Source organism: Bidens hawaiensis, unplaced genomic scaffold (assembly GCF_021521415.1).
Source record: "Bidens hawaiensis isolate Kalapana, Puna unplaced genomic scaffold, B.hawaiensis_p1.1 tig00049163_1, whole genome shotgun sequence".
Lineage (NCBI taxonomy): Eukaryota > Viridiplantae > Streptophyta > Magnoliopsida > Asterales > Asteraceae > Bidens > Bidens hawaiensis.
The window spans coordinates 19280-74404 of NW_027498804.1; the positions used below are offsets into that span (position 1 = coordinate 19280).

The 55125-nt window shown below is 35.8% G+C and overlaps 1 protein-coding gene across 1 annotated transcript; it reads left to right on the forward strand.

The window, feature by feature from the left end:
• Positions 1 to 20168: 20168 nt before the first annotated feature.
• Positions 20169 to 50714, forward strand: LOC143597877 (protein FAR1-RELATED SEQUENCE 5-like). The gene is made up of 5 exons (XM_077076256.1): positions 20169 to 20253; positions 49346 to 49485; positions 49574 to 49737; positions 49812 to 50070; positions 50256 to 50714. The coding sequence occupies exons 1-5, from the start codon at positions 20169 to 20171 to the stop codon at positions 50712 to 50714; spliced, it is 1107 nt and encodes a 368-aa protein (XP_076932371.1).
• The last annotated feature ends 4411 nt before the right edge of the window (positions 50715 to 55125 follow it).

Genomic DNA, 55125 nt, shown 5'->3' on the forward strand with positions numbered 1-55125 from the left:
CTCTCTTCATGTACAAGGCAAATGCTTCCTATGTAGAGGCTCTCATTTATGTTGATGATGTCATCCTTGATGGAAATGACTTGGATAAAATACAACAAACAAAAAACTACCTTGACCGAAAATTTAGCATAAAAGATCTTGGGTCCTTAAAGTATTTCCTCGGGATTGAAGTTGCTCGTACACGTGATGGTCTCGTTTTAAGTTAAAGAAAATATACCCTAGACATCTTGGAAGATTGTGGCATGTTAGGGTGTAGACCAAGTCCTAATGGAAGAAAATCTAAAGTTAGGTAGGGATGAGGAAGAAACTAGAGTAGATGCTCGCCAATACCGTCGACTAGTTGGCCGACTACTATACTTGCAGGCCACGAGACCCGGTATTGCTTATTCAGTTAATGTTAAGTCAGTTGGTTGGTGACCCAAGGCAAACTCATTTGGATGCTATTACTCGAGTGCTACGATATCTTAAAAGTACACCAGGTCAAGGAATTCTTATTCCAAAAGATGGTGGAACTAACATGGTTTCTTATTGTGACTCCGACTGGCTCGGGTGTCCATTCACTAGAAGGTTCCGGACATGTTACGCTCTTTTACTCAGAGGAGGATTAGTTTCATGGAAATAAAAAAAAACTGTCGTTTCCCGTTCATCAGCTGAAGCCGAATACCGAGCTATGGCATCCACGGTTAGTGAAGTATTATGGATGAGATGGCTCATAAAAGAGCTTGGGATTTCTTGAAATGGCCCGACCACACTATTCTGTGACAACCTCGCGGTTCAGCATATAGCCAACAATCCTCTGTTTCATGAAAGAACAAAACATGTTGAGATGGATTGCTACTTTGTGAAAGAAAGAGTGCAGTCTAAAGAAGTCAAACCTATACACATCCACACGAAAGTGCAACCTTCCGATCTTCTAACAAAAGCACTTGTAACGCAACAACTTCGTACTTTACTTGACAAGTTGGGCACTTGTGACCTCCATGCTCTAACTTGAGGGGGGTATAGAAATCATATATTTTCTTTTATTTACTCTCATAATTAATTATTTGTTTCCTTTTTTTACCTTTGACTACGTTTGGTTGTTACAACCTTTTGCTTTATATCTTTGTAAATAGTGGATGGCAAAATCATTCAGAAGAAAAAAAAAAATCATTGTTTTGTTAAAATGATATGTGCTTAAATACACTAGAAAAGATTTATCAACATAAGTTACCTTTCTAAAAATTGGCATGAAGAAAAGTGGATTTCAAAAATCATAATGTTAAGTAAACACAAGTGAATTATGCAAAAAGTTTAAAAAAAACAATATATAGAGATTTATAACTTGTTACATTATATTAATGGTCAAATCCAACTTTAAATCAATGTTCTAGAAATGGTTTTCTAGTTGCTTAAATCCAACAATAAATCAATGGTCTAGAAATGATTTTCTAGTTGTCAAAATCCAGTCATAACAATACTTTTTATTTTTTGACAACTTAAGATCACATATTTGATAATCGATTACAGTTTAAAATGACAAAGGGTTGAATAAAAAGGGATAAAAGAAAGTCATAGTTTGAGTTTCGGGCTGATTAAAGTAATCGATTACAGCTAAAAATGACATGGATGTTAATAATTAATAGGTAAGAAGAAACTCATTTACTGTTTTTAGTTTTAATTTAGATTAAGGTAATAACAAATGTGATGATTGGTTTTGATGTTAATTTTCTGGTTTGATAAAATAATAGATTTACAACTTATGCGTCCCTACTATATGCATGTATATTTATAGCACACAACTGGTTGTTAAAATGAAAAGTACGAATTTAGTCTGGGTCAAATATGTGTCCATGGAGATCCAAAGTCCCACTAAATTTGAGCCATATAGGAATTTTACTTGAATTATAACAGTTCATAAAAAGCAAAACCAAAACATAAAAAAAACGTTATGATATAAAAATTTAATTATTTCAGAATCATTCACTGCAAATAATTCTCTTTTATAAAACAACTTGAATTGTTTCGAATCACGTAAGCCAAGTTAATTTTGAGTCTTTGACCAAAACTAACATGGAAGAGCCCTAAACCGCTTTTTCTAAATAATGCATACAAAATTAACACAATATATATATAGGGTAGTGTAAATGCATTCGTTTTCGTCCCAAAATTGAGCCCAACCACCTCGGTTTATGAAAATTTGTCTTCGTACTGAGTCTAGCCACCCCGACGTTTTTTTCAAAGCTTCATCGTTGCATCTGATCCATGAAACTTACCAAAATACGCTCCAAAAAAGAGATCGGTGCAAGCAAAGACTCAAAAAGGTCAAAACTTCAATTCAGTTATATTTTATTCAATTATTAAGAATAACCATGTCTTTTTATAAAAGTGATGCAGCGTACGATGAGAATCCGAAGGCTAATCACGTTGATTCTTAGAATACCCGTGAAGATCCTTCCGCAAACCCCCAGACTCGACCCAATAGTCAAAAACTTGAAAAGCCAAAAGTTTATTTATTAATTCTGATCAATGATCAGTTAGGTTACATTCATAGCATATTAATAGGGAAGCCAAAACAGGTTTGAGCCGAAACAAACGACCAAAGGCCCAACAACAGCTTAAAACAAAACACAAAAAGTAGACGAAAAACACAAAAGTGGCCCAAAAGTGTATCTAGAGGCCTTATTTCGGAAAAATAAACGGGATAACCCGCCTACGGCAATTTCCACAACGTGGCCAACGTTCCAACGGTCGTTTTGACTGGTAGAAAGCCTGAAACGGAGGCCCGTAGCCCAAGTTAAGCCCATTTCGTGTAGTCTATTTTGAAGCGCGATCTTGAGCTTCCAGAAACATAATGACCCGGTCTTCTATACTTGGGCACACATTAAAAAGCCCGTTGGAATGAAAAATAATTGTTTTTGCCAAGAAACAAAACAACTTAAATAAATTGGCACCCGAAGATGTTGGGATGAAAAAAATTGCAATAACTGGACATGAAGAAAAGTGGTTTTCAAAATATTATAAAAATAGTTTTTTAACGGCTTTAAATATTTAAAAACAATTTATTCTTTATATCTATGAAACATATACACGTATGTCATACAGCGATAGAAGCCGTATATCTAATATTATTTGGACGTAATGTTTAATCGGACATAAAAACTTTAAATACAAAATATTTGCATTTTATAAATTACTTACCTCCAAACAGGCAAGCTTTGATATAATCAAGACAGTCGCCTATAACCCAAAGACGTGCAAAGAAAAATTATTAATAATGTACTATAATGAAACAATAAGTGTTTGGAGTTAACAAAAAAAAAATCATGACCAATTCAAATGGGTTCATGAGTGATGTACACCAAGGTAATTTCATACTTTAAGTTACTTTATTTCTAAAAAAGGAAATGACATCAAGAAAAGAACAAATGTGTAACCATGGGCGGATCTAGTATGCATATTGTGGGTTCACGGTAACCCACCGACTTTCGGATTTTTAATAGAATATCTATATAAAAAATTGAAGTGAACCCACATATTAAACATTGAATGAACCCATAAACAAAATGAACGTTGTTATGTTGGTTAAGAGTTTGCATTCAAACTGGGACAACCCCAGCTCGAGTCCCCTTGAAAGCAAGTTTTTATTTCTTTTTTTTTTTAATACACAGCCTCTCCACCTTTCTGATAGTGTTTTTTTTCTTTACAAAATTTACACTTAATGAAATTAGTTGAAACTTGATTCTCTGTTATGAGAAAGTAGTCGAATTCATGTGTTCTCCCAATGAAAGACGCAATGAGGTTCCACAACAATGGTTAATGGTGAGGGAAGAGGTTTTCGTTCTAATTGGTTTGATCCATATAGAATAGGTTCAGGTATATCATAATTGTTTAGTCATTGGTCATTGTTCATATTTGTTGAGACATTGGTCAATGATCATACAATGTTGATTCCGGAACAATATTACAATAACAGTATACTTGCATTCATGTAGTAGCAATTGCAATATTGTGCTAGTCCTCAAAAGAATTATTAATTTATAAATCTGCAAATTTAGTTGCCAGCCTTCAAACTCAATTATCAATTTTGAATATCTATTAACTTAATAATTTAATCATTTTAATACTTCTTTCTAAACTACCATGTGCTAAATTTGGTTAAAAACTCATTCTGACCCGAAACAAATGTACAATATTCTTAAACATTAAACAACAGTGTACCTGACTCGTTCAAACCATTTTGCCACGTAAAATCACTTGCCTATACTACAATGAGCCAAATCTTTGGATTACCCGACCCGAACAGTTTAACCGACATGAAAATTTTTATACCCGGTCCGTATGAAAATCAAGCATCTAAAAACAGTGAACTCACTGAAAAAGAAATCCTAGATCCGTCACTGTGTGTAACTGTTATTTTTTTTTTTCTCTAAAATACAACTATGTGTGACCATGAAAAAGATGCAGTTAAGAGATGGAAATTGAAACAACACATCACGATATATGTTATAGACAAACAAATTAAAGGGAAAAAAAAGCAACCCAGTAAAGTTATTAATAATGAAAAAATATGGTAAAAACAATTTAGGAAAGTCAATAGATTATATCTTCTTATTCACTTATACTAATAAAAGAAAATAATTCTTGACACATGACATTCTGAGATTAATTATCACTATCAAATTTCTGCCAAATTCACTTCTCATATATTGATGAAAAAGAAAAAAAAAAATCTTGGTTCTAAATATAGTATTGATTATAAATTCAACATACCGTATTAATTGATCAATCTCTATTGATTAAATTATTAATGCCATAATACTTAATATAAAAAAAAATTAATATAATAATTACGTGTCATAAATATATTTTCTTTAAAATTGAAATTTATATATAAAAGAGTTTATGTATAAAGAGTATATCAACATTCAATTTTTTAGACATCTTCATATTGAAGAAAACTATAATAATTTTTTTTACAAATATTCAGTCTTAATCATTGATAAGTTTTCTATTTTTAATATTTGTTATAAGACTATTATGATCGTTGAACAACAGTATGTTTATAAGGACAACATGAAAGTTGTTCTAAAAGGAAAATCTGGTGTCTTTTATGTCTATGGTCGGGTATGGAATGTAAAACATTTCTCTGAAAGACTTTAGCTACATATTTCACATCGAAAGGCCTCATTATTTTAAATGTTGCTTCCAATGACATTGCTTCATTATTGTATACCGATGGTAGAACATCACATTCTCGATTTAAAATTCAAATATATTTGATGATATAAAACGACTATATTTGTAATACATTTTTTTACATAATATAAAGAGACTTGATTATCTTTTTATATTTGTATTAAATTATTAATTGTAATTTATATATTAATTTATCCCGTGTAATACACGAGTTCCTAAAGCTAGTATTACTATATTAGTAATTATAAAATGCAAGGCAGCGCATGACACAAAGTTAAGAGTAATAAAGACTTCACTATATCATACATCTACCTATATTATTAAATCAATAGAATTTTTGGATGTATCTCATCATCTTATTGGTCAATCCATATTATTTTCATATATACCAAGTCTTCTCCTATTTTCTTCTTAATATAATAATTCAAAAATAAAAAACATATATCTAGGCCGGAATTAATGCTGATGACGAATCAAATTACTAAGCCATACTATGAAGCTATGGGAAAGAGTGATTGATGTTAGACTTAAACGGGAAACCCAGGTTATAGTGAACCAATTTGGCTTCATGCCGGGGCGTTCCACCACAGGGCAATACACCTTATAAAAAGATTGATGTAAAAGTATAGGGAGAAGAAACGTGACCTGCATATGGTGTTTATTGACCTTGAAAAGGCATACGACAGTGTGCCAAGACATATGCTTTGGGAGTTCTTGGAGGGTAGAGGAGTACCGAGGAAATATATAGAGATAATTATGAATATGTATACCAGGAGGGCAACAAGTGTGTGTGCGCCCATGGGGGATACTGAGTTCTTCCCCGTAGAGGTAGGACTTCACCAGGGGTCAGCGTTGAGTCCGTTTCATTTTGCAATAGTCTTGCTCCCGTGGTGCATGATGTTCGCAGACGATATTGTGTTACTTGCTGAGACAAAAACAAGATCTAAACATGAGGTTAGAGGAGTAGCGATCAAACTTAGAGACAAAAGGTTTAAGGATTAGTCGCTCTAAGACAGAGTACCTCCACTGTGATTTTGGGGGGGTAAATGACAATGAGGACGCACAAATCACCATTGAAGGGCAGGTGGTACCGCAGGTAACGAAGTTCAAGTATCTAAGTTCATTTGTTCAGAGCGATGGGGAATTAGACAGTGATGTGACCCATCGAGTCCAGGTAGGATGGTGTAGATGGAAAGCAGCCACAGGTATATTGTGCGACAAGAGTTTCCCAACTAAACTAAAGGGAAAATTTTATAGGGTCGCAGTTAGACCTGCAATGCTATATGGAATAGATTGCTGGGCCATCAAGAAGGCACAAGTGCGGAAGATGGAGGTAGCAGAAATAAGAATGCTACGATGGATGTGTGGGCACACAAGGTTAGACCAAATAAGAAACGTTGTGTTTCGGGCGAGATTAGGGGTAGCGAACATGTCAGACAAGATAAGAGAGTGGAGATTGAGATGCTTTGGACATGTGAAGATAAGACATTCGACGAATCCTGTTAGATTCGTAGAAAACATATAGAGGGGAGAAGGGGTAGAGGACGACCGAAATTGACTTGGGATGAGAGGATTAGGCGTGATTTGATAGACCTAAACCTCTCCGAGGACATGGTTGGAGAGAGGAATTCTTGGAGAAGTAGGATTAAAGTTAAAGATTTTTAGGGAGAAATGAGCACTTAAGGCTTCTATTTACCTTATTTTGGTCACACACCATATAGTATTATTATTATTTTATTATTACTATTATTGTTACTATTATTTTTTTATTATTATTAATATTACTATTATTATTATTTCATTTCATTTATATTGCGTCATACATATGTATTTCAGAGCTGAGAGTCTCTCTGGAAGCCACATCTTTATCCCGTTGGATAGAGGTACGGTGTGCCTACATCCCACAATTCCAGACCCTACTTATAGCTTTGTTGTTGGTGGGATTTAACTGGGTAAGATTGATTGATTGATTGACATAGATATTAAAATTAGTCAAAGCAATTTGCAGTCAACTCAGTCAATGGTGTATCTTATATCAAAAACAGCATGTTCGTCTTTTAACAAAAGTTTTTCCGAATATATTGAAGTCCTTACATTATTTTAATTCCATATAGGTGGGATTTAGAGAGAACTCATATTAAGAAGAGAACTAGAAAACTCCTTTAGCACCACTGATTTTATTAGACCAAAGGATTAAAAAAGGGGGAAAAATAAAAACTGCTGAATTTTTTTTTAAGAGGGAGGGTAATGTTGGAATTATTAAAATAGAAGCGTTTATTTCTTCCCTCTTATCACTCACTCACATTGATTCATTTATTCCCAGATCTAGGGTTTCTGTTTTTCGTCAATTGATCGTATGGTTCATCCAAATTGACTGCAAAATCAAGCATGAATCTGAAGAACACCAACAGGTAAGCGATTATAACTGTAGATTTCCCATATTTTGTGTGCCAATTGGGGTTATTATACACAAATAGAGCACATATTAGAGGCTATCTCATTTGATAGACTCTGTTTTTTTTTGTTTAATTGAATAATAATATAGAGTAGTTGAACATTAATCTGTAGATTGATGCACATATTGACTGGTTCATATATTTACATGATTTTTCAAGTATTGCATATATGTATTACTTGTGTACTGCATGTATTTTTGATGCATTACATACATGTAGTTATGATGTTTGCATATATGCATTACATATATAATCTCCATTTGTCGTTCAATTTAAACATTATTAGTGTTAATTAGGTGTCGGACGCTCGACAATCTAACACGTTCAGTCAATCGCAAAATTAAGCAGGAAAGAACAAATAACAGGTACATACTCGTAATATGTCAATTCATATGTTATAAGTGTCAATTATGCGCACTACATTCATATAGTGTAGATGCACTGTTTTGTTTTTTTGTGAATGTTTTCATTTTGCGTATATGAAGTATCAGAATTAGATATCAATTTAGGTGTCTTACATGATAAGACGAATATTATATACATGCAGTTCGTAAATGATGTATTTTACTGCATATTTCTAGCTATACTGAATATATAAATTGTTGAGCATAGTATTACAGTGTCGACGAATATTAATTTGATCATTGAGTAAACTATGACGATGCACGTATTGATATTAGTTTGTGTATTTTACATTACTTGTCAATTCATCCAGATCTACTGCAAAGTTGAGCACAAATCAGAAGAACAATAACAGGTAAACAGTTTTAATCTTCAATATCACATATTAACTTATCGATTAGGTGTATTATATACCCAATCAAGCAAAACAGAGGCAATCGTTCAGTAGGCTATGTGTTCGTTTTGTTTTGTCTTGTTTAATCAAATTACAATATAGTGTCGATGAACGTTAATTTGTTTACTAACAACAAGCGAAAGCTATGAACGATGAACATCACCAAGCGAAAACCATGGACGATAAACATATTTATTAGTTCATGTATTTACATAAATTATCAAGTATTACATATATGCATCTTTGTTGTACTATATATATATGCAGTACTGGTGTATTACATATATCTAGTGATGTTTTAAATACATGTATATGCAGAGTTGACAGATTACACGTATGCAATTTGCATATTTTTAGTTAAACTACGCATTTGTAGTGTTTAGCGCAGTAATGCTAATGTAATTGTATAGTTTTAGTTATATTGCATATGTGTAAATGAAGTCATTCTAGTTATATTGCGTATTTAGTTGTTCAATTTTAGTGATTAGTCGATTAACGTAGGCTTGATTTACTATTTGATTCGTATGCCCTCCAACTGTTTTATGAAATGTCTAAATGAACTGGTTTTGCTAATCACATATTTGATCGATTATTTTTTGTATAGAATTCTTGTTTGAGACTTAACTTATTCTTCAAGGTAAAACACCTTGAAAAAAATCTTATTACGGTTGTAGTTGTACATTTCAGCTTTTTGTATTGAATCATGATTTGTTGTAAAACTTATTCGTCATTTGTTATCTGAGAGTATGCAGCAGCATGGCAGAGCAGATGATAGCAATGCATCACCGAAATCTCAGGCCAACTATATCATCATAAGTTGCAGGTTTTCTTATTATACAATTCTTCCTTTTTTAACAATTTTAGATGCTTGATAGATCTGTTGTTCCCTCAGTTTTACCCATGTTATTAGTTTAATTCTACAAAATACTATCTAAATTGTGATACGTGCATTTAAATCAAACTTAGTGACAATAACTTTTAATATGCGCATCCTTGGGAAGTTAATAAAACACACAAACATCTCAACAAGCAGGTCTAATGAATAATTGTTGCTCTTAACCCTGTAATTTTGTCTAACCCAATAGCACTAAGGTATTAATGAATAATCCAGCAAACAGAGCACATCCTAAAATAATTTAAACTAAACTTGTTTAATTACACTAGCAATTTGACATGTGCATTGCGACTCCTACGCTAGCAAATTTACACAAGTTTTTAGCAAAATTCAAAATACAAGGTTGTTCAATTCCTAATATCACCACTAATCTGCCCTGACTTGGATGGGGAACACGCTTTAGAGTATCAACACAACATGGCATCGCTTATGTGTGTTTGTAACACGACATATATTTCCTCACTATGTGAAAAAGTAAAGTATAGTTACAAAAGGTAAATAACAAATTTTGAATTGATGTACAAAATGTAATTTCCAAACCTGCTTAACAATGTGGTATTGCAGCTACCATCTTAGTATATAAACAATTATGGGGAAAGTGTGTCTCTGGCCATCTTTACTCTGACCCGTGTAAAAAGTTGTGATGTTGACATGCAATTTGACGGACATATTTCCCTAAATAAATAAAGAAATCAGTGAGTGTTGCAGCTTAAAGACACAAAGTAAACCTTAGGGACATAGCAGTGATCAACATAATCATCAACCATACTTTCTTTTAAAAAACAAAACTAACATTGCATATTAAACATAACATTTCATTTAAACTAAAACTAGACTGTTGTTCAATTCCAATTGATTTTGACACTACAATCTTCAACAATAAACAGGCGAATCATGTACTTAGATTTAAAGTTGTAACATTTAATATATTTGAACAAATTTAACAATTACATAAACAATAATCCTTGATGAAATTGTATTTGGAACTCATTATAAGTAAACGTGCCAGTTTTGGCTTGTTGTGTATACAGTTCAACTGCACATGCCACTAATTGTAAGAGTGACCATAAAACTAAAAGTCCAACTGTACATGTTAATTCAATTGTATAGTCAGCAACCTTAATAAGAGATTTACTTACCTATTTTATTGAAGTGATTCTATCAAATCAACGAGTTTCGGAGAACTTGTCGATGTACGTAGCATATACGATTATATATTCAATTATATATCAAATATTCTAGAAGAGATATACTACTTATATATTAATCTCATGTGAATTTATTTACATGTAACACTTTTAAACATATATGTAGTGTACAAAAATAAAATGTTATCTTATTATTCGACACCATAAATTTGCAAAGATATTATGAGTAGAATTTCTAGAACTTGAAACAATATTAGTATAGGAGCTTGATTTGTCATTCTAAACAAACAAATCATATGTAGTTTATATTACATATATGCAATATGTTACATCATATTACATATATGTAGTATATAATTAAGATGCTACCTTGTTAGCAAATATCAACAGATTGCAATATAATACAATTAGATTTTTTAGAACTTGAATCAACATCAACAAATGAACTCGGGTGGGCACTCTAATAAAACAAATTAGGGATTTTACATCAAATAGCACCTGTTTTTGACCTAGACTTGCCTAAATCTGTAATCATGGGGTCAAATTTGTTTGTAAAACTTTCAGAGAAAGCAACACATGATCAATTTACCATGTAAACAAATGAAAAACCTTCAGTTACCATATTTAACAATAGAAATCAAAACTAAAGAGTTGATCTTCAACAATTCATGCATTTAACTATCCACATAGAGAATCGATCTTCAATATCTACCGTCAATTAGGGTTAGAATCGATGATTGCGTTTGATAATCGATCTTCAATGGTTGCTGCATGGGAGATGAGGAAGACGAGGCAGAGGGGTTCTCACGATGAATCTGATGTAAGATGTAATTGAGAAGCATATTTACAAAAATAACCCTCTAGTTAGGAGTTCTTTAGTTCCCTCTTTAAATCAAATAAGCGTATTTTTTTAATCAACCTCTTCCAATAAGAGAATTCAAATGGTTAGTCATTTCAATATTCTTTATTTACCATTTAAATGTTATATAACAATGCATTGTTTCTAAACATGCAGTGTCAACGCCAAGAGAACCACTGAGTAGCATTTCCAACGGTATATAACAATTTATTTATAATGCGTTAATACAGTTTCGTATATTTAAATTTATTTTGTTGTGTTAGAGCTTCAAATTATAGTTTACATCAACTTATAAGATATACTATAAACGTTAATGTAAAGTAAATAACATTTTTATAATGTACACACTTGTATAAAATGTAAAATACATAATTACTCAAAAATAAGTAGACTAACATAATAGAGCGTAGAGTTACAAAAGAATAATTACCATAAACGTTTCTGCTGATTTTTTTTAAATAGTAACCGATTTATATATCACATTTGTTGACAACCAAAACTTTTATAATTATATTAACATATTACATAAACATTTATTTAAGTACTAAATATAACCGGTTATTCATTTTAACAATTGTATACTTAGCTCGGAGCATAGTTTGGTGTTTAAATAAGTAAAAGTTATTATGGTTTATGATTACTTTATTTTATGTACAAATAATGCAGTTACTTGTCCAATACCCTTAATTAATGATAATCGAATAGATGGTGGAAAAGAAAATCAAGCGCCAAATGCAATACAAGGTTCTATATGTACAAGTTTAACTAACATAGGTTAGTTATTTCAATCATTTACTCTTTAGACATACTACATCTACTCACACTTGATTTCATTTGTTATACCAGAATATTTATTAAACCATTTTTATGTTTTAAATTTAATACTTGTCACGATGAATAATGAAGAAGCAATTACAGCTGATAATCGAAGACATAGAAGAATGGTTTTGGACCAAAGGAAAAACAAAAAATACTACAAAAATAGTACCAATACATCAAGCTGTAAAGTTTACAGTTTATTATATACATCCAAACTTTATTGTTTTGATTATCATGAGCTTATGATATATTAATATAAATTGTGGAATGATGTACATAAAGTTTGTACAATTTATTTTCAATTATAATGATTTTAGTCTTTTGTGACTACTTTTATTCTATACAAATGTAAAAACTGGATATTGATTCCACATTATTGAGTCAAAACATTTTCTATGAATAGTTATTTATATTCATGAGATAAGGAAGTATTTTGTAGTTAATGAATTATATATTTACAAGTTTTAATTAGCTTTCTAGTAACTATACATTAAATTTATTTTGGTTACGTTATATTTAAGAAACACTTGTTTTTGTACAAATATTATTAAGAAATATGCTATATTTAAGAAACACTTGTTTTTGTACAAATATTATTAAGAAATATGCATCATGTTGTCGTCTCATAAAATATATTACAAATTATCTCCTCCTTTAAAATTATATGTGTTTGTTAGAAAATTTCTATATTTCCACATGTGTCGTACACGGGTCAATAGCCTACTATATAAAACGAAATCAAGATCATGACTCTTCACATATAATGCACATTACTATTAATTCTAACTAGTAATTAGACCCGCGCGTTGCGGCGGGTTTGGGTCTACAAATTTCGACCATGCAAGTCACAGCAGGAGCGTTAAGTCATTCACATATGGCAGTTTGGGTCTACAAATTTGGACCCAACATGTCACGGCGGGAACGTTAAATCGTTTAGATATATGACATTTCGATTTGTTATGACCAAAACTTGCTATAATAACCCATATTAGAACCTAAAAGTTATTACCTGATATGTTTAAAAGAAAACATGAATAGGCAAAGATGAACAGTTGTGTCAAACAATGAAGTACTAAATTCAAAAATTTCACTCTATCGCATCATCCAATCATAATACAATTGAGTATTATAAAAAGAAAAGGTTGCAGGTACTTATGTATAAAATAAAAAATAATATTTAACAACCCGCGCTCCAGTTTCCTGTTTTCAAACCGGAATGCCTTATTTAAGTTTATGTAATCAAGTATAAATGACTAAAAGTATTTATAATTTAAAGACAGAATTACAAATTTTGTCCTTTAAAATAAGACGAATTACGGTTCGTGTCCTTTTCTAAGTTTTCTTGCAGGCGGTGTACTTTAAACTTTTTTTTCCTACAAGTTTTGTCCTTTATGCTAACTGGGTTAGAAAAAGTCAGTTAAATGCCCTCACGTGAGACGCATGTGAGGGCATTTTTGTCTTTTCGTCTACCCTGCAACTTCATCATCATCTTCTTCTTCTTCTTCATTTTGCATCTCTTTCTTCCATAACTCATCCTAACCTAAGAACCTGGTAAAATAGCCTAGCTTTATTCCGGAGAGATCTACATCTAGAAATGTAAGATTCATTCATCATGTTACACAAAATCAATATTGTCAATATTGTCATTTTGCATCTCTTTCTTCCAAAACTCCCTCTGGATATCGTGATTCTTAACCTAAGAACCGTTTTCCGGCGAGTCCGTTCGCCGTCATCCCAACACATTTTCAGGTAATTTGTATATGATTTTTGATCGTCATTAACCAATAATCAAAACCCCTAAGTCAATTTCAACGAACAAGGAACCGATTTGTGGAATTCATTTTCGTCGGGCTTTGCGTTTGTTGTTGACCATTGTGTTGGTGGGTTTGTGGGTGGATTGCATTAACTCGTCCAACTGATCACCTGCAACCTGCAAATCACAATAATAATCAGCATCGAGAACTAACACAGCATTAATGAAATACGATACCGGTTCAAACTGAAATTAGGCGACGGAATTGAACGAAATGATAATTAGAGCTACGGAAACATGTGAATTGAATATTATTGAAAACCTAATTGGAAGAAGACGTTAATTTGAATCAATTAGCGAAGTTGAATGACTTACAGTGTTGTTTGTTTGTGGCAGCAGAGAACGTGAGAGAGAAGAAATGAAGGTTTTATCGGGCTGCCTGCTGACCAAGATATGTGACTAAACAATAAGATTGAGTTATTATTATGCTCTGATTGTGAGAAAATGGAAGCTCCGGCGAGTTGTGATGGAAGCTCCGGCGAGTTGACGGAATTGGAAGCTCCGGATTGAGTTATTATTATGATCCGGTGATGGAATTGGGGTTTTTGGTTTGGTCTGGAAGATGTAATTGGGTTTGGGAGGAAGGTTGGTGGGTTTGGTGGTGGTTGCTGGAGGTTGAATGGTGGGGTGAAGGTGGGTGTTGGTGGTGGGTTTGGTGGTGGTGGATGAGTTATGGAAGAAAGAGATGCAAAATGAAGAAGAAGAAGATGATGATGATGAAGTTGCAGGGTAGACGAAAAGACAAAAATGCCCTCACATGCGTCTCACGTGAGGGCATTTAACTGACTTTTTCTAACCCAGTTAGCATAAAGAACAAAACTTGTAGGAAAAAAAAGTTTAAAGTACACCGCCTGCAAGGAAACTTAGAAAAGGACACGAACCGTAATTCGTCTTATTTTAAAGGACAAAATTTGTAATTGGATCTAATTTAAATCCTACCTTAACTAACGCATCAACAACACTATGAAGTTCAGCTTTTTGGCCAAAAAGTATAAGACCTTCCTCCACTTCCCACGTGTCCTCATTTCCGTAATTTACATCTTCAACTCCATCATTCCAGTTCATCCTTTTCATAGTAATGTGTGCTTACCATTGCCTTCAATCCTCTAGGCCTCTGAAATCTTGAGGATCACATATTAATATCTGCAATTCAACTTATAATGGCATGTATGATATGGACACATGACACCAACATCTTATTAAATTATACTTGGTGTAACATACGTGCTACACATTGGTTGCTGACATTAATTGTTTTGTTTTTTCTCTTTTCTCTAATCACTTGTAGTACGAAGAATCTGCAATTGATTTGAAAATATACAAACACTACCTTGTATACGTAATTTGCATATCAGTTAATCAATAATATGCTACCCACTAATCAAATTTGAGCCAAAGCAAAATCCCTAGTTTGACCCAAGACCTGTAGTCAACGAACTCATAATCTACTTTGAACGGTTAACAGTTTTCAAGAACATGTAAATATCAAACCCGCATAGGTAGGCTTTGTGGAAAGTACTCGTTAATATAAATTGAAATTAAAAACAAAAAGAATATAAAACCAATGAACTCACAGGAATAATAAACGATTTATATGTGACAAATAATTCCAAGCTTCCAATCGGGCATCTGAATTATTTCAAGATTAAAGATCTTGCCTTTAAACACTTTCTTTAACAGCCAACATTTGCATTGCACATATACTGATTTCCTTATAAAACTCAACATAATCAAAGATTTAAAAGAGTTTAAATAAAAAAAGTGTACAAACCTTCAAAGTTCTTTATAGAGGCTCATCAATTGCAGAATACTTCCCAATAGTCAAAATTAATAAGTCATACATCAAGATAGAATCACAGAGACATGGATTTGTGTTGGGTTTATATTACCTCAAAAGAATTCAGAATAAACTCGATTGGTTCGATGCCTCCATGGAAACGGCCGGTGGTTGACAGGCGTCGATCTCCGCCACCGCCACCACCGTCGCTTAGTGTTCAAAATAGAACCCGGAAACAGTCGCGGCATCGTTTCCGCATAGGATACAAATCAGATATGAAACACTTAAAATCGGTGGCCGGTGATATAAAGAGAGACTCCGGAGGGTGAAAGTGGTGGTATTATTATGAGAGAGAGAGAGAGAGAGTAGTGTTGTTGGTATATTGTCTGTGTATTTGGAAGAACCCACGAAGAAGCATCTGAAAAGTAATCACACACGTGTAGTAGGCTGAGATGATAATAAAATTTACAATGACCTGAAGGAGAAGATACGTGTACAAAATCTGCTGCATATAGATGTTGTACCAGCAGCATATAAAGTTGTAATTCTGAGCTACAGTAACTTTTATGAGTATGTCAACATTTGCATTTTAATTATAATATAAATATATCTTGTAATTGGAACCAATAATATTAAGTTTTAGTACCGAGTCCACGGACCGGTTTATCTCTATATAATGTAAATCTATATTGAATGGAAATAAAACAAAGTCTTTACACTATCTTACACTTGCTATTTACACAAACCTAATGTAATATCATCAGTTATATAAACATATTGCAAATAAGCATTAATTAAATATTTCGGTTTAAGATGTTGATTACCGATTTTACAAGGGCACTATAGGGAATCCAAATCACAAGAAGCTTATGTAGACTTGTAACATCCTACTTTTGAGAATAATAAATAAAAAAAAAGAATTTTGTTTGTTTAAAGTGTGTAAATATTTAATTAAGTTAAATTAAATTAAAAGAATATGGACTTGGATAATGAAAGAAGAAATAATGGATGGTTATGTGCTTTAGGTCTATGGGCTTAATAGAGTATAAATATTCCCTTAAAACTCCTTAAAACTCTAAAACCCTCATTTCTTTTATCTTTCAAGTCTCCTACACACTCTAAAACACACACACACCTCACAACTCACGACCATGACCTAGAGGAAAGATCCAAGACGAAACCATGCTCGGATTCTTGATAGATCTTGATTATAAGAGCAAGATACAAACCGAAAGTTCATAACCAAGCTAACTATGACCTAGAATGTAAAAAGGTATATTCTTCACGCTTAAAAATTATGTTTTTATGAACGGTTTGCCCTAAAACTCAACCCTAGAGTAAATAGGGTGAAGTCGGACCATAAAAATACAAACTTGATGTTAAAAAATTGGATTTAGAAAACTTATTAGTAGATACAGTTCATGTGAGAACCCTACATCTTGCTTAAATGCGTTTGGGATTGATAAAGGTTCAAGCTTTATAATACCCGAGCTAGATCTTAGGAAAGGGGTGATATGGGAATGTTAAAGGATGATAAAATACAAAAATGAAATATTGGATATTTATACATAGTTATGGTAATAAGGATAGAATGACCGGACATCCAAATGTGGGCGTATTCGAGTGCCACTCGCATAAAAAGTGTTTCACTCGAATACAAACGATCATTCGAATACAAGCTATACAAGATCGCATACACAAGGCCATTCGCATCCAGCATGTACTCGAATACAATATGTATTCTAATACATTAAGTATTCGAATACACTAAGTATTCGAATACAATATATATTCGCATTCAATATGTATTCGCATTCAATATGTATTCGAATACATTATGTATTCGAATACACCATGTATTCGCATACATTGTGTGTTTGCAAACTTACATGTCCTTTGAATGCAATATGGTTTGAATACATTTGTATTCTAATAAACTCCATTCGAATACAACAAGGAAAGACATAAAAATGTTACAAGTATATTCTATTCGAATATATGTTGTATTTTAACATAAAGTGCCTATTCAAACACAAGAAGTAGTCTAACTAAGTCCCATTAGAATACAAGACCATGCCTATGAACATAACGTTTTATAAGGCCATTAGAATGAACCAACCATTCTGGTGAAACTAAGGAAAAAGTATAAGATTATTAATACGTATAATTGATAAACAGTTAAAGGAATAACCGTTAACGACGAACGTAACAGGATCCAGGTGAGTTTCTAGCCCCATTTTCTTGTTATGTTTTCGGGGCTGTGTGCATACACGATGTGATAGTTAATACACTTACCTTAAATGGTAAGTGCATGCTATATATGAATTATGTGATAAATAATATATCTAGAATATGAATGAAGGCTTGTCGTTACGTGAACGATCTTCAGATATTGCACGTATTGTCAAGGAAGGTATGTATATCAAATATGAATGTGTATGAAAGGTATATGTATGATATGTGGGTATGCATGAATGATAATGAAGTATATATGTAGAAATACAATATGATATGGGGATGAAAAGGAAGTATGCACGAGTGTGGGAGAAGGAAGGGACCAGACCCTAATAATATCTGAGATAGAGAAGGGAAGGACCAGACCCTAATAATATCTAAGATAGAGAAAGAAGGGACCAGACCCTAATCTGAGATAGAAAAGGAAGGGATCAGACCCTAACAATATCTAAGATGGAAATGACAGTTTGCATATAGTATAGAAGTAATAAAGTATGAACGTATGTACGAATGTATGAAAGAAAGGTAATAAGTAAAGTATTTAAATATGTATCATCCGATGGGTATATGTAGGTAAGTGTATGTATTGTATGTTGCCTGATTAACTGGAACTCACCCAGCGTAGATGACTTTTAGTATGCACGCATGTGAGTAGAATGAGGCAGCTAGCTTGAGTGGGGCACATGGCAGAAGAATAAGAAGCTGGCATCGGAAGACTTGAGAAGTTTTTTTCAAATGATGTTTTAATTTTAAAGGAATTGGATATTTGTTTAAGACATGTTTATGAATTAATACGTAATGATTAATGAAAGTTTTATATTCTGCGCAAAGTTTTAATTAACTATGATATTTAGAACTATGTTCATGAGTAAATCCAACACCAAATGTAGGGCACCGGGATCGGGACCTTACAAGTTGGTATCAGAGCATAAGTTCAAGAGAATTACGCATCGTACATGCTTAGACTCGAACAAAGAATGGAACTGAAGTAAGAAAATAAAGAAGATGCCAGTTCAAGATAGCCATGTGTCACTCAAGCAAGCTCACTAAAGGTAAAGCGTATGAATAATTTCATGTATAATGTAAGAAATTGTAAGGAAGCTAGCTTAATTGCTAGGGATAGGAGTATGTGATTATATGTACTGTTTGATTGTCTAACTGCTTTAAAGTAGAACCATCACAAATAGACTCATAAGGGGAAATGTATAGGACACGGAAAGTAACATGATAAGCTAATCATAGATGGCCACTATTATTACCTTTTAGCCTTACTATCCTTGTACTAAATAGTTCCTTGACTGATGATGTTTATGTTTCCTTATAGAATACGAATGGCTGGAGCTAGGAAAGTTGTTGGACAAGGAGGTCGTACGGGACGTCATGGTAGGCCACGTAGGGTCCGAGAACCTTCTGAAGAACTAGTTGTTAACTCTATAGAAGGGCCAAGTGAGACTCTGTGAGGGCCAAGCCAGAATGAAAGGTATCAACTTGACCCTGCTGTTCAAGCTGCCATTGCTCAAGATGTAGTTGCGGCAGTGAAGAATCTTCAACCTGAAAAGTCTGTTGGAAGTCATGCAAGAACTTCTAAGAGATCAGGAGAGAATGGTAAGAAAGATGATGAGAGAGAGAAGGGTGATTCAAGTGAAGTTCGATCCATGAAAGTGGATGACAAAATGAGAGGTTGAGGTAGGTGTAACTATAAGTCGTTCAAAGGTTGCGACCCGCCAAAGCTGAATGGTTTAGGCGACGCAATCGCTACTCTTCAATGAATAACCGCAATGGGCAAGGTTATCCAAATTAGCGAGTGCCTTCCCGACCAAGCAGTGGGTTATTCCACTCACTCGTTCGATGATGAAGCTATGTACTGGTGGGAAAGTGTGGAGCAGAGGAAGACCCATGATAAGATTAAGGCGATGAGGTGGGACGATATGAAGGAGTTGGTAATGAAGAGGTAATGTGTTGATGCTGAGGTTGAAAGGGCTGAGATGAAGTTTCTGAACTTGAAGGCGGGAAAGATGACACACCGCGAGTATACTACTGAATTCAATCGCATGTCCAGGTTGGTTCCGGATGTGGTTAACGCTGAAGCTAAGAGAATCAAGTGCTACATAAGAGGACTGCCACAGAACATCCGCACTCTAGTCAAGACTAGTAAACCTGCTACTTTTGACTCTGATATCGAACTCGCAGAGATGGTTTATGATGACTTGGCTGTGGATGAAGTGGTGTTGGAAGAAAATAAGGAGAAGAAATGGATGGTTCCTGCTAAACGACCTGGTACTCAATTATGGAACCCTAAGAACAAGTAGCCTAGAGTTTGGGAGAAGAGGGCGGGAAGATGCAAGGTGGGGAGTGCAAGTGGAGTAAGGGGTCAGATGTCTGTTATAAGTGTGGTAAAGCTCATGGTGGAGAATGCAATCTTGGATCGAATGACTGTTATAAGTGTGGAAAGGTGGGGCATTATGCTCCAGATTGTATAGCAAAGCTTGCATGTTACAAATGTGGTAAGACGGGTCATTTTGCTATGGAATGCACCGATGGTGGAGCTGGAGGAAGCGAGAAAAAGGATGCTGAACAAGTGAGGCAAAGGACTAGGGCCTTCATGCTGACTCAAGAACATGCTAAGCAGATTCCAGATGTTGTGACAGGTACGTTTCCAGTAAACGCTATTTCTACTTCAGTACTGTTTGATTCGGGTGCTAATAGAAGTTTAGTAGCTACACCATTTAGTAAATTAGCTAATATGAAATGTTGTCGAGTGTCTAAAACCTTTATAGTAGAAACCACTAGTGATACCTCGGTTAAAATATTGAGAATGGTTAAGGGTTGTAAAATAGAGTTAGAGGGACGTAAGTTCTTTGTTACCCTGTATGTGATAACCTTAGGGTGGTTTGATGTAGTTTTGGGAATGAATTGGTTATCTGAGTTTGAAGCTCAGATAGTGTGTAAGAGTAGTATAATAAGGTTAAAGTCCTTGGATGGTAGTGCGTTGACGGTTTATGGTGATAAAGAAAGTTCAGGGCTAAATGTCATTTCGATGATAAAAGCCGAAGGATTGTTAGGGCGAGGGTGCGGTGCCTACCTGGCGTATGTTGTCAAAGCTACGGCATAGACGAAAGAAATGAAAGATGTTCCTATCGTGTGCGACTACCTAGAAGTATTCCCTGAGGATCTTCCGGGGTTGCCACCGGAGCGAGAGATAAAATTCAAGATAGATTTAATGCCAAGAGCTAGCCCGTCGCGAAAGCGCCTTACCGTCTAGCGCCATCCGAGATGAAGGAATTGATGTCCCAACTGCAAGAAATCCTCGAAAAGGGCTTTATTAGGCCAAGTGTTTCCCCGTGGGGCGCATCGGTGTTGTTTGTTAAGAAGAAGGATGGAAGCATGAGAATGTGTATAGACTATCATGAGTTGAATAAACTCACGGTGAAGAATAGATATCTGTTGCCACAGATTGATGATTTGTTTAACCAACTGCAAGGTTAGAGTTGGTTCTCTCGAATAGATCTCAGATCAGAATATCATCAACTAAAAGTGAAAGAAGTAGACATCCCTAAGACAACGTTTTGGATGCGGTATGGACACTACGAGTTCCTCGTGATGTCATCCGATATGACGAATGCTCCCGCGGCGTTTATGGGCATGATAAATAGGGTTTGTCGACCGATGTTGGATAAGTCAGTTAGCGTTTTCATTGATGATATATTGATTTATTCAAAGAGCAAATCTGATCATGGTAAGCATATGAGGGAAGTATTGGAGGTATTGAAGGAAGAGAAGTTGTATGGTAAGTTTTCGAAATGCGCGTTCTGGTTGCGAGAAGTGCAGTTTCTAGGCCACGTGATCAATCCAAAAGGAATTACCGTGGACCCAACTAAGATTGAGGCAGTAACGAATTGGAAGTCTGAACCTGACTGATATACGAAGCTTCTTAGGGTTGGCTGGCTATTATATGAGATTCATCGACGGCTTCTCCAAGATAGCCGCACCATTGACCGGTATGACCCGAAAGTATGTAGTAATCAGTTTGGGTAAGTTCCAAGAAGAAGCTTTTGAGGAATTAAAGAAAAGACTCATGCAAGCTCCAATCCTTGCTTTACCAGATGGTGACGAGGACTTGGTTGTTTGTACTGATGCTTCGCATCGTGGGTTAGGTTGCGTGTTTATGCAATGAGGAAAGGTTATAGCTTATGCGTCCAAGCAGTTGAAGGTTCATGAAAGTACCTACCGAACGCATGATTTAGAGCTAGCAGCAGTAGTGAATGCTCTCAAGATATGGAGACATTATCTGTATGCTACTAAGTGTACAATTTACACAGATCATAAAAGTTTAAAGTACTTTTTCGAGCAGAAAGAATTGAACATGAGACAGAGAAGATGGTTAGAGTTGATAAATGACTACGACTATGATATCAAGTACTATCCTGGTAAATCTAATGTGGTCACTGATGCGCTAATCCGTAAGAATAAAGAAGTCATTGCAACAGTGAAGTCATGCCAATTGATCATGAACTCAAGTCTTTTTGAAGAAATCATCAAGGTGCAGACAGAAGTGTTGGTAGATGAAGGGCTAGTGAATAAGGAAAGGATTTTCGGTCAGCAAGACGAGTTTATGGAAAACACTCATGGTGTTAAGACTAGGTTTGACCGTATGTAGATTCCACGCCATGGAAGTCTTAGGAGTCGAATCTTAGATAAAGATCATAAGTCAAGATATTTAATCCATCTGGGATATACTAATATGTATCAAGACTTGAAGAGAGACTATTGGTGGCCAGGTATGAAGAATGATGTGGTAGATTATTTCAGTAAGTGCTTAACTTGTTTTCAAGTCAAAGCTGAACACCAGAAGCCTTATGGGAAGATGCAGCCTTTGGAGATACCTGAATGGAAGTGGGAACACATCACCATGGATTTCATAATCAAGCTACCTCGTACAGCTAAACATCATGATACCATTTAGGTGATTGTGGACCATTTAACAAAGAGTGCTCACTTTCTGCCTATATGAGAGGCTATCTCGTCAGAAACGTTAGCAAGTTTGTTCATAAAAGAGGTTGTGACTAAGCATGGAGTGCCACTGTCAGTTGTGTCTGATAGAGATACTCGATTTACTTCTAGATTCTGGAAGATGTTCCATGAAGCCATGGGAACAATATTGAACATCAATATGGCATATCATCCTCAAACCGATGGACAGTCTGAAAGGACGATCCAAACCCTTGAGGATATGCTACGTGCTTGTGTCCTAGACTTTGGAGGAAGTTAGGATGATCATCTGCATCTGGCAGAGTTCTCCTATAACAACACCTACCATTCAAGTATTGGTATGCCACCGTTTGAGATGTTGTATGGAAGACGATGTAGAAATCTTGTATGTTGGGGAGAGATCGGTCAGAAGGAAATCGGAAGCCTAGAGGTAGTGCAAGAAACCTCTTCCAAATTTGATCAGATCAAGGTAAGGATGAAAGCTGCTCAAGACCGTCAGAAGTTGTATGCTGATAAGCGACGAAAACCAATCGAGTTCAACGTTGGCGAAAATGTGATGCTCAAGGTCTCGCCTTGAAAGGGAATTATTCGTTTTAGGAAGAGAGGAAAGTTAAGTGCAAGGTACATTGGACCATTTAAGATTATAAATCGTGTGGGTGAAGTGGCTTATAAGCTGGATTTACCCGAAGAGTTAGAAGGAATTCATTCAACCTTCCATGTTTCTCGTCTAAGGAATTGTCAAGCTGATGACACGTCTCATATGCCATTGGTAGATATTGAAGTTGATGAACGGTTGAACTACATTGAAAAGCCGGTGGAGAGAGTTGACGGCAAGGAAAAAAAACTCCGTCACAAGGTTATACCGTTGGTGAAAGTGATATGGAAGCATCGCAAGGGATCAGATGTCACTTGGGAAGTTGAGAAAGAGATGCGCAAGTTTTACCCAGAATTATATAGATGATAGTTAGGTTTCGGGGACGAAACCTCTTTAAGGAGGGAAGACTTGTAACATCCTACCTTTGAGAATAATAAATAAATAAAAAAGAATTTTGTTTGTTTAAAGTGTGTAAATATTTAATTAAGTTAAATAAATTAAAAGAATATGGACTTGGAAAATGAAAGATGAAATAAGGGATGGTTATGGGCCTTAGATCCATGGGCTTAAGAGAGTATAAATACTCCCTTTAACCCTAAAACCCTCATTTATTATCTTTCAAGTCTCCTACACACTCTAAAAACACACACACACACACCTCACTACTCACGGCCGCTACCTAGAAGAAAGATCCAAGACCAAACCAAGCTCGAATTCTTGAAAGATCTTGATGATAAGAGCAAGATACAACCCGAAAGTTCATAACCAAGCTAACTGTGACTTAGAACGTAAAAAGGTATGTTCTTCACGCTTAAAGATTATGTTTTTATGAATGGTTTGCCCTAAAACTCAACCCTAGAGTAAATCGGGTGTAGACGGACCATAAAAATGCAAACTTGATGTTAAAAAAATGGATTTAGCAAACTTATTAGTAGATACGGTTCATGTGAGAACCCTAGATCTAGCTTAAATGCGTTTGGGATCGATAAAGGTTTGAGCTTTATAATACCCGAGCTAGATCTTAGGTAAGGGGTGAAATGCGAATGTTAAAGGATGATAAAACACTAAAATGAAAGATTGGATATTTATACATAGTTATGGTAAAAAGGATTGAATGATCGGATAGCCGACTGTGGGCGTAGTCGAGTGCCACTCGCATAAGAAGTGTTTCACTCGAATACAAACGATCATTCGAATACAAGCTATACAAGATTGCTTACACAAGGTCATTCGCATCCAGCATGTACTCGAATACAATATGTATTCGAATACATTAAGTACTTGAATACACTAAGTATTCGAATACACAATGTATTCGAAAACACCATGTATTGCATACATTGTGTGTTTGCATACTTACATGTCCTTTGAATACAATATGGTATGAATACAATTGTATTCTAATAAACTCCATTTGAATACAACAAGGAAAGACATAAAAAATGTTACAAGTTATTCTATTCTAATATATGTTGTATTCTAAAATAAAGTGCTTATTCAAACACAAGAAGTATTCTAACTAAGTCCCATTAGAATACAAGACCATGCCTATGAACACAACATTTTATAAGGCCATTAGAATGAACCAAACTTAACCATTCTGGTGAAACTAAGGAAAAAGTATAAGATTATTAACACATATAATTGATAAACAGTTAGCCGAGCTTAGTTATGGAAAGGAATAACCGTTAAAGGCGAACGTAACAGGATCCAGGTGAGTTTCTAGCCCGATTTCCTTATTATGTTTTCAGGGCTGTGTGCATACTCGATGTGATAGTTAATACATTTACCTTAAATGGTAATTGTATGCCATATATTAATTGTAACACCCCGACCGATGGCGGATTATACATCGGGGCGCCACGTATTGTTTCATTACTCGCGACACTATTTGGGTGTCAATATTTAATAAATACATTTCATTGCGCACGCGCAGAACATGACATAAAGTAACATAAATCATATCATAACTTAAAATATTCAAATAACATAATATGTCTTGTTACATTTTAATCTAGGTCCAAACAAAAAGAGAACATCCTACGCGTCCAAGAGATTCCCAAAAGCTGCTACAGCAAACCTGAACATGTGTTAAAATAAAACGTCAACACTTGCGTGTCGGTGAGAAATCAAGTTTAATAGATATAAATAGATAACAATATCTGCGCGCATCATGTGTATAACTGGTGTTCAACAAGGGTGTAATCAGATTGTGATCAAGCCTTAGATCATAGCTCATAGTTCAATCCGTGCTCCCAATTGAGCACAAAAACAAGAAAACTGTGCAAGTGTAAACAAAAGAGAAATCATAAACGATAGTTCTCCCGTGTTCATCTAATGGATCCATGAAAACTGCGGAATAGGCCGACAAGACGGTTAATGATCCACACATACAAATAAACAGCCAAGTCTACGTCCATAACACATGGGGTTTTGCGCGACAAAAGTTCATAAACAAGTTTAAGACTCAAGTTTATACGAACACATGAACATCCCAAAACATTAAAAATAAAAAGGGATTAGGTACGAGATTACTCACCTGAAAAAGGTATGTTGAAAGATAATGCAAGAAACAAGCACAAGTTAACCTATAAATAAAAGTTTATTGGTTTAATGATTGATTTTATGTCTTGAATATATGTTAGCATAGTAATATGTATCTTTAACAAATTATTATATATTATAAATTACCGGAAATCTGGGCAGGACAAGGGAAAAGACGAAGGCAGAGAGAGGAGGCGGCTGAGGAACAACGGCAGAAGGCAAGGAGAAGAGAACAGAGGGGAGTTTAAGTGTTTGTGTGTGTAGTGTTAAATAACAAGAAATTAGTATTATATATAGGGAAACCCTAGGGAACACAATCCCTAAAAAGGAGGAAAAGATCTTATCAAATCAAGCAAAAGATATCAAAAGGCAAAAGATTCCAAAAGCAAAAGATATCACAAGATATGGCAGCAGGGGAACAGGAAAAAGGCTGACAGGTTACAGAATAAAGCATGGGAGGAGTCAGATAAAGGTACTGGTCAAGGCATGCAAAAGAAGATTTCAAAAGATAATGTCAGTCACTTTTTCTGTCAACCAATAGGATTGGTGCGCATGCTGCGCCGAAAGTGGCTTTTCGGACAGATGTCGGAACTGACCTAAAGAGCTCAAAAGATAAGATAAGATCTCAAAAGAACACAGGCTGACCTAAACAGAAGAAAAGATTTAAGGTCTAGCGCGAGAAGACTCGAGCGCACGCGCGAGGGCGAAGGCAGACAGAGAACAAATCCTTAGCGCGCCGCGGGAAGAACTATTATCCTTAGCGCGCCGCGGGAAGAATTACCATTCTTAGCGCGCTGCGAGAAGAACTACAATTCTTAGCGCGCTGCGAGAACAGTTCGCCTCGCGTATCGCAGGAACAACCGGTCATCACGCAGGCTTCCTTGTAAGGAGTCTGGCGCGTGGAGCTGCGCAGACATCCTTAGGCGGGAAGAACCAAAGGACAAGCAAAGAGTTAAGAGAGAAAGGGAGTTCAAGGCATAAAGGTTAAGCAGAGGGGCGGGACGGCGACAAGAGAGAAGAAGAGGCGGGACGGCGACAAGAAAGAGAAATTATTATTATTAGTAAGTAATATAAGAATATATGTATAATTTATTTAATGTTAAATTTACAAAGATTAATAATCAAATTTTAAATCATAAAAAGAATCGGATTCGAAAACGGGTACCTGGGTCGGGTCGGATTGGGCAGATGTCACAGTCTCCCCTACTTTAAGAAATTTCGTCCCGAAATTTATCTCGAAGTAGGTTGCGCAGAGAAAAGGTACGGTACTTGATCTTCATCTGATCTTCCCTTTCCCAAGTGAACTCGGCTCCGCGCTTGGACTGCCAACGAACTTTAACAATAGGGATGCGACTGCGCTTGGTTTGCTTTACCTCAGGATCCATAATCTCAACAGGCTTCTCAACGAAATGCATAGACTCATCAACTTGAACTTCATCAAGTGATATGTGAAGGTTCTCATCAGCTAAACATTTCTTGAGATTGGATACATGGAAAGTTGGGTGCACATTGCTGAGCGCGGGCGGTAGGTCAAGCTTGTAGGCAACTTTTCCCACCCTCGCAAGAATCTTGAATGGACCAACATAACGAGGTGCAAGCTTACCTTTCTTCCCAAAGCGGACAACACCCTTCCAGGGCGACACTTTGAGGAGAACAAGATCACCAACTAGAAATTCGAGAGGCTTCCGCCTGCGATCTGCGTAACTCTTCTGTCGGCTTCTGGCAGTCAGCAGATGATCACGGATCTTGGCGATTTTATCGGTTGTCTCTTGAACTAGTTCGGGTCCTGTGATTTGAACTTCACCCACTTCGTTCCAACAAATCGGTGAACGGCACTTTCGACCGTAAAGTGCTTCAAATGGGACCATACCGATGCTGGAATGATAGCTGTTATTATAAGAGAACTCGATCAGAGGTAGGTGTGAATCCCAATTACCTCCAAAATCAAGAACACAAGATCGAAGCATATCCTCAAGGGTTTGAATGGTTCGCTCAGACTGTCCGTCAGTCTGAGGATGATATGCAGTACTCATGTCCAAACGAGTTCCTAACGCAGATTGGAGAGATTTCCAAAAGCGAGATATAAAACGGCCATCACGATCGGATATGATGCTCAAAGGAGTACCATGACGGCAGACAATTTCCTTGACATAAAGATGCGCAAGTTGTTCAACACGGTAGGTCTCACGAATGGGCAGAAAGTGGGCAGACTTGGTCAATCGATCCACTATTACCCAAATGCTATCATGTTTGCTTGCGGTTAAGGGTAACTTGGTGATAAAGTCCATTGCTATGCTTTCCCATTTCCACGTAGGAATTTCAGGTTGTTCGAGCAAACCAGATGGGCGTTGATGTTCAGCTTTTACCTTAGAACAAGTTAGGCATTTAGCTACGAACACAGCAATATCCTTTTTCATACCAGGCCACCAATAAGAAAGGCGCAAATCTTTGTACATTTTGTCAGCACCAGGATGAACAGAATACCGGGTTTTGTGCGCTTCACTCAGTATGACAGAGCGAAGATTCTCATCATTGGGGATCCAGATGCGATTGAGATAGCAGAGAATTTCACTCAGATTAGAGACAAAATGCGCTTCCGCGCCACACGCTAACTCGGCGCGAAGGTTGCCATTGCTGATGGATGCGCGCTGCGCGTCGCGAATGCGCGATTCAAGATTGCTTTGAATCGGCGCAAAGCGAAGCTGCAGGCGCGGCAAGATACAGTTAAGCTGGCAGGGTTTTCGGCTGAGCGCATCGGCTACCACATTAGCCTTTCCAGGGTGATACCGGATCTCACAATCGTAATCGCTGATGAGTTCGTTCCATCGGCGTTGTCTCATGTTAAGTTCCTTTTGATCAAAAATATGCTGAAGGCTTTTATGGTCGGTGTAAAGGATACACTTAGTACCATAGAGGTAGTGTCTCCAGATTTTCAAGGCAAATACAGCTGCACCAAGTTCAAGGTCGTGAGTTGTATAATTCTTTTCGTGAATTTTGAGTTGCCTTGACGCGTAAGCGATAACCTTGCCTCGTTGCATAAGTACACAACCGAGACCTTGGTTGGAGGCATCACAATACACGACAAAATCATCATTACCCTCTGGTAAAGTTAGAACAGGAGCTTCGCACAACAATCGCTTGAGCTTCAGAAAGGCTTCTTCTTGCTTCGAGCCCCAAATATACGGTTTGCCTTTGTGCGTTAAAGCTGTTAAAGGCAAAGCGATCTTTGAGAAGTTCGCAATGAATCGCCGGTAGTAACCAGCTAAGCTCAGAAAAGAACGGATTTCGGTAGGAGTGGACGGCGTAATCCAGTTCTTGATTGCTTCAATCTTGGATGGGTCGACATGAATACCCATCTTGTTTACAATATGACCAAGAAACTGTACTTCATCCAACCAAAACTCACACTTGGAGAGTTTGGCAAAGAGTTGCTCGGTTCGAAGCTTTTGCAACACCAATCGAAGATGTTGCTCATGCTCGGCCTTGGTTTTAGAATACACCAGAACATCATCGATAAACACGATCACGAATCTATCCAAGAAAGGCCTACACACCCGATTCATTAGATCCATGAAAACGGCGGGTGCGTTGGTTAAACCGAAGGACATGACCAAGAATTCAAAATGGCCATAACGGGTTCGAAAAGCAGTCTTGGGAATATCCTCTTCGCGGATACGCAACTGGTGATAGCCAGAACGGAGATCGATCTCGGAGAAACAAGAGGCACCTTGGAGTTGGTCAAAGAGGTCGTCAATACGCGGTAAGGGATACCGGTTCTTAATGGTGAGCTTGTTCAGCTCGCGGTAATCAATACACATGCGAAACGTACCATCTTTCTTTTTAACGAACAACACCGGAGCACCCCAGGGCGAAGAGCTAGGGCGAATGAATCCTTTAGCGGTCAACTCTTGGAGTTGACTTGCTAATTCTTGCATCTCAGCGGGTGCAAGACGATAAGGAGATTTGGCTACGGGGGAAGCACCAGGGACCAGATCAATACGAAATTCGACTTCCCGAGCGGGAGGTAAACCAGAAAGATCATCGGGAAAGACATCAGGAAAGTCACGCACGATAGGGATTTCGCGAAGTTTCTTCTTTCCTTCATCGGGTTTGACCACATGAGCTAAGAATGCGACTCAATTCTTCCGCAAAAGTCTTCGGGCTTCAGAGCATGACATAAGTTTAAGACCGTTAGATGGTTTCTCGCCATAGATATGAAGATCACCATTTTCTCGAGGAATGCGAATCATCTTTTTGGCGCAAATAACTTCGGCGCGATTTTGCGAGAGCCAGTCCATACCGATAATGACATCAAAGCTTCCAAGCGGCATAGGAATGAGGTCGATTAGAAAATCATGTTCATTAAGGTTAAGCGTGCAATCTTTGATCACGGAGTTTATTAAAATAGTTTCACCATTAGCCAATTCAACTGAAAAGTTTTCGTTTAAGTTTATGCGCGGTCGCGCAAGTTTCTGCTCAAATGCGCGAGAAATAAAACTTCTATCGGCGCCAGTATCAAAAAGTATAGATGCATATTGTCCGTTAAGTAAAAATGTACCATTAACCACGTCATTATTCGCTTGCGCTTGGTGCGCGGTTATATTAAAAGCTCGTCCGCGCGTCACTTGGTTCGAAATTTGGTTAACTGGGTTTGCTTGCGTAATCTGAACTTGTAGTCTCGGGCACGCGTTCCGGAAATGACTGGGATCACCGCAGTTATAGCACGACCTGGGTCGTGGGTTAGGGTATGTTGGTTGTGGGTTCTGCAGGTAGGTTGGTGGTGTTTGCGCAATTGGGTTGGAGGGAAGGACTCTACAGTTTTCCGCATTGTGACCAGCGCGGCCACATCGGTGACAAAGTCGACACGGGACTTGAGGTGGGTGGTGAAGTCTACAGGTTGGGCAAAAGGGTTGGTTTCCTGTGTAGGGTTTCTTAGTTGGCGGGGCAGGGAGTGTGGGATTGGTTAAGGCATAGTTATGGACTACAGGGGGTGTTGGGTAGGTTGACAGTGGGTTAGGAGCGTGTACTGGAGGTTGGTAGGCGGGTTGCTGGACAACGAGCGGGTTGGTAAGCGCGTAGGCTTTGCGCCTGCGCTTGAGGTTGTTACGGTTTGAGGGTTCTGGCTTGGTTTCTGTTGGTTCTGGGACAGTCTTGGTGGGTTTGGTCTTCTCAGCTCCCCGCAGGAACAGGGTTCCTGCCCTGACATGGTTGTCGCTGAGCACAGCGGCCAACTCGATGGCGTCAGAGAGGGTTAGTGGGTTCCTGGCCCATACAGAATCTTGGATTTCCATGGGGAGACCCCCAAGGAACTTCTCGATGGCTCGGCGGGAAGGGGTAACTAGGTGCGGGACAAGCAAGCTTAATTCATGGAAGCGCGTCGCGTACTCGCGCGCTTCGCCACTGTACTATTTCAGGTTCCAAAACTCTTCCTCCAGGCGCTTTACTTCGTTGGGAGGGCAGAACTCTCGCGTCAAGATTTCCTTGAATTCCTCCGAAAGCATGCTAGAAGCAGCCGCTGCGCCACGCGCATGAGCTACTCCATTCCACCAAGTAAGCGCCCTTGATTCTAGGACACTTGAGGCGTATAAGGTTCGTTTGTCTGGAGGGCATTGGGTATGGAGGAAAGTGTTTTCAATTTTCTCGAGCCACTGGAGCATCACGGTGGCTCCTTCAAGTCCGGTGAATTTCGGAGGGTTACCCGCATTAAAGGATTTAATATTGTATCCGGAGGGGTTGGGATTATTTTGGTTTAAGGCTTGGGCTATCGCGGCGGCCATTTCCTGGGAACGTTGCTGCCTACGTCTGCGCGCGGCTTCTCTCCTCTGAAATCGGCGAGATAGCGGAGGCATTCTATAAAAGTTTTAATTTTTGTTAATATCTTGGCATAGGAAATCGTTTTAGCGCAAAGTATATCGTCGTAAAGCTTGTTTCGCGAAGTTAAATGCTATCAAATTTTGAGGTAAAATATGAATTTAAATGCAAACTTAATACAGGTAATGAATTCGAATTGAAAATCGACAATTCATGTATCACCATGACTTTCCGAATTCTCAATTTAAAATATCGAGTAAATGAGCATTGAAGGTTGACAATTCATGTATCACCATGACTTTTCAAATCTTCAATTTAAAATATCGAGTAAATGAATATTGGAGATTGACAATTCATGTATCACCATGACTTTTCAAATCTTCAATTTAAAACATAAAGTTAATGGTAATTGAAAATCAACTATTCATGTACCACCATGACTTCTCGGATTTTCAATCCCCACAACAAACGAATATGTAAGTAAAGAAACGAATTGAAATTTATCAATAAAAATCGAAAGATCGCGAATAAAACATGAAATCAAGTGCTGCGTATGCGCCAGCATATTTTATAAATATCGAGTAAATAACAATTAGCGCGCAAACATGAGATATTTCTCATGCGCGAGAAGGGACTCTTAGCTATTCTAGGTCGTTACGTCTAACCACCTATCCTAAAGTCACGGAGCTTTGATACCAATCTGTAACACCCCGACCGATGGCGGATTATACATCGGGGCGCCACGTATTGTATCATTACTCGCGACACTATTTGGGTGTCAATATTTAATAAATACATTTCATTGCGCACGCGCAGAACATGACATAAAGTAACATAAATCATATCATAACTTAAAATATTCAAATAACATAATATGTCTTGTTACATTTTAATCTAGGTCCAAACAAAAAGAGAACATCCTACGCGTCCAAGAGATTCCCAAAAGCTGCTACAGCAAACCTGAACATGTGTTAAAATAAAACGTCAACACTTGCGTGTCGGTGAGAAATCAAGTTTAATAGATATAAATAGATAACAATATCTGCGCGCATCATGTGTATAACTGGTGTTCAACAAGGGTGTAATCAGATTGTGATCAAGCCTTAGATCATAGCTCATAGTTCAATCCGTGCTCCCAATTGAGCACAAAAACAAGAAAACTGTGCAAGTGTAAACAAAAGAGAAATCATAAACGATAGTTCTCCCGTGTTCATCTAATGGATCCATGAAAACTGCGGAATAGGCCGACAAGACGGTTAATGATCCACACATACAAATAAACAGCCAAGTCTACGTCCATAACACATGGGGTTTTGCGCGACAAAAGTTCATAAACAAGTTTAAGACTCAAGTTTGTACGAACACATGAACATCCCAAAACATTAAAAATAAAAGGGATTAGGTACGAGATTACTCACCTGAAAAAGGTATGTTGAAAGATAATGCAAGAAACAAGCACAAGTTAACCTATAAATAAAAGTTTATTGGTTTAATGATTGATTTTATGTCTTGAATATATGTTAGCATAGTAATATGTATCTTTAACAAATTATTATATATTATAAATTACCGGAAATCTGGGCAGGACAAGGGAAAAGACGAAGGCAGAGAGAGGAGGCGGCTGAGGAACAACGGCAGAAGGCAAGGAGAAGAGAGCAGAGGGGAGTTTAAGTGTTTGTGTGTGTAGTGTTAAATAACAAGAAATTAGTATTATATATAGGGAAACCCTAGGGAACACAATCCCTAAAAAGGAGGAAAAGATCTTATCAAATCAAGCAAAAGATATCAAAAGGCAAAAGATTCCAAAAGCAAAAGATATCACAAGATATGGCAGCAGGGGAACAGGAAAAAGGCTGACAGGTTACAGAATAAAGCATGGGAGGAGTCAGATAAAGGTACTGGTCAAGGCATGCAAAAGAAGATTTCAAAAGATAATGTCAGTCACTTTTTCTGTCAACCAATAGGATTGGTGCGCATGCTGCGCCGAAAGTGGCTTTTCGGACAGATGTCGGAACTGACCTAAAGAACTCAAAAGATAAGATAAGATCTCAAAAGAACACAGGCTGACCTAAACAGAAGAAAAGATTTAAGGTCTAGCGCGAGAAGACTCGAGCGCACGCGCGAGGGCGAAGGCAGACAGAGAACAAATCCTTAGCGCGCCGCGGGAAGAACTATTATCCTTAGCGCGCCGCGGGAAGAATTACCATTCTTAGCGCGCTGCGAGAAGAACTACAATTCTTAGCGCGCTGCGAGAACAGTTCGCCTCGCGTATCGCAGGAACAACCGGTCATCACGCAGGCTTCCTTGTAAGGAGTCTGGCGCGTGGAGCTGCGCAGACATCCTTAGGCGGGAAGAACCAAAGGACAAGCAAAGAGTTAAGAGAGAAAGGGAGTTCAAGGCGTAAAGGTTAAGCAGAGGGGCGGGACGGCGACAAGAGAGAAGAAGAGGCGGGACGGCGACAAGAAAGAGAAATTATTATTATTAGTAAGTAATATAAGAATATATGTATAATTTATTTAATGTTAAATTTACAAAGATTAATAATCAAATTTTAAATCATAAAAAGAATCGGATTCGAAAACGGGTACCTGGGTCGGGTCGGATTGGGCAGATGTCACATTAATTATGTGATAAATAATATATCTTTAATGTGAATGAAAGCTTTTCGGTACGTGAACGATCTTCGGATATTCCACGTATTGTCAAGGAAGGTATGTATATGAAATATGAATGTGTATGAAAGGTATATGTATGATATGTGGGTATGTATGAATGATAATGGAAGTATATATATAGAAGTAAAGTATGATATGGGGATGAAAAGAAAGTATACACGAGTGTTGGAGAAGGAAATGACTATACCCTAATAATATCTGAGATAGAGAAATAAGGGACCAGACCCTAATAATATATGAGATAGAAAAAGAATTGATCAGACACTGACAATATCTGAGATGAAAAGGACAGTATGTATATAGTATAGAAGTAATAAAGTATCAACGTATGCATGAATGTATGAAAGAAAGGTAATAAGTAAAGTATTTAAATATGTATCTTTGAATGCGTATATGAAGATAAGTTTATGTATTGTATGTTGCCTGATTAATTAGATCTCACTCAGTGTAGCTGACTTTTAGAATACACGCAGGTGAGTAGAATGAGACAACTAGCTTGAGCGGGGCACATGGCAGAAGAATAAGAAGCTGGCATCGGAAGACTTGAAACGTTTTTATGAAATGATGTTTTAATTTTAAAGGACAAGGATATTTGTTTAAGACATGTTTATAAATTAATATGTAATGGTTAATGAAAGTTTTATATTCCACGTAAAGTTTTAATTAACTCTGAAATGTAGAACTGTGTTTATAAGCAAATCTAACACCAAATGTAGAACATCGGGATCGAGGCCTTACAATACTAAGCTGGGCAATAAAAGCCATTGGTTGAAAAAGAGCAAGAGGGGAGCCATATTTCTACACGGACCCACCAGCACCACACACAGCCTCAATCCCCTTATGGGAGATTACTCATAATACACAATCGTATTTTTCCAATAATTCATGGTAAATAGTTAACCCTGCTACAAAATTACATGTCATGTTGTCTGCAAGTGTACCAGTCGAAAAGTTTATAATAAACACATATAAATAGAGCAGAACTTACAAGTACGAATTTCATGTTAGACACCGATTTTGAATATCAACATAAATTGATAGCTTGTTGTCTATCTATGGTAGATGCATCACACCAGTCAATACATACAAAGTTTCTTCTCTTTTCACATAAAAACTCATAGAATATGTCAAAGCAGATGGCTTAAATAATGTTTTATTGGTTTTAGAAAAATGTCAATATATTGTTTCTTAATAATATGTGAATGGTATAATAAACGGGTCGAGTTGAGCCAAAGCTCATTAAACTTATAAAAGCTCAAAGTCAACTTGTTTATCATCCACTTTATGTTATGATGATTTATATATAATAAAATTATTCTGTAAATATATACTCAAAACATTAAATCAAAATTATATAAATACTAGGCTCGTTTAGGCTTACGAGCCTACTCGAGCTCGATAAGTGAATCTTGGTCTCATTTATTACACAAACTTATTTTTAGGCTTTAGTTGAGCCCAATGTCACTTTTTTTTACCATAATTTATGTATGATGATAAATATTATTATGTAAATATAACCCTTAACTATTAACTATTTAATCAAAGCCATCCTAAAAGTAAAAAGGCAAAAAAAAAAAGAAAAACAAAAAGAGAGAGAGAATTTAAGAAAAAACGATAACATTTTTTATAAACAAATAACAAAACATAAATCACATACCAAGAAGATTATTGCCACTCCTATCAATGGTGGTTGCATGATCATGCTTCGCAGGAAATAAACCCGTATGACGCATCTTTTAAACAATAGGGAAACTACCTTTGACACTGATCAATCCTTTACTACCACATTATTTTTATCTTCAGTTACCCTAGATTATCCGAAGGGCATTACTGGTAATGGTGCACCCAAATTATCCTAAAAAAATTATTTTTTATTATAAAACAACTCAAAAATGAATAAAAATGCATGCATTATATATTTAAAAACACATTATAATTAAACGGCATTTTATTAAATATAACATAGATAAAAATATTATTCCCAGTTCCAATTGTTTTTTACTTTTTTTACGAATTCAAAAGTGTCGTTATCGCGAGCATTAATTTTTCCAACCATATGTCGTCATTTCAAACACACTTGGTGTTGTGTACGATCCCTTGATCCTCCCTCCTAAACAAAATAGTTTCAAAATTGGGCCCAAAAAGCCAACTCCGTTGCTCCACAGGGTCCATTTCTTCACAATCGTAGACACCAACCTTAGCTAACGCTACTTCGTCATGGTTCCATCTTCGTTACACAATTCGTTGGGGATTTGATTGCCCCATGTAAATATTGTTTGAATTTAAAGAGAACAAATATTGTTGTAGAATATTGAATGTAAAAAATGAAAGAGATGGAGATTTAAATAGGAAAATAAGAAATTGAGAATAATTTTTATTGGAATTAATTTAAAAAAGAGTCATTCAACGGCTATATTGAACCAATTCTCACGGGGAATACTCCCTAGCACACTCACTGTCAGGAGAAAATGAAGGGGTGGCGAAGGTGTACCCCTGGAGGAATACTACCCCTTGGATGGTACTCGTGAACCACTCCCTACACCCTAATAAAGGTAACTTAAATCATATAGTTATCCTTCAGTGAATTACAAGTCTGTAAAAACAATACCCTTGTTTTAGAACCGCGGATTAAAAATTTTAAAAACACAAAACATAAAAGCAATAATAATAATAATAATAATAATAATAATAATAATAATAATAATTATAACAATAATAAATAATGAAATTATATAAATATCTCTACTATATTAAAAGTTAAACGAACAAATATAAATGGACGCTCACGAACGTAAATAAATGAACAAAACGTGTGTTCGTGTTCTTTCGTATAATTGAATGAACAAAATAAACGAATTTAAACGAACTTTCTGTTAGAACGATTCACAAAAATTTAATGAACGTTTGATTCATTTACAAGCATAATATGCTCAAAATTACTTGATATGTTAGAGACGAGCGACTTCAGAGCTAAATAACTGTTCACAAGTTGTAATACATTTTCTCTAAATATATTATCATAAATGTAAATTAAAAGTTATATTTTCATAGTAGGATTAGTTTTACACCAAACTTTTTAAAAATACACCTCTACTCCACTTTAAGAAATTTCCATTTAGCAACCAGCCAACACCCAATTGCTAGTTTTCTAGCCCATTGAGCTACATAAATATAGCTCTGGTTTATTTAAAACTAAAAATGTGATCTACATACCGAACCGATGCCGAAAACTTAAAATTTGGTATCGATTCGGTACTGACAATACCAAATCAGTTTCGAATACGGTCGAACCGAAAAAGCTCATCCCTAATGAAGATGGTTGTACAATTAGTTTAAAATCGTAAAACCGTCTAAACCAGTTAGTATGGTTTCACGGTCTGTTTTTTTATTTAACTCTCGGTCGGCTGGTTACAAAAATCTTAAACAGTAATGAACCGGACCATACAATAATTTAATTGCAAATGTAATGAGGTGCGATCCAAAATGTGTGTTTCTTTTGCTTATTTTGACATGAGTGGAGTTGGTGGTTGTTGATCGGACTCATATGTGCCTCTCATTACAAAAATAACCCCAATTATGTGCCCGAAATCTTGAAATCATCATGACCAAAACTAAAAAAACCCTTTAATTAAAAAAGTTGTAAATTTTTAGTGATTTCTGAATAAAAAAATGAGACCATATTTATTTCTCAAAATATAAAATGATAAATGAGATTCCCTTTAATTTAGGTCCATGTAGTGGATTATATTCTCCATGTTACAATCTTATCTAAAGCATGCAAAAGGAAAAACAACGTTGAGAATCTTATTCTTCCTCATATCTCCATAATTTAGGTCCACAATCTACAATGCATCATGTACAATTTTTGCTACATAAGCTATAACTCTTTTCTTGTTTGACTTGACATTCATCTATGTAGTTAGGGCATACGGAGTTCAAACTTTTTAGGTCGTTCAAATCAAATATGGCCATTCGTGTAAGCGCGGGGGCTTGAGTAAAACATCATTACAAGCTATTTTATTGAACGATGCATGATTGGTGTTATCCATTTGTCGTCGAGTTTCATATTAAATTAGGCGTGTTTGGTTATTATTTCGGGTTTTGGGTCAATCGGATAATTTTTATTAGATATATGATGCCCTAGACAAATTGCATTAAAGATACTTGGGTTATTCAATTTCAAGTCGGGTAAAATTTCACGATTTGTTAGAGTGAGGTATATTAACACGTGTTTACAAAATATAACTTCGCACATGTATGAAAACATATCAAGTTTCAATATTTTTTTGAATCCTCCCGGACTTTGAATCTAAGACCATGTAGTGGGTGGGGGGGGGGGGGGGGGGGGGGGGCTAAAAAAATGGGCGACAATGGTGATTTTTAGAGAAGAACACCCCCCCCCCCTCCCCAGACGATAAGAGGGCGACAAGAGGAGGGGGCGACGAATATATGTTGCCGTTCCGTTTTTGAAAATAATATTATTTTAATATTTTAAACCGTTGAACGGTCAAAAACTAAAAAAAACAATACACACACATACCCTCTTCTTCTCCAACTACATCTCAAACATTTTCAACATTTCATACAAAAATACCACATCTCTTCTCCAAAAAAACCCTACAAAAATGAATCCTAAAAATAACCTAAACCATTCATATCCCCCTTTCGGGCAAAACCAACCGAACCAACAGAACCTAAACGTTCCATTGCTCAGTTTTAGCCAACACCCTACTCCACCAAACCAACAAACCAATTTCCCGAACACTGGAAACCAACCTAACCTAAACTATCCATTTCCATTTTATTTTCCCGACCCGAACTTAAAAATGTACGCCAACTTTCTCAACCACAAACCCCATGCTGGTGTTCGAGTCTAGCCAACCGGTGACGGTGCCGGAGACTCAGTCGGCGTGGGCGTCAGGTTTAACCTGAAAGGCGGCCCGTAAATACAAAAAGAATGAACCTGGGGAACCGCCGGCACCACGTGAGTACTTAGCGTAGACGGAGGAGGAGAAATTAGCTCTCACACTAGTTTGGATCGTCATTTCAGAGAATCCTGGCGTTTGTACGTTGTTAATAGTATTTATTTGTCTTTATTTGGTATTCATTTGAAATTAATATTAATTGTGAAAAATAATTTTAATTGTAGCAAACTTTCAAGTCGCGAATATTTTGGAAGAAAACATTTGAAGTTTGGCTCAAGATAGCGGGTAAATCGATTGAATATCGAGTAAAGAACCGGTTCAAGCCCATTAGAAGGTCATAAACCATTAATGACAAAATTTTGGGATATACAACCGATTGAAGGGACCCGGTTGGTGTAGTGGGCAAAACGACGCCAACATCCAATCTCGAGCGTTAACCGACTTTCGAACTCAAGGGCAACCGGAAGAGAGAATAAAGAAGGCATCTAAGCATTTAAATTCTTGGGAGAAACTTTGGGTTTGCTCGAAATGGAACGGGCACCCACCGTTCCGGACACTCGACGATCTTGCGCATCATCCCGGCTAGAAAACGGTCGAAGACCTCGTATTCTACAAATCCGAGCACACCCGCAACACCTTCCGATGCTCGTAACTTCTACCTCATTAATGAAGACAAGGATGACGCTGTTAATTTAGGGGATGACGGTGTACAAGAGTTGACTCGACCCTCGGGAGAGGAAGAAAAAATAATGGAAAAAATGTGGAGGATTAATCTATAACATTTCAGATTTTTCGTATTTGTATTTGTTTACCCAATTCATGAATATAATTCGGATCTTTTGTATTAATAAAAACTTAAATTTTTTAGTATTTAACTTATTTTATATTTTCATAGCTTTCAATTATGTCAAATAGCCCTTAAAAACTCTTAAAATCGCTTAAATGTCTAAAAATGCGTTTTTGAAACTAAAGGGACTAAAACTATCAAACATCAAAATTTGGTAAAAGTGCTCATTTGCGTAGCGCAAAGGAACAACCCTATGTTCCTTAGCGCCGCGCGAACCAATGTTTTTTCAGCCATATTTGTTTTTGATTATAGTTTAATGCAAAATCTTTCCCTAATTGATCCTAAATCACGAAAATTGAGCTCCTAGAAAAGTAGTCTGATGTTGAATAGTATCTAGGTTCATTTCCACCGTTTTCATTGATATTATGTTGATCAAAAGACTCGATTTCGTCATCAATGCAATATCCGTTTACCTTAACGAGTCGTTTTCTTGTCCAACAAATTGAACTTAAACGAGCCACACCTCCAAACCCTAGAATTTTACTGAAATCATACTTTTCACCGTTTTCCTTTAGCTACCACCCTCTGGTTTGGTATTTCTCGAGCTTTGACTCAATATTTCTCATCATTCTAAACGTTTACAGGGTAAGTTGTCTTCTGTAAATACGTTCATAATTATTCACTAAACAATAACCCTTAATTAATTTCTGTGATTGAGGGCAATGTTTTCTTAACCGGACCGGACACCGAACCGGAAGGCTTACCGGTTCAACCGGTCGAACCGGCCGAACAAATTTAGTCAAAAATGACGGATCAAGCTTAAAAAAATGAGTTTTTCAAAAAATATATATATTTTTCTTTAGAAAACCGGTTTAACCGGTCCGGTTTTCCGGTCGGACCGGCCGAACCAGTTCGGACCGGCCGGTTCCCTGACAGCCAAGCGAACTATGTGAACCGGACCGGTCGGTGGACCGAATCCTGGTCGAACCGGTTCGACCGGCCGGTCCGGTCCGGTTTCAATTACATTGATTGAGGGGATTAAATGTATCATTTGGACTCCGACCCGTGTAAGAGCAATTTGGTCAACAACTTTGACTGATCAATTTTTGTTACTTTTGGTAGGAACTAGCTTTCGGTCCAGAAGACTTTTTCACTCATCTTTAAAGTTTGAGTGTAATGTTCAGAACCCGACTCCTTACTCGGAGTTCGGATTCTGAATAGTGCAGCTCGCTTAATTACTGAAAACCTTATAACTTGAGTTATACATATCTAATTAACCTTAATCCAGTTGCGTTGTTCTCGGTTTTTATTCTAGTTTGTTATCTTTAATTTTCAGGTTCGTTCGGATTATCTCAGTCAGCTCGTTGAAAGTTCGGTTTCTCGTTTTTCTTATTCTTATTATCTAATCTCGCCTTAGTAATAAGGTGAGAAGTCATTCCCCATATTTTACTTAAAATTATTTACATATTATATCATATTATCACTGGAAAACTATGAAAATTGTGTATGTATCAATTAAATGACTAACTGCTACTTGTTTACTTGTTTGTTTGTACCGCATTCGGAGAGGTCCATCATAATCACACTAAAACATGATCATACGGCGTCTAAGTAGCCAAATCCCAATTTTCTAGGCAATGGTCAACTGGCACCCTTGTTTTCTTTTGTTTTTGTCATAGTAGCCAAAGCCCAATTCGCTAGGCAATTGTCAACTGATGCCAACTACTTGCTCATGGTTTGATTGATTTATACTCACAATATCAGTTTTGCTATTTTGTTTATATATATTTATTATCTTCAAACTGGTGACTTTTTCACTTATCCCCGTGTTGACAAATTATATTACTTTGTACGCATTTGCGTGTTTTCATTTGGTTTGAAGCTAATGTGAAGAAACATTTAGAGATGCTTTAAGATAAATAAAAAACAAGACTATTTGTGCTGATTTGGGATTAAATTATAATTTTCTTTTAACTTGTGTACTTGGATGAAATTTTGGATTTAATAAATAACTAATTAGGTATTATCAGATTTGGACGATAGTACCTTATGAGCTGTGAACTACAATTCGCACTCAGACCTTCCGCCGTGGGTTGAGGTATGACATAATCATCGTCACGAGCCGATGCAAGGGCCCACAAAGAACTCGACCAACTAAAAAATATGTTCGGTCATTTCGAAACCCAAACCTAATAATGAACTGGCTGGAATGTAAACCGATGGATTGGATTGGATTGGACTAGATCGGATTAGATAATTTAAAGTAGAGGATCGAAGTATTTGGATTGAATGGTCGAAGTATTCGAATACTGTCGATGGACTTGTGGACTATCGATTGATCGAGCCCTACTTGTAGAGTGTCATTCTAGAGTTCAATTTGTCATGAATCATTTAATCAGGCAATATTTTAAGTAAATCTGGTATACCCGAATTTGGAAATTTTTTGTATCCTATAGTTAAGCTGATTATCCAAATTTTTATACCCATAGATATACCCGAACTGATTTACCCGAAATATAACCATCTCGGTTGATTTGAGGAAGATTTGAGGGACATTGTTGGACTGACAATTCCAGAAAATCACCCTCATTATTGAATTTTGTCTATCATCCAGCAAAGAGCAGGAACTGTTAGAATTGAAAGAAGACAAGCAACCTATAATGCAAGAAGAAGATGATTCTTATAATAGGCTTTGCTTTGTAATGTATGCGGACAAAATTTTTGAATATGTAATAGTTTAACTTTTGATATGTAAAAGTTTGATTTTGATTTAATATGTATTTTGACTAAGTGTATGTAACCTTAGAGATGTTTTGGGACAACTGAGGTGTTCCAATCTAGGGGGAGATTGTTGAGTCAAAGATTTGACCTAAAATGAAGTATATGGAAGACTGGAATCTTCTCAACCTCATCAGAAATCGCTAAGTATTGATCCGAGCACACTTGATCTTTTTGAATGGAATGAACAAAGGATTGGTACATAATCAAATTACATATTCAAAAACTATACTAAGTGTAAGACAGTTGTCATTCCTTCTAGAAACCCAAATGATTGGTACATAATCAAATTACATATTCAAAAACTATACTAAGTGTAAGACAGGTCTTCCGGGTTGACTTTGTAACATTTGTCTTCTCCGAGTAGGCTTTGTGCCATTTTGTCCTTTACTAGTAGACCTGGTAACCTTTATGTGTGCTCGGGAACAGTTCTCCGAGTAGACTTTACTTATAGTATTTTCCTGAGAAAATAACTCACCTAGCAGACTTCAATCTCCTTGACCATAGATTTGCTCGATATGGTCCTACGAGCAAACTTGTTATCTGAGGTCCATTCAACTCTTTGTTATGAGAATAACTTATTAGCAAAGCAATGTGTGCTTGGTAACACTGAATCTTGCTTGGAGTTGAACATTGCCCGATGGCTCCTTAGATAATTCATTAACTTCCATCAAGCATGCTCGGACCACTGTTTATTAATGAATACCTTGCTATATCTTCCAAGTAATTGGCTTCAAAAGCTTGGTTTTACCAAGGGTTTGCTAGTAAGCAAACTGTGCTCGGTAATGAAGAACAACCTTGATAGATATAGTGAAACCTGCTCGGATACACACTAAAGAAGATTTCATGAAGATAACTCTGCCCGATAAGCAAAATATCATGCTCGGCCAAGTAAAACCCTGCTCGGATGTCCAAGTGTGGTCGGATCAATACTTAGCGATTTCTGATGAGGTTGAGAAGATTCCAGTCCTCCATATACTTCATTTTAGGTCAAATATTTGACTCAACAATCTCCCCCTAGATTGGAACACCTCAGTTGTCCCAAAACATCTCTAAGGTTACATACACTTAGTCAAAATACATATTAAATCAAAATCAAACTTTTACATATCAAAAGTTAAACTATTACATATTCAAAAATTTTGTCCGCAGACATTACAAAGCAAAGCCTATTCTAAGAATCATCTTCTTCTTGCATTATAGGCTGCTTGTCTTCTTTCAACTATGACAGTTCCTGCTCTTTGCTGGATGATAGACAAAATTCAATAATGATGGTGATTTTCTGGAATTGTCAGGCCAACAATGTCCCTCAAATCTTCTTCATGCAAAAGCATTCCCATTCCATCCATCAAAGCGCTCCCTATCTCTATTATTTGAAATATGCTACAGTATCTTTTCATATATGAAAAGCTACTTTAGCCCTCCCTATCTTAACAAGATCCTAGTTTTCTCCTAGTTTTCCCGCTCTATCTTTTCTATTCTAGAGTTCACGACCCTCTCTTTGCGGATCAAAGAAATTAAAGCAAATGGAAGGCAATTGATTCCCTCTTAAGCGTATCATTGGCTCTCTCTACCATCTCCAATCCCTCTTAAGCAAATCAAACACCAAAATCAAATATTTCTTGGAATGACAATTCCAGAAAATCAAATTGACTGGAGGAGCACGCCCTTGCGCAAGTTTCGTGAAAACAAACGACCTCTCAAGCACGTTAATGTCTTTATGTGAACCGGTCATACCAAAAAATGCATGCCATATCCATAGATCATATGAGGCAAACGCCTCTAAATTAATAGTAGCCTCACGAATGTGGTCAGAGTACATACCTTTCCCGGCTGTGGGAATTTTTCCACTTCCAATGCATGCAATCAATGCTTTCGAGCGTTCCAAGGAATCCTCGTTGATCCACAATAGCAATAAATCGGGTAATATCATTGGCGTTTGGTGAGCGTAGATATTCAGTTGAATAAATACTTACCATCGTCTCACAGATAGTAAAGAGATAATGTCAGAAGACTTGGTTTATCAGAGCCAACGGGCTCGAATCGATCCGTAGGAGTGGGAGTTTCGGCAACGACAGGAAGACCGGTGAGACGTTTATCGATTGTGTTGTCGCGGTTATTGTTGCAGGCATATTTTCCTAGGGTTTCATCACAGAATCGTTTCAAACATCAGGCAACGAAGAGGATTATAAACCGGGCGAAATTCCACCGAAACCGCTCCACAATTGCACCCAGAAAGAGTTTTGGAAACCGCGGTGCACCGGTTTGTATTGAAGACGGTATGGAACCGAGTTGTCACGGTGATCTCTTGCATGTTCGCTGTTATCGTTGTCAGTCGTTTGGCCACTATTCATATGCATGTCCTAGTAAGTCATCCAATGACATATGTTTTATCAACACTATGTTGAGTGAGTAAATCACCAGTTTAAAACGCTACAATAATAATAATATATATAATAGAAAACACAAACTGTGTCAAGTGAGATAAGCAATTTAACTAATAAACAAGTAAATAATGTTGTCAGTAAGCTCGATGCCAGATGAATTGGACGATGGCTAACACGATGGGCGTATGATCATGCCAGTATGAGAATATGTTGGACCTCTCTGAAATGTATTCAAGTAAAGCATATAAGTATATAACACGTTAGGCATAAATAGTTAAACACACAAGACTAACAGTTGCAAGTTTGAGTATTAAATAATAGTAAAATATCTGCGAACGCATATGTCCCCCAAACAGTATAAAATGAGTAAAAAAAGAGGAGTGAGATACTCACCTTAGCAATCAAGCAACGGTAACAGAATATGCTAGCAAACAATAGTCACAATCTTCGAGAAAAACCAATGATAAATCCTAAGTAACAATAGTTGCGGGAATAAATATAATTTCAATGACGAGTTTAAACTAGATAGGGAATTCGGTGATGATCGGGTGATCTTGCGAAAGTTTAATATTACAAAGATTTATTATTATCTTAATAGTATATTTTAATTAATAAAACACTTAAATAAATATTTATAAAATTTTGAATAGATTATATAAAGAGATTTGTTTTAAAATGTTTATTTTTAAACTAATAATACGTTTAATGTATTTATTTATTACTGATAATAAATGATAATTAATAATTAATAATATTTATATAAAATATAATCTTTTATAAAATACTTGAATTTATATGTTTGAACATGTTAAATTAACGAGATTCTGTTAAATATATTTTAGATTAAAATCTTTTTAATTAATAAAACCTTCAACAACATTTTTTAAATAATTTATTATACATACATACTTACATATATATGTGTGTGTGTGTGTATAGGGGATAGATAATGCGAGAAGTGATTTTAAAATGAAAAATGCGAGAAATGGATCTTGACCGTTGATCATTTTAATCAATTGGCATATGAAATATATGACAATTTTGTAATAAATACCTACTATGTAATACATGTTTTTAACATAAAAGGGTGTTTATGACCTTTGTGCATTGAACTAATTAAATCAACAAACTGTTTCCCCTTTTTATGTCCAAATCATAATTATCAAATTCTGGTTACCATTAAACACCATAAATATGATATCAATATATTCACATAATTTAGTATAATATATTTATTTAATATACATACAAGACAAGGTACACAATTAAATAATTGTGATTGTTGATTTTAATAATTCTAGGCACGTGACAAAGATCATATGAAAATATTATTTAAACTAGTAGGATGGTGTATTATTTAGACATATTTTTTTATTTATGTAAATGTAATCGTTTTAATAAATAAAAAGTTTTTATTTAATTTGTGTAGTTTGATACACTGTTGTGTAAGTATATTTAATATGTTTCTTCAGATACATATAAACTGTGTAGGTTGTTAAATTTGTGTGTAGCTATATGAATCTTGTTATCCAAATGTATATAACCTGTGTAGGCACTTAAAAGTTTGTGTAGGTATATGTTAATCTCATTCTCCAAGTACAAATAAATTTTCTAGGCTATTAAAAGTTATATAGATATATGTTGGTTGTGTACGTAATGATATATTTTTAATCGTTCTCCTAGCAAGTTGATTGTTTATGAGTATGATTGTGTAGGGATACACTGAATGTGTAGGGAGATGTAATTTAATAATTAACAAAATAGACATTCCTAAATACATATAAACTTTTTAGGCTGTTAAAACTTTGTGTAGGTACATGTCAATCCGGTTATCTAGATGCATATAACCTGCGTAGGCACTTAAAGTTTGTGTAGGTATATCTAAAATTTCATTCTCTTAGTACATATAAACTGCGTAGGCTGTTAAAAAATTATATGGATGTATGTTAGTTTTTGTAGTGATATGTTTTTAATCTTTTTATAAGCATGTTGGTTGTGTATGAGTATAATTGTGTAGGGACACACTAGTTGTGTAGGGACATGCAATTTATAAATCGACCTTCCTAAATAAATATAAAACTTGTAGATTGTTAAAATTTTGTGTAGGTATATGTCAATCCGGTTATCTAGATGCCCTATGTAGGCACCTATAATTTGTGTAGGTATATCTAAATTTCGTTCTCCAAGTACATATAAACTGTGTAGGGTGTTAAAAATTATATAGATATATGCTGGTTGTGTAGTGATATGTTTTTAACCCAAAATGACAATCATAATATTTTTTAATGGTTCTGAAGTAAAATGTCAAAATCAATGAATATAAGTGAAAAACAAGTAAAACTTAAACAAGAAAGCAAGTAACAAGAAGAGGATAAAACGAACGTTGATTTCACATCATCACTAGATTTGTTTTAAAATGCTAGAAATTATGTTATGTTAATGTAATTAAAAATACATAATAAAAGTTAATTATTTAAAACCATTTGACTGTAACTTAAGTTGAATTGAATGACTTTAATTAACAAAAATAAATTTTTTCATTTTACTATTGTACCCTTGTATTTAAATAATCTAAAATAAAAAAGAAATAATATGATTGGTTAAACCTCTTCTCGCACTTCTCGCATTAAGAATTACTTCTGAAATGAACCTAATCCATATATATATATATAAAATATGGAATACGTAAATTGTTATCGTACAAAACCGTAACATTTTGGAGCGTCGATCTACACTTTCCATTCAGTTGAGAGCGGTTGAGAAGATCCAGTGTATTTTAAATGAGAATGGTACGATTGTCTTTTTGATTCATAATTTAAATTTGGTAATTTGGGTATAAATGGTTACGATCCTGATATTTAGCTTAATCAAAATCAATTTCTTATTTACGAAACAATTTTTGTACCGAAAACTATCAATTGAGCTCTCTTGAATACACGAACCAGTTTTCAATAGATTTTTATGATTTAGGGTTTTGAAATGGAAGACGATCGTGAATGTAAGTTTTTGCTCTTTTGAACTAATCAACAGTAGATGTATCCTATGTTTATAATCGTGGCAGTAACCTGTATGTTAGTTTCTGTGAGAATCACATGATAATTGATTAGTTTAGTTTGCGAGCGTGTTACGAGCGTGTTCATATTAGGAGTGTTTTAACATGTTTTGAATTTTAATGTTCATACTATGAGCGTGTCACTATGACTGATTATAATGTTATATAATATGAGCATGTTATGAGCGTTTTACTATTAGGATGTTAAAATGGTTGATTATAATATGAGCATGTTTTGAGCGTGTTTGGATTACTTTTATGAGGTTTTTTGGTGTTAACACGTTTTATAATATGAGCGTGTTATGTGTATGTTACTATTAGGATTGTTAAAATGGTTTATTATAATATGAGTGTGTTTGGATTACTTTATGAGGTTTTTTTTTGTGTTAACACGTTTTATTTTGATGTTTTGTGTAGATGATTCAAGTGTGTGATTGAAGGTCAAGGGGTTGATATCATTCCTGAAGTTGCTTCTTCTTACAGACCTGTTAAAGGAATGATGTTTTCCTCAGTTGATCAAGAATTTGATTTTTATAGTGAATATGCTAAAAAAAAGCTGGATTTGGGGTTCGTAAATGTGGATCTTACTTGCATGATGGTGTACTAAAGACCAAGTATTTTACGTATTGTAAAGAACGTCACAAGCCAGCTAAAATGTATGATTCAAAAGGTGATTGTAATGAATCAAGCATGCCATATTATAAAAGGAGGAAGAGGCCAACAATTAGATGTGGTTGTAGAGCACATCTATAATTAAAATCTATTGACGGTGTAAACTTTGAAGTACATGATTTTGTTGAAGGCCATAATCATATAATGGTTGCAGATTCTGATATGCATTTTGTGCGTTCTGCGAGGAAGTTAACACATGTCCAAGAGGAAGCTATTTATGAGCTGTCTAATATGAACATGGGAGCTGTTAAAGCGTTTAACCTTCTGAGAACACAGTACGGTGGTTTTGAAAAAGTAGGTGCAACTAAAGATGATTGTAAGAAGTTTAAACAAGGTTTTGAATTGTTATATTGGAGAGTATGATGCTGAAATGATTGTTCAGAGATTGTATGCGAAGAAAACATTTTCATCCGATTATTCTTTTGAATATGATGTCAATGATGATTGTGAGTTAATTCTTGTGTTTTGGGCAGATGAGATTTCAAAGAGTAATTATCTTGCATTTGGGGATATTATATATTTTGATGCTACATTTAAGACTAACAAGTAAGTTTGCGTGTATGTATAGGATTGTGTGTATGTATATGTTTGTGGGTATTTATATGATTTTTTGTGTACAGGTACAAGATGGTTTTTGTACCGTTCACGGCAATTGATAACCATTGTCATAGTGTGACTGTCGGTGCTGGATTATTAGCTTCTGAAACTATTGAATCGTACATATGGTTATTGCAAATATTACTTAAGTCGTTTGGTCATGCACCGAAGGTTGTTATTACTGATCAAGACCCTGCTATGAAGCAAGCTATTGCATTTGTGTTTCCAAATAAAAGGCATAGGTTATGTATGTGGCATATCATGAAGAAAGTTGCTCATAATGTAACTTTTTTAATTTGTGTTTTATTTAATTGTGTTTTAAGCAGTTTAAATAATGAGCGTTTGACAAGCGTTTAGGGTAATAGCCGTTTTTTTTATGTTTAATATGTGAGCGTTTTATGAGCGTAACATGATTATGTATTTTGATAACGAGCGTTTCATAAGAGTTTAACATTTTTTTATATCAGGTGGGAGCTTATTTATGTAACAACGAAGATTTTAAGAGTATGCTATGTAATATTGTGTGGACTGATTCAATTAGACCTTTGATTGAGTTTGAGCTTGAAAAGAATAAATGGCTTACTGATATGTATGAAATCATATTTGATTGGATACTTGCTTTTTATAGAGACGAACCTTCGTCTGGATTGATGCGTACAGCATCAAGATCAGAGAGTGAAAACCATTTTCTCGGAAAAGCTACAAATTCTCAGTTAACATTAGTTGAGTTTTTCAACCATTTTGATTTTTGTATGGAGATACAGAGATACAATGGCAGACGGTGTGATCATGATAGTAGGTACACGTATCCGCTGTTAGAAATCAGAAGTTATCTTGAAAGGGAAGTTGTTAAGATATATACAAGATCTATATTTAATGACCTTCAAGATGAAATGAATGAAATTGTTGGTGGTGTTTCACCTTAAATGAATCTGTGTAAGTAGACTTGAAAACCTCTTCCCATATGTATTTAAGGCAAAAGAATATATACTCTGCAATTGTTTTTTCATCATCTGTGACTGATGTCTTTCTCTTTCTTTCTTCTCTCACCAAGTCTTTGTCTTTATTTTTCTTGTATTAATGATATCGTAGATGTAATTTTGGGTATCATTTTTGAAGTTGATGTCGGTGTTATGAAATTTTCACTTGGTGGCATACCAATGTCAGCTTTTGAAATTTTCACTTGGTTTTTCTCTTCAACTTTAGTAACTGAAAAACAATAAGGACAATTCACTGTAACAACTTACTAAATTTTATTTTTTTAAACCAAGGCATTTTTTTCTGTGTCTTACCTATGATATCTTCTGGAGTTGCATCAGTGTTTATGAGATCAACATCATCTCTGGTTTCACTTCCTTTTGGGGCACTAGACTCCTGGGCATTTGTATGAACATGCACCACATCAGCTCCAAGTGAGATAGCTATGAAGCAATAAGTGTAAGCATTTAATAAGCGTTTATGTATGAAACTGTTAAAAAAAATATAGATAGCCTAATAAGCGTTTAATACATTCAGCTTCTTTTGGAATTTCAGTACACAATGGACTTTTTGCAACAGTGTGTTCCATCTTGTCCTCTATCGATCCAACTTGTGTATCTTTCATATAAAATATAAACATATTAAAACGTGCGTTTGACAAGCGTTCAAGTTGTATAAAGATAAATTTATGCATATTAATACCTTCCTTGGCCCATGCAAGTACTGTAGTAACAACTGAATCAAGTTTATTATTCCCTTCTAGCTCTGTTACAATAATATCTTCATCACTGTTTACATGAGATTCATTACCAATGACCACTGCATCACCACCCCTTGCATCACCGACCCCTGCACCAGTAACCACTCCATCACATCACCAACAGTTTCCCTAAATTTTTTCTTTTCTTCTGATAGATTATAAACTTCAGGAATATCTGGGATTCAAATTTTAGATATCAGAGTTTGTTGAGTATTTATAGTATAACCACTACCTTTTTCACCAAACACAGGTGCTGAACCAACTACTGCATCTGAATGAACTGATTCAATCCCGGCAGCTGTATAAGAAGTGGGAACTTTCAAAGACATATATATATATATATATATATATATATATATATATTGATAGAGAATTAGATTGCTTTCTCACCTAAATTAAGGAGTGAGTTGTTTTTCACGGTTTCACTTTCTTGTGTTTTGAGAACCACATTAGGATTGAATATGTCTTCCCAATCACAACACCTAGCAAAGATATGGGGATCTGATAGATGTTTGTCCTTCCCTTCACGAACCAATTCATTGATTTCTTTGTAAAGTATTTCAAATTTCTTCATCTTTTTATCCATTGCCTTATTCTAAGACTGTAAAATGAAAATATAGTTATTAATTAATTTTAAGATTTTTTTTTTATTTGATGGATGTCTTACCTTTTCTTCCTGTGTTTCTTTCGGTGGTAGGTAAGCAGATATTCCAGACAGCTGAAGCGGGGTCATATAAAAGTCGACCAGCTCTTGCGTGTGTGTCCCCAACGACATTTTCAAACTCAATTGTGAATACGTATCATCATCATCATCATCATCATCAAATTCAGCTTCGGCATTGTGATCGGCATTATCTAATTATGTTTCACTTCCCCCATCTGTCCCTGACATATGTTAATGTATCATTAGAAGAAATACACATTATATAGTTTTTAGATGAAAATAACAAGTTTTTGTTACCATGTTTTTGGTTGTCACCATCTGCATCAGGCTGATGCATCGCTTTGTCACCAGCAGCTGCCTCACCAACTGTATCTGCACGTTTATCAGCAGAAGTAATAGCAACTGTATTATCATCAGCAGCTTCAGGAATTATCTTATCCCTGGTAGATGCAATCTCACCAGCAGCTGCAACATCATCTTTACCAGCATCAGCAGTATCAGTTGTAAGCTCAATCAATCCTTTGTTTGCAATTTCAACATTAGCTTCCGCACCAACGGTTTCAACATTCTCATACGCAGGAGCGTATTCCTCGTTTTTCAGAATCATCATCTAAAAGAGGTCCATTATTATACAAGTATTTCTCCATCCTTGCAAGAGTTGTTGTTGTTATGTAGTTGACTGCAAGTGTTGTGACCGGAGACCCAAATGGACCATATTTCTTCAGGTGCTCATGTGTGTAAAGCATCGTAAGAAAGGTGATTGGACCGTTGTATTGTTCATTAACATCTTTCCATTCTTCCTTTATCATCTTCGGGTTGTCAATTACATAGCTGCACCAGTCCATATTAGGAATATCAGAGAGTTTGTCGATTGCGGTGATGAATCGTTGGTTGATTGTTGTTGATTTTGTTATAAATCCTATACATGTGTTGAACAACACAAGGAAATTAATTTTAAACAAGTCACCAACTCCTTGATCAGCCGTCAACTTCTCTCTCACATGCTTTATACTTATTCTTGTAGTCGGGAATTGTTTCTTGAACAGATCTGTAGTTGCATCATCCCCCAACCATGGTCTAATCATGTCTAAAAAGGGTATCTTACCCATTGGTATACCCAACACCTCATGAACTTTTGTTGCTGTTATCTTAATAACACGGCTAACGATGTTCAATTCATTAAACCGGTGATCATAGTTCATCAGCAACCAATGCCCTAACATTGATGGAGTTTGTTTAACTTGTAGGTTTAATATTGACCCAAATCCCATTTTTTCCAAACTAACTTTTTTGTCAGCGTTCATTTCACTCACTGCATCCACAATGTTAAATGGTGCACATCTGACCCGCAACTTCATGTTTAAAAATTCAGCAAACGGTTTCTTTTGTACCCTCTCAGCTGGCTTATTTTCTTTAACAACCTTCTTCCTTGGTTTTTGAAAGTCTGAGGTCTGAACTACTTTCATCCACCTCTTTCCTCTTCTTTGTTAAAAATTTGTTGATTGGAACTTCAAAGTCCGAATCAGAGTTTGCTTCAACATGTTTTGTCTTAAGCTTTTTGACTCTGGCGTCAACTTGTTTTGTTTTAACCTTTCGCTTAACTGATCACACATAAAACTCAGATGTTATAACAAGCTTACCAAACGTTTGTCAAACGCTCATCGAACGCATAAGACTAGATACAAACCAGTTGTTTAGTCATCACAAACAAGCTTACTAAACTCTTGTGAAACGCTCATTATACGCATTAGATCAGATAAAGAACCAGTTATTCAGTCATCACAAACATACTTACCAAACGCTCGTCAAACGCATAAGACCAGATTAAGGTTAATTGGACAAATCCAGTTGCCTAGTCAGTACAAACACGCTAAACGCTCATAATTCACATTAATTGGATATATTCATATGGCGAAATCATCCCAAACGCTTGTCAAATGCTTACAATAAGAGATTAATTGACAACGTAATAACCAATAATTAAAAACAAATAATACAATTTAACATAAAATTAAACCCTAAAACGATTACATCTACAGATTGTTGTCAAACGCTCACGAAAACAACGGTTAAAAACCCCTTTAAAACCTAAAACGATTACAGGAGTAATAAACAAACACCTGATTTATCAGTAATCTGAGGTTTATCTTGTTTATGCTTTGATATTCGTTCCTTCATCGAAGCAGATGAGTTAGGGTTCTTCGTTTTATCCATCTTCGTTACGATTGAATGTAGTATAGTTCAGTTGATTAAATGAGTACACGTCATCGCCGGGATCAGTTGATTGAATGAGTACGCTTCGTCGCTGTGATTAGTTGATTTTAGGTTGATTATTGCGAGTGATTTTAGGGAGAGTAATGGAGACTAATTGACGATCTTACCCTTTTAAAAAATAGAGGCGCGTCTTTTAAAAAAATTGATCGGACGCTTGCTGTGGTCGCGTACTGTTTGTATGATAAGGGGTTAATGTACAGTAACCGCTCTCTATATATATACACATACATACATACATACATACATACATACATACATACATACATACATACATACATAAATACATACATATGGTGTGAAACCAGAGTTCGGAAAATGATCGGCTTATATGTCGGTTTTAATAGAATAGTATTTATTTAATATTTAATATTAACTATATTTAGTTTTTAAAACCTTTAAACACATTTAAACACAAAAGAAAACTAAAAATTGACATGGCTGAAACTCGAACCCACGCCATTGGCCGACAGAAGAGAATCAAGCACACCAGCCAAACCAGCTGAATTGGTTAGTCAGTTGGTGATGATATGAAAATGATATATTAAATATAAAAAAACCAGTTCCCCCAAATCAATCATGAACCCTAGAAATCTAAATTGATTTATCCCGATTATTTTTGTATAATTAACCATAGGGTTAAGCAACTAGAGACAACGACGAA

Bases quoted from the DNA above. Each gene is read 5' to 3' on its own strand.
- LOC143597877 (XM_077076256.1), top strand. From the start codon at position 20,169: ATGGTTTATGATGACTTGGCTGTGGATGAAGTGGTGTTGGAAGAAAAT. The intron at 49,738-49,811 runs GTAAGTTTGCGT...TTTTGTGTACAG, and splicing joins GCTACATTTAAGACTAACAA to GTACAAGATGGTTTTTGTAC. The intron at 50,071-50,255 runs GTAACTTTTTTA...TTTTTATATCAG, and splicing joins TGAAGAAAGTTGCTCATAAT to GTGGGAGCTTATTTATGTAA.